The 72089-nt window shown below is 40.4% G+C and overlaps 1 protein-coding gene across 2 annotated transcripts; it reads left to right on the top strand.

The window, feature by feature from the left end:
• The first annotated feature begins 21167 nt into the window (after positions 1 to 21167).
• Positions 21168 to 63215, top strand: Ppp4r3a (protein phosphatase 4 regulatory subunit 3A). 2 transcript variants are annotated; one of them, XM_050151450.1, is made up of 15 exons: positions 21168 to 21459; positions 35848 to 35903; positions 38786 to 38884; positions 40659 to 41276; positions 44003 to 44080; positions 44190 to 44306; positions 46383 to 46499; positions 48394 to 48525; positions 48625 to 48727; positions 50106 to 50264; positions 56619 to 56788; positions 57738 to 57880; positions 59560 to 59750; positions 60217 to 60443; positions 62486 to 63215. In XM_050151450.1, the coding sequence occupies exons 1-15, from the start codon at positions 21318 to 21320 to the stop codon at positions 62594 to 62596; spliced, it is 2463 nt and encodes an 820-aa protein (XP_050007407.1). In that variant the 5' UTR covers positions 21168 to 21317; the 3' UTR covers positions 62597 to 63215. The 2 variants fall into 2 exon arrangements, with proteins under 2 accessions (XP_050007407.1, XP_050007406.1); XM_050151449.1 differs by having other exon boundaries at positions 46383 to 46538.
• Positions 63216 to 72089: the final 8874 nt, after the last annotated feature.

The raw sequence follows: 72089 nt of genomic DNA, 5'->3' as shown, positions 1-72089 counted from the left end.
GAGCTCATAGATTTACTAGACTGAGTGGCCAATAGAACTAGAAATATGCCTGTTGGGGCCTCACCATTAACTTTTTATAATGTTCAGGTAATAAAATTTTACCCTGTAGAGGATATGGTACCATGAGTCAGATTTCTCATTGCTTTGTGATCTTTCTGGATAAATAACTTTTTTTCTTTAGGCCTCTAAATGCCCAAGATTCTTGACATTTTGAAGATGAGTGTTTTCCTGCAAAGACAAGATCAGAACCCTGCCCCAACCCTTATGAGATTTCCTTACCACCTGTGTGATTGTCACCTCTGTGGATGAGTTGTCATTTCTCTGTCTCAAGAGGTTTCACTTTTTCAAACCAAATATTTTTTTAATTTTGAAGGTATTCATAGCTTTTCTTCTCCTGAAGAAACAAGAACAAAACCCCATCCCCAGTGTAGCACACCTCCTAGTTTCCATTGTGAGATCAACACATCATTGAAATACACCAGCTGATTAAATTCAGAAGTCTTTTCTATTATGCAATGTCTCTCCGCTGCTGCTGTTCCTTTCTCATTAGCGTGAAGAAAATTCAAGGCTAATAAAGCATTATGCAATCTGTTTCTGGAGGTATATTCCATCCCTTTCTGTTTGTTTAGCATATCCTTTACAGTTCAATTTGACCTTTCTATAACTGCCTGACCTATAGGATTGCTTGGTATACCTATAATATACTTTATATTATAATAAGCAAAAAAAACTCTTCCATTTGCTTAGAGATATATGCTGGACCATTGTTTGTCTTAATTTGTGCAGGTATACCCATAATGGCCATAACTTCTAAAAAATGCATGATTACTGAATCAGCCTTTTCTGAGCTCAAAGCAGTTGCCCACTGAAACCCTGAATAAGTGTCAATGTTGTGGTGTACATACTTTAATTTTCCAAATTCTGTAAAGATCCATCTGCCAGATTTCATTCCTTTGAGTACCCTTTGGGTTACTCCCTGCAAGTAGCAGTGTTTAGTTATAGAAAAAACAAGTAGGACATCTCTTTATAATCTCCTTAGCTTGCTGCCATGTAATAAAAAATTCATTCTTTAAACCTTTGCTATTGATGTGATGTTTCCTTCACCACATTTCCAATCAATAATCTATCAGCTTCAGCATTACCTTGTGCTAGAGGTCCTGGCAGACCCGTATGGGATCGGATGTGTGTTATGTACATAGGGCAAAGCCTGTTCCTGATCAAATCTTGAACCTGGATAAACAATGAGGTTAGTTCTGTATCATCAGGTATAAATTCAGCAGTTTCAATATGAAAGACAATTCATTCTGCATATTGTGAATCAGTGACTATACTGAAAAATTCTTTAAAATCCCTTAGTTCCATGAGAATAGCATATAATTCTAACTTTTTGACAGAATTATAAGGTCTTTGTTCCACCTTACTTAAATCTTCTGATATGTAACCTGCCTTTTCTGATTTATTTGCATCAGTATAGAATGTTCAGGTTCCAGTTATTGGTGTGTTGAATACAATGTGGGGAAGGATCCAAGCAGTTCTCTTTATAAGGTTAATTCGACTGCTATTGGGATAATTGCTATTAATCTCTCCTTAAAATTAGCACAAGCAATTTGCCAGGGTTCATAATCTTCCCATAATTTTTTTTAAATTTCATTAATGGGGCTGGAGAGATGGCTCAGCAGTTAAGATCACTGGCTGTTCTTTCAGAGGCCCTAAGTTCAATTCCCAGCAACCACATGGGGGCTCATAACCACCCAATCTGGTGCCCTCTTCTGCCCTGCAGGTATACATGCAGACAGAACACTGTATACATAAATAATATTTTTTTAAATTCCTGATGATATGACAGATATGGTGGGTCTTACCTGTCATCTCAGTGCTTGCAAGCCTGAGTTAGGAGGCTTACCATAAGTTAGACACCAGTCTTGGTTACACAGTGAGATATATCTCAGAAAAACAAGTGAAAACAAACAAAATTAAATTTCATCAGTAGTAAAGGGCACTAAAATCTCTGCTGGATCAATTTCTGCTAGTTGATGAAGTCTCAATTTTCCTTTTATAATTAAGGGATCTTTTCCACATAAGATCTTAATTTTATACTTGGTTTATATGGTAAAAAGATATATTCTGAGATAATATCATCCCTCTGCATTAAAATTCCTATAGGGGAAATTCTGGAAGGCGATATGACTAGAATGCAATTAAGATTTGGAGTTACCTGATCCATATGTGCCTCCTGTAATTTCTCTTCAACCACAAATTCTTTCTCAGCTTTAGCTATTAATTCCCTAGGGCTATTTAAGTCTTTGTCACCATCTAAGATTTTGTTTATTATGTTTGTTTATATGAATATAAACATTTGTTTATATTTGTTTATATGAATTATTATATCATGTGTTATCCCAACAGCAGGTTGTAGACTGAAAATATCTCCTAAAAATCTTTGAACTCATTAAGAGTTCGCAATTGATCACTCTTAACTTGTGTCTTTTGTGTTCTAATTTTCTGTAAACCTATTTTATAACCTAGGTAATTGTCTAAATCTCCTCTTTGTATTTTTTTAGGGGCAATTTGTAATTCCCATTTAGGCAAAACTTTCTTTACTTCTTCAAACATTCATTCTAAAGTATCTGTGTTCGAATCAGACAGCAAAATGTCATCCATGTAATGGTAAACCATAGATTTAAGAAATTGTTTACATATTTCCGATAGCTGACTTACAATGTATTGGCACAAGGTGGGGCTATTGAGCATTCCCTGTGGGAGGATGGTCCATTGATATCTCTTAGTAGGCTGAGAATTTTTATAAGTGGGAACTATGAAGTCAAATTTTTCTCTGTTCTTTTCCTGTAAAGGTATAGTGAATAAAACAGCATTTTAAATCAATAACTATAAGAGGCCCATCCTCTAGGTAGTAGGGAAGCAAAGGCCCATAGGTTGAATTACCCTATGGGCAATTCAATTCAATTACAGCTCTTATATCTGTCAACATTCTCCGTTTTTTCAGATTCTTTTTAACAACAAATACAGGAAAATTCCAAGGGTTAATTAATTCTTCGATATGGTGAGCATCTAGTTGCTCCTGTACCAGTTGTTCTAAAACCAGCAGTTTCTCTTCTGTTAAAGGTCATTGTTTAACCCATCGTGGTTCCTCAGTTAACCATTTTAAAGGTAAGGTTGTTGGGGGGCGGCTGGAGAGATGGCTCAGAGGTTAAGAGCACTGCCTGTTCTTCCAAAGGTCCTGAGTTCAATTCCCAGCAACCACATGGTGGCTCACAACCATCTGTAGTGAGATCTGGCGCCCTCTTCTGGACTGTAGGAATACATGCAGACAGAATACTGAGAATACTGTATATATAATAAATAAATTTAAAAAAAAGGTAAGGTTGTTGGTACCTCTGAAGGTTTGCTAGTTGCTTTGTGATCTTGTATACCCTGAAAGAGTGTGACCATTTTTTAATAGTAACTTATAATACCCTTTTCTGGGACTGCAGGAATGTTAATCTGGGTATTCCTTTGCTACAGCAGGTAAGGACCCCATAAATTCACTGTGATATTAACCATATATGGTCTCAGCCTTCCTCTCTGTCCTTCTGTTCCTATGTATTCAACACATCTTATGCTTTGTTTCACTTAAGATAAGGTTCCAATTCCTAGAATCCCAACAAAATTCTTCAAAGACCTTGAAAGAACAATACTTAACTTATATGGAAAAGCAAAATACCCAGGATAGAAAAAAAATCCTGAATAATAAAAGAACTTCTGGAGGCATCGCAATCCCTGACTTCAAACTCTACTACAGAGCTACAGTACTGAAAACAGCCTGGTACTGGAATAAGAACAAACAGGAGGACCAATGAAACCAAATAGAAGACCCAGATATCAATCCACACATCTTCGAACACCTATCTTTTGACAAGGAAGCAAAACATATCAAATGGAAAAAAGAAAGCATATTTAACAAGTGGTGCTGGCATAACTGGATATCAACGTGTAGAAGAATGAAAATAGACCCATATCTATCACCATGCACAAAACTCAAGTCCAAATGCATAGAAAACCTCAACATGAAGCCAGCCACACTGAATCTTATAAAAGAGAAAGTGGGAAGTACACTTGAATGCATTGGCACACAGGGAACCGCTTCCTAAATATAACCCCAGCAGCACAAACACTGAGAGAAACAATTACTAAATAGGACCTCCTGAAACTGAAAAGCTTCTGTAAAGCAAAGGACATGGTCAACAGGACAAAATGACAGTCTACAGAATGGGAAAAGATCTTCACAAACCCCACATCAGACAGAGGTCTGATCTCCAAAATATACAAAAAAACTAAAAGATTTGGTCATCAAAAGAACAAATAATCCAATAAAAAAAAAAAAGGAATACAGACCTAAACAGAGAACTCTCAAAACAAGAATCTAAAATGGCTGAAAGATACATTGTAAGGGGTGCCTTTAAGACTAAGTATAAGGTTCTGCAGTCTACATCCTAACATTTAAATGTGGAATTAAGACCTGTGGTTTAAGAAAACTGATGTTTCCTTTCATGCCAGTAAGGCAAGTATGCCTCTGGTAAATTATCACTCCAAATTCTTTTTTATACCTAATCAAATGAAAGGCTTTTGTTAATCTTTATAAATTAGTCTGGGGGGGTGGGCTGGAGAGAGAGCTCAGAGGTTAAGAACACTGGTTGCTCTTCCAGATGTCCCAAGTTCAATTTCCAGCAAATTGCTGGCTCACAACCATCTGTAATGAGATTTGGTGCCCTCTTCTGGCCTGTGGGTACACACACAGGCAGAACACCACATACATAATAAATAAATCCTTAAAAAAATAAGTTAGTCTGAATTGAACGACCAAGCTACATGATGAATTATCATCTCTCCTATTCAGGAGGTCTCTCCTTTTCAAATATAATCTTTATGAATCTTGATAGTATCCACAGCACTTCTGTGGAAACGAAAGTAAAACCTGTTCGCATATCCCAGTTTCCATTCTGAGGTCAACACGTCTTTAAAATATACAGGCTGATTTAATTCAACAGTTCTTTCTACCATCCAGTGTCTTTCTGCAGCTGCTGTCCCTTTCTCATTAGCGTTTTAAAGTTTTAAAGTTAATGAAACACTGCATAATGTATCTCTGGGAGTCTTTATTACCCCTTTCTGTTTGTTAAGCAATCAAACTCTGAATCCAAGAGATCCTTTCTGTTTGTTAAGCAATCAAACTCTGAATCCAAGAGATCCACATGTGATCCTGTAATTTCTTTTCCACCAGAGAAAATTCCCTTTCAGCCACAGCTCATAATATTCTTGGACTATTTAAATCCTTATCACCTTGTAAGGTTTGAAACAAAGTACTTAGCTCTTAAGTAGTTAACCCAACGGTGAACCATTGCCAGTTAATATCTCCCAGCAATTTTTGAAAATGATTAAGAGTTTTTAATTGATCTCCCCTGATTTGTACTTTTTGTAGTTGAATTTTCTGTGAATTTATCTTATCTCCTAGATGACTGATAGAATATTCTCTTTGTCTAATAAGCCTACAATTTTAATGCCATTTATTTGTATTTTTAGCTTTGGTCTCTAATTGTTTATAGCAGTTTGCCAAAATACTTGTTTTCTGGTCTCTCTTGAATTTTTGGTTTTATCTGCTGAAGCTGTTCTGTCCTTGATGGCATACACAGCATTGTTGTTTTTAGTAATGAGCACTAAATCTTTTAATTGTTCTGTGGGTAAGTTTCTCTGGTGCTGACAGGGAATGATTGAACCAAATTGATGTTGGGGCCTTTCCTGCTGACAAAGGATTACCTTGCCTGTCCCTTGTTGATCTGCAGTCATTCGTCCAATGTTGACCTTGCCAGCCACACCTTCTGCATACTACAGAAAGCTGGGGCCTTCAGTTTGGATTATCTCTAGAAAAAACATGCTTTCTAGGAATGCCTTGCCTACCATCTCTTTTCAAATGACTTGCTTACCACAATTAAAACATCTGACATTTTGATTTGTCTTAAAACTTTTAGAAATTATTTCTCCTATCAGAGTAGCATCATAAACATGAGATCCAATATCAGTCATATTTCTAATCCATTCATCTCTTGGTACTGATTTTGCCTTTAAAGGCCTAATCACCCTTTTGCATTCTGAATTAGCATTTGTTTGTTTTTGAGGGGGTGGGTTATTCGTTTTGTTTGTTTTTTTGTTGGGGATGAAGGTTCGAGACAGGGTTTCTGTGTAGCTTTGGAGCCTGTTCTGGAACTTACTCTGTAGACCAGGCTGGCCTCCAGCTCACAAAGATCTGCCTGCCTCTGCCTCCTGAGTGCTGGGATTAAAGGTGTGCACCATCACTGCCTGACTCTGAATTAGCATTTTTAAAAGCCAAAGTTTCAGTTACTATCTGTCTGACTTCTGGATCTGATACTATTCTATTTACAGCTAAAGTCAATCTTTGCAAAAAATCAGTGCAGGCTTCTTTTGAGCATTGTATAACTTTAGTAAGTGACTCACTCTTTCCTGATTCTTCAGTCTTGTGTCAAGCATTTAGAGGCTGCTAAATGACATAGTGCCAAGGTGGTCCTCAAATTTATGCTGCCTTTGTAACTCGGCATTATTGACCTTCACCTAGAAGCTAGTCTTGGGAAATATTAATACCTCTAGACCATCGCCTGGCCCCAAATGTTGTTTTTAATGAAATATAAATCATTAGATTTTTTTTTCAATAAGATTCAGGAGCCAGCCAGGTAGTGAGAGAGTACGCCTTTAATCCCAGCACTTGGGAGGCAGAGGCAGATGGATCTCTATGAGTTTGAGGCCAGCCTGGTCTACAAGAGCTAGTTCCAGAATAGGCTCCAAAGCTACAGAGAATCCCTGTCTCGAAAAATAAAATAAAAAATAAATAAATAAGTATAGAAATAAAACAATTCAGTTGCTGGGGTCAGAGCCTGTTAGAGTCCAAAGAGGCCGAGAAAGCACCCAGCTGACCTTCCTCCTCTGCCGACATCCCAATACCCTTCTCCCATCTCAAACAGGTCTTCAGGTCTTCTCAAACTCAATGCTCCCCTCTACTTCTTATGCATCTCTCTATCTGTCCCCCGACTCCCTCTTACTCTCTATGGTTTTTTTCTTGTTCACTTCCTGTCAACTGAGTGCTTGCTTTACCTCTTGATCTATGGTTGACGTTTTTAAATCCTGTTTACAACATTCAAGCAGAAAAGAGTCTTGAATTAAAGGTGTGCACTAGGGCTGAGCCATACCACAGCTAGAAATGGGTTTTTCTAGTAAATAATGCAATCTCTGGGTTTACAATGTAATCAGATATCCTGCAACAATGTTTCTGGTAAAATATCAGTTTGTGTCTTTCACTGGTTGGAATGTCTGATTTTCGCTGTTGAATGCTTAGCATTCTTCACATATTCTAGAAAATCTTCTATCAGATATATATGGCTTTGCAAACATAATGTCCCAGTATGTAGCATATCCTTTTATGCTAGTAACAGGATATTTGATGGAGGAAATCTTAAATTTGTATAAAGTCCGGCTCAATAATTCTTCTGCTGGTGGCTTGTGCTGTCTGTGTCAAGTTCAAAAGTGCTAGAAATAAATGCATTTGACATTATTCCTCTCCTAGTTTACCTTGAAAGTCTAAATACTTATTACCAGAGCAAATGTTCTACTTATGCCATTGTTCGCACAGCAGTTTTAAAAGAACTAGCACTGGACTGGAGAGATGACTCATAGCTTAAGAGCACAGGTTGTACTCACAGAGGACTCGGGTTCAATTCCCAGTAACCACAGGACAGCTCACAGCTGTTAGTAACTCCAGTTCCAGAGGATCTGAAGCCGCCTTCTGGCCTCTAAGGGTACTGCATGCAGATGGCACGGACATAGATGCAGACAGAACACCCATACACATAAAACAACTTTTTAAAAAGGAACGAATGCTGGGTGAGCGTTTCCTAGCATCCACATTTTCATGTTTAGTTTCTAGTGCCTCAAGGGGTAGGAGAGAGCCTATGTCATACTTTCTCATGTGCTCCTGGAATCACCTATCTATCATCTATTTATCTATCTATCTATCCATCCATCCTTCTACCTGTCATCTTCCATCTATCTATCTATCTATCTCTTTTTTTGCTTTGTTTTGTTTTGTTTCAAGACAGAGTTTCTCTGTGGCTTTGAAGCCTGTCCTGGAGCTTGCTCTGTAGACCAGGCTGACTTCTAACTTACAGAGATCCACCTGCTTCTGCCACTCCTGATCCCCAGTGTTGGAATTAAAGGCATGCACCACCACCACCCAGCTGTTTTGTTTTTTTGTGACAGTATCTCACTAGCTCTCACTATGCAGACCTAACTGGCCTAGAACTTACTATGTAGACAAGGATGGCCTTGAATTGACAGAGATCTTCCTGCCTCAGCTTTCCAAACACAAGGATGAGAGCCAGGCAGGATAGTTGGAATTTCTGAGGCCCAGGAAGAAACCTGTACTTTCTTTTTATATTAAAAAAAATTATTGGAGCTGGAGAGATGGCTCAGTGGTTAAGAGCATTACCTGTTCTTCCAAAGGTCCTGAGTTCAATTCCTGGCAACCACATGGTGGCTCACAACCATCTGTAATGAGGTCTGGTGCCCTCTTCTGGCCTGCAGACATACACACAGACAGAATATTATATGCATAACGAATAAATAAAATACAAAAAAAAAAAGAAATGGCACTGACCTTTACCTAATGCTCCAAAACAGTGTTCCCATTTAGTCAGTTAAAAAGGAAGATAGTATACTCGCTCTTTTTAAACTTGTATTGATTTAAAAAAAAAAAAAAAAAAGCTGTGTCTGGGACCTGGAGAGATGACTTGTGGTTAAGAGCAATGGCTGCTCTTGTGGAAGACTGGATTCAGTTCATAACACCAACACTGAGATGCTCACCACTGCCTATAACTCCAGCTCCAAAAGATCAGACAACCTCTACTGGTCCCTTCAGGCACACACACACAAACTCATATACAGACCAACACATACATATGCATATAAATACACATGCACATACATAGATGTATACATACATACACACACACACACACATACGCACTTACACATAAAAATAAAACAAACCTCTAATAAAGGTAGTGTCTGACTACATAGCCCAGGTAGGCCTTGAATTTTCCTGGAACTAGCTCTTGTAGACCAGGCTGGCCTCAAACTCACAGATTCACCTGCCTCTGCCTCCTGAGTACTGGGATTAAAGGCAACCACCCAGCTGGCCTTGAATTTTCAGTCCTCCTACCTCAGCCTCCTAAGCCCTGGAATTACAGGTAAACATCTTGTTCAATGCTTAATCTATATTGCCAATTTTTCATATGTTTCTTTGATTCAACTTCAAATACTGTAACTGAAAACTAAATTCCACTGCCTGGTGTGGTGGTGCATGGCTACCCACTCAGCGCAGGCCCAGTACTCAGGAAGCTGAAGCAGGAAGTTTGCAGTGGCTTCAAAACCAGTCTGAGCCACATGAAACCCTGTCGCAGACTGGTCCTCCTGCCTGCAAAAGAAGGAAGGAGGAAAGGAAGGAAGGAAGGAAGGAAGGAAGGAAGGAAGGAAGGAAGGAAGGAAGGAAGGAACTAAAATCCCATTTAATTAAAATGTAGAGGTCACTCATTTAAAAACAAAAGTAGCACAGCATTTTAGTTCAAATATCTGTATTTTTAGTGTTCAGTCTGTATATCTATACAATTACTGTGGAATTGGTCTGACAATACCTGATCTCTACCAATTCAAGTCTTGGAACCAGACATCTAGACTGTGCTCAAAAGGTCATATCATAGCCAGGTGGGGTTGTGCAGGTCTGTGACTCCAGGTACTCCAGAGGCTTAGATAAGAGAAGGACAAATTCAAGGTCAACCTATCATATACAATAAGTCTGTAGTCAACCTGGGCAATCTTTTCTTAAAATAAAGAAACAATTCAAAAACTGGGAATGTGGCTGAGCAAAATGACTCAGCAGGTAAAAGTACTAGCTACGGAACCCATGGTGGAAAAAGAGAATCACCTCATGAAAGTTGTCCTCTAAACTCCACAGGCATGCATTGCATGTCCACATTCGTGCATATACATAACACACACACACAACATGTTAAATAAATAAACAAATAAATAAAAAGCTGAGAACATGACTTAGCAGTAGATTGCCTACCTAGCATGCGAAAAGCCTTCAGTTCAATCCCCATTACTAACAAAAAAAGAAAACCCATTGCATAAAAGCACTGTATATATTACCATTACCAGCAGGGTTTTTTCATGTGTCTTGTATGTTTGGTGTGTGTTTGTGTATCTGTACATGCAAGAGCATAGCATATGTCTAGATGACAGAAGTCAACATTGGGTATCTTCAACACTCTCTATCTTAGTTTAATTCTGTTTGTGTGTGTGTGTGTACATGTGTGTGCAGGTGCACATGAAAGTCATAAGAGGATATCAAATCCCCTGAAACTGGAGCTACAGGCATTTGTGAGCTGCCCAATATGGATGCTAAGATCCGAACTGCTAAGGTCCTCAGGATAGAACCAAGAACTCCTTCTGAGCCATCTTTCCAGTCCATTCACCTTAGTTTTGGGGATCTGTTGCTGAGCCCAGAGCTCACTAACTGGCCACACTGGCTGGCCAGCTGACTCCTCAGTACTGGGGACACAGACATAAGCTGCTACACTTGTCTTTTAGATGGGTCCTCATGCCTTCCAAGGAAAGCTGGGAATGTAGCATGCACCAGCGGTGGATTAGATCTCTAGTACCACAGAAACACAAGCTAACTAGATCCCACTTATTCAGTCCTGGTCAAATGTATTTCTACCCTCTTTGAAAGTAGACTCCCTGGGCTCCTCTTTAATCCCAGCACTTGGGAGGCAAACAGATCTCTGTGAGTTCCACGACAGCCAGGGCTACACAGAGAAACCCTGTCTCAAAAAAAAAAAAAAAAAAAAAAAAAAAAAAAAAAAAAAAAAAAAAAAAAAAAAAAAGTAGACTCGATTATACAGATAACAATCTGCTTCCTATTGAATCTGTGTTGTGCACAACCTCCTAAAGCCGTGCTCTGGGCCAGGCGTTTTAACATGTTTGGACTCTGGGTCAGGAATGGGAGGGCTTGGCTAGGCAGACCCTGGCCCGAGGCCTCTCCTGCAGTTACAGTGAAACACCAGCTGCACCGTTCTCTAAGAAACACACATGGCCTCAGCTGTTGAGAGCTGTCATCTGGCGCTCAGTCAGAGCTCCCTGCACCTGTGCAGCCACAGGTGGCTTTTCTGGCAGAGCACTTACATGGTGGCCGGTTTCCCCACAGAAAGCATTTTGACAGAAGCAGGCTTGCCAGCTCCGCCCTGGTCTCTGATGTCAATAGCATCAATCCTGCTGCCCTCTGTGGGGCACAAACACATTGGGGTGGTCTGCCCAGGTCTGAGGAGGGAAGTGGTGGTGTCATTGCTTTTGTTTGTTTTAATTTGGTGGTTTGGAGGGATAGGTTTTGGAAAGTTCAAGGCCTGCCTGGGCTACAGAGGCAGGGTCTCATTATTTAGCTCCTGCTGACCTCAAACTCACTATATAGTCCTTGATGCCCACAAATTCGTGATCCTACTGCCTCGGCACCCAAAGTGTTAGTGTTGGAAGGCATGTTCTGCCACAGCCATCTTGAGACAGGTTCTTCTTTTTTGTTTTGTTGTTGTTTTTGGTTTTTTGAGACAGGGTTTCACTGTAGTTTTAGAGCCTGGCCTGGAACTAACTCTTGTAGACCAGGCTGGCCTCGAACTCACAGAGATCCACCTGCTTCTGCCTTCCGAGTGCTAGGATTAAAGGCGTGCACCACCACCGCCCGGCAAGACGTGTTCTTATATGGTATAGGAGGGCCCATACTTGTTGTGAAGCCAAGGATGATATTAAATTTAGGATCTTTTTTCCTTCAACTCCCAAGTGCTGGGGATGACAGGCATACTCTACCATGCCTGGTCTATGCAGCGTTTGGGATTGAGTCCAGGTTTTTGGTCACATTAAGCAAACATTCTACCAACTGAGCTACATCCTCAGTCCCAAGACTCCATTTTTGTTTGTTTGCTTGTTTGTTTGTATTTTGTTTTTATGGAGACAGGATTTCTCTGTGTAGCCCTGACCATCCTGGAACTCTACAGGCTGTCCTCTGTCTCCTACGTGCTGGGATCAAAGACACGCATCAATACTCCCAGCTCCAAGACTCCATTTTTAAAAGGTATTTATTTTATGTGTGTGTAACTGAGTGTGAATGAATACATATGCTCCTACTTTGCGCAGATACCCACAGAGGCCAGCAGGGGATGTCAAATCACCTATAACTGGAGGTACAAGACTGCGAGCTGCCCAGTGTGGATGCTGACAACTGAATCTAGGTTCTCTGCAAGAGCAGCAAGGGCTCTCCTGCACTAGCTCTCCAACCCCTACCAAGACTCCATTAACTCACAGAGATCCATCTGTGTCTTCTTCCCCAAGAATTTGGAACGAAGGCATGCAGGATCACAACTAGCAAAGACTCCATTCTTGGAGTCTTTGGAAAATGTCTTAGAAAAATGTCAAAGAACTTGAAAGTGACTTTTTTAACATTTATTTTGTTTCTGTGAGATGGAGAGGGGTGTGTGGCTGTCAGAGGAGAATCAGTTCTCTCCTTCCATCGTGTTAGTTTCAAGAACCAAACTCAGGTCCTTGGGCTTAGCAACAAGTGCCTTTACCCACTAAGATATCCCAAGGCCCTTTGCAGGTAATTATAGTCATGTTTTATTTATGTTTTAATAAATGCTTGCCTGAAGATCAGACAGTAAAACTAAGCCACTAGAGGCCAGGCAGTGGTGTCACACATCTTCAATCCCAGGATTTGGGAGACAGAGACGGATAGATCTTGAAGAGACCAGTAGTGACTCAAGATACCCCAAGACCAAGTTCTCAGCACAAAGGAGATACATTTGCCCCAAAGGAACAAAGAGCAGGGAGTAAGAGATAAAGACAGGAGACAGAGGACAGGGAAAGGAACAAGAAGGGGTGAGTATTTGTTCTAGGGGGTGTGAGGGACAAAGGACCACCTCTGGAAAAGGAAGAGACAGGAGTGGCATATAGGCCAATGGAAGTTTATAAAGGTAAAAGGGAAATCCGTGTTAGGATGAGTTGTTTAATTTTGATTGGGTGTATTAATTAAGGAGACCAAAAGGGACCTTTGATTGTTGGACTTCAATACTTTGACAGTTGGACCTTGGTAGTCAGCCTCAGGAGGAAGAAGTGGCCAAATGAGGGAATAGACATTGATGGTTAGCTTTAGGAACGTAAGCTATTGGTTTATAGCAAGGTAGAGGGGATGGGGGAGAAAGGCAAGGTCTGCCAGAGTCACGTTTGCTAGCTCAAGCCAGCTAGAGTCCCTTCACGTCCCAAGGATCAAAGTCGGACCATCAGACGTGGCGACAAGCACCTTTACCCACTAGGCCATCTCTCTCACCTGTTAGAAGCATGTGTGAGTTTGCTCCTCCTTCAGAGGACCCACATTTGGCCCTAGCACTAACATCTGGTAGCTAACAGCTGCTGCAGGTCCAAAAGATCGAATGCATTCTTCTGGCCTTCATGGGCACTTGCTTAGATTCATTCAGAAACACCCACATACACAAACACAAGTAATAATGAAAATCAACTCTTAAAAATAAATGTTTTTTTATATACTGAAGGTATCCAGTAGGATGTCTGGAGATACATATATAGCAAAATGGTTAAGACAGTGAAACACATTAGCATGCCCATCAGCACACATAGTTACCCCTTATCGCCCTGTGGCAAGCACAGCTATAACTCTTGACCATCCCTTTTCCCAGTCTCTGGTTGGTAACTACTGTTCTGCTCTCGATCTCTATAATTGTGACTGGGTTTTTGTTTGTTTGTTTGTTTGTTTGTTTTTTTGAGACAGGGTTTCTCTGTGTTGCTTTGGAGACAGTCCTAGAACTAGCTCTTGTAGACCAGGCTGCCCTCGAACTCACAAAGATCCGACTGCCTCCCAAGTGCTGGGAAAATGTGACTGTTTGGCATTTGGAATATTCCCTTTGTGTCTGCTTTGTTCTACTTAGCGTTATGTTACAAGGTTCATCCACAATGTAGTATATCAAAATTTCATTCCTGCTGGGCGGTGGTGGCACACGCCTTTAATCCCAGCACTTGGGAGGCAGAGGCAGGCGGATCTCTGTGAGTTCAAGACCAGCCTGGTCTACAAGAGCTAGTTCCAGGACAGGCTCCAAAACCACAGAGAAACCCTGTCTCAAAAAAAAATTTCATTCCTTTTTAACCTAGGTGCTGAGATTAAACCTAGGGCCTTGTGCAGCATGGTTATAACTGAGCCATACTCTTAACCCTCTGTCTTAGTTAGGGTTTCTATTGCCATGAAAAGACACCATGAGCATGTCAACTTTTTTTTTTTCTGAGTGCTGGGATTAAAGGCATGCGCCACCACCGCCCGGCTGAGCGTGTCAACTTTTATAAAGAAAAACATTTAATTGGGTGGCTTACAGTTTCAGAGGTTTAGTCCTTTTTCATCGTGGTGGGACATGGTGGTGTGCAGTAAAACATGGTGCTGGAGCTGACAATCTTACTCTTGATCAGCAGGCAACAAAAAGTAAACTGGACATGGCTTGAGCATATGAGACCTCAAAGCTTGCCTCTGCTGTGACACGCTTCTTCCAACAAGGCCATACCTACTCCAACAAAGCCATGCCTCACAATAGTGCCACTACCTTTGGAGATCATTTCTTTCAAGCCACCTTACCCTCATTCTTTTCTAGGGCCAAATAACATCATATTGTATGGGCATATATTAGTGTTCATTCCAGTGTTTCAGATAGCTACTATCCATAGACCTTTGTGGGTTTTTCTGGGTTTTGGGGTTTTTTTTGTTTTGTTTTGTTTTTTCTTTTTGATTTTTTGAGACAGGGTTTCTCTGTAGCTTTGGGGCCTGTCCCAAAACTAGCTCTTGCAGACCAGGCTGGGTTCCAACTCACAGAGATCCGCCTGTCTCTGCCTCCCAAGTGCTGGGATTAAAGGTGTGCACCACCACTGCCTGGCTTTGGGTTTTTTGTTGTTTTGTTTTTTGTTTTTTATCTTTTGGGTATTGTGAACGAGTCTTCTATGAACATAGGGGTACAAATATCTTGGTTTTAGTTCTTTTGAATCTATATCTACAAGTAAAATTGCTGAGTCATTCAACAACTTCTGTTTTGGACAGGGCATGTTGGTGCATGCCTTTAATCCCGCCACTCAGGAAGCAGAAGCAGGCAGTTTAAGTAGTGTCTTCCAGGCCAACCAGGGATGTATAGTGAGAGTCTGTCTCTAAAACAAAGCAAAAACAAAAACCAACCACGTATGTGTGGGGATCGGGTTGTTTTAAATAAAACATCCTGTTTCCAGCTATAACCAGGGCTTCTACACTGACAGTGTTCAGGGTCCCCTACATTTCCAGGTCCTGGAAAACACTCGCTATTTTCTGCTTTCTGGATAATAGCCCCCCATCCTCTCATTGTGATTCTGATGTGTATGCCCCTAAAACTGATGTTTAGCAACTTTGTCATTGTAAACTATTTTTGTTCTTGTAGTTTTGAGACAAGTTGACTTCATACATACCCAGCTTTTTCGTTTACATGGGTACTACAATCTGAAGTCAGGTTCTCATGCTTATACAGCTGCCGGGCTCTAAAGTATTATTTTTCTATAAATTACTATTTGTTTTGATTTGTATATGTAAAAGTTAATCAACATATGTCTAAACTTAATTTCCCATTGCATCAAAAATGGACAAAATTGAAGGCTAGTTAGATGGCTCAGCAGAGAAAGGCACTTGTTACCAAGCCTGACAACCCAAGTTCTGTCCCCAGGACCAAAGGACCAAATAATGGAAAGATACACACACACACACACACACACAAAATGTAAAAAAAAAAAAAAAAATGAAAAAATCCAGTGAGGCCTGTTGTAATCCCAGCTATTCAAGAAGCTGGGGTAGGAAGGTCACAAATTCAAGGTCTATGTGGTCTACAGAGCAAATTCAACGCCAAACTGGGAAACTTAGTGATAATTTGTCTCAAGTTTAAAACAAAACAAAACAAAATGTCCCTCTATTATATATGAGGCCTAGGTTCAATCCCTAAGTACTTCAAAATTAAAGAGAGAAAAAAAAAAGAAAGCTTTCTCACACACCCTCCCGGGAGAATTATAAGTTTTCCCTCTGAAGACTTTTGTCATTGAGGCAGGACAGAGACACAGGGGAAATTATGGGGACATGGGAAGGGAAACTGTTGTGAACTTAATACATCAGAAACATAAATAAGTATATGTCTTCCCGCAGTGTCAGAATTTATTAAACAGCAGAACATTTGCAGGGTTTAGCTGTTTTAATGACAGCATTTGTCATCTGTTACCACCTACCTTGGTAACTTGGCTAAGGTGAATAACAGGTTCTTTATTCCAATCTTATTTCTTAGTTACGGTTTCAATGCTGTGAAGAGACAACACAACCATGGCAACTATTTGGGTTTTTTTTGTGTTTTTTAAGGTTTGTTTATTATGTGTACAGTGCTCTGCCTGAATGTATGTCTGCAGCTTAGAAGAGGGCACCAGATCTTATTATAATGACGGCTGTGAGTCACCATATGGTTGTTGGGAATTGAACTCAGGACCTCTGGGAGAACAACCAGAAACGATGCTCTTAATCTCTAAGCCATCTCTCCAGCCCAACCATGGCAACTCTTTTTTTTTTTTTTTTTTTTTTTTTTTGGTTTTTCGAGACAGGGTTTCTCTGTCCTGGAACTAGCTCTTGTAGACCAAGCTGGTCTCGAGCTCACAGAGATCCACCTGCCTCTGCTTCCCAAGTGCTGGGATTAAAGGCGTGCGCCACCACAGCTCGGCCCATGGCAACTCTTATAATGGAAAATATTTAATTGGGGTTGGATTACAGTTCAGAGGTTTAGTCTATTGCTATCATGGTGGGAAGCATGGTGGCATACAGGTAGATGTGGTACTGGAGAGGTAGCTGAGAGTTCTACATCTCTGGATAGACGAAAGATTGACACTGGCCCTGGTCCAAGCATCTGAAACCTCAAAGCGCACCCTCAGTGACACCGTTCCTCAACAAGGCCACACCCACTCCAATAAGGCCACTCATCCCAATAGTGCCACTACCTATGGGCTTATGGGGGCCATTTTCATGTAAGCCACCAGGATTAACTGTTATCACACACCATACAGTAAATGTGTATGTGTGTGTGTGTATTTGGTTTAGAGAATGAATGCCAGTCTAAAAACCTGTAGTAGGTGTTTTCAGAAAGGGACTGAGTCTGTGTTGATAAAATAAACCAGACCAGCGCCAGAAGGCAGCTGCTACTGCAGCTACAGTTTGAGAATGACGATCTACTTCAGCTAGAGGGTGAAGACCAAATCTGGATCCAAGGGTGGGTCCAGGTTCCCTAGATGGGCCAACAGGTGGATGGCAGGCAGTCAAGCAGACCAGGTCAACAGCAGGAGACCCAGCAGAGACCCCAGGACAGGGAGTTCTCTGGTTATTGGATGATAATAATGATAGCTTGGTGTAGCCCATGCCATCACAGTATTCGGTATCCATTCCTTTGTGGGGTCTGGGTATTATTCCTTTCCCTTAGTCTGGCATGCTCTGCATGTTCTTGGAATTCGTTTTCCTAATGCTTTTTATTTCTATGTGCATGGGTGTTGTACCTACACATATGCACCATGCAGAGCTTATGGAGGCCAGATGAGAGCATTGGATGCCCTAGAACCTGAGTTACAGATGGTTGCTAGTCATTGTTTGCTTGCTGAGACTCAAACCTGCTTCCTGTGGAAGGGCAGTCAGCACTCTTAATGCTGAGCCATCTCTTTAGCCCACTTTGTGGTGGTTTGAATGAGAATGTTGCCATAGGCTATATCTGAATGCTTGGTGGAACTGTCTGGGAAGGATTCGGAGGTGTGGCCTTGTTGGCGGTGTGCCACTGGAGGCTGGCTTTGAGGTTTCAACACCCCATTTTATTCCAAGACAGCTCTCTCTGCTTCATGATAGTAATCCCAAAACACAAGCTCTGAGCTATTGCTTCAGCAAGGTGCCTGTATCATGGTGTTGTTACGGTAACAGAAAAGTAGCATAAACATCCCTGATATTCTAATAGACCCTTGTCCTCCTACATCCTCAATTCATAGGGTAGCTCCCATTCTACTCCTAGAAATGTAATTTATCAGTCTGGGGCAGGTGGATGGTACTCGACAGATGATCAAATTTATGGGTTCACCCAGGGGCTGCGGTCATCCTTCTCCCTCAAAATGGAATCAAGAGCTGCTTGGAAAATGGGGTCTCCTAGGGCAAGACACAGCCTGAACTGTTTCATACACTATGGAGTAACTTAGCCAAGGCACAGTCTGATGTCAACAGAGATGCCATCATAGTGACTGAAGCTGAGAAGCAAGAATTTCTCTGTAACAATATTTGCTATGAACATTGCCCTAACATATAGTCCCTTGTGGTGTGTGTGTGTGTGTGTGTGTGTGTGTTATATAAAATAGCAATGCTTAAGGCCTAAGTGTACACAACCATAGGGAGGGTCTCATTCATTTCCTCAGGCATTTTCAGCAACCTTATCTACAGTAAGTGCACCCCATGTCCCTGTGATCTAGAGTTTTACTTTCTCAGCTCTAATCTTGTGGACTGTGCTGCAGGTCTCATCAGACTCCTCAGTAACCTTTTGAAGACAGTAACTTCAAATCCACCCAAATTCTGTATTTGACTGTTGTGTGGGGAAAAGGAAAAATAAACGACAAACTGACTCTTCGAGAAGCCTATACTCATGTACTGGAGAATGTCCCTCTGGGCTCCTCACTTCCTCTTAATCCCCTGTGTACGTCTATATTAAAGAAGCACTAGTAAACAGCGTCTGCTGGACGCTGGCTATTCTGAAATTCTGAGAAGCGCAAATCCTGGTTGGGCCTGATTCAAAGTCCCTAAAATGCACTTTTTGGGGGGAGAGGGGAGTGGGACAGATAGAGCCAGAGTCTAGCAACTTAGACAATGTAGAACAAAACTATTTCAGAGGTGAATGACTCCAGAAGACACAGATTAGATTGTAAATAATGTCCTTTATCATCCAAGAGGCAGATACTGTCATGCTGGCTAGGTGTGCTTTATTCCAGTTTTCTTTCCCCAGCAAAGAGGACTGAAAGCAAATCTCGTCTTTGATGGGTAAAGAATTAAAGCAAATAAGGAACTATCCAGGGTACAGCCTCTCTTAGATAATCCACAAGTTTTTTAAAAACAGAGGTTCGTGGCCGGGCGATGGTGGCGCACGCCTTTAATCCCAGCACTTGGGAGGCAGAGGCAGGCGGATCTCTGTGAGTTCGAGACCAGCCTGGTCTACAAGAGCTAGTTCCAGGACAGGCTCCAAAACCACAGAGAAACCCTGTCTCGGGGGGAAAAAAAAAAAACCCAAACAGAGGTTCGTGGGTCACCACCCCTTCAGGGATGCACAGCATATATCCTGCGTATCAGATATTTACATTATGATTGATAGCAGTAGCAAAATTATAGCTAGGAAGCAGCAACAAAGTAGTTTTATGGTAGGGGTCACCACGACATGAGGAACTGTATTAAAAGGTCGCAGCACTAGGAAGGTTGAGAAGCACTGCTTTAAAACAATCAGCACACCAGTGCGACATACTGATTGATAATCTGGTCTGCTTGGTAGTCCATGGGCTCCATCTAAATACTGGAAACAATTGGATTCCAGTGGCTAAAGCAACGGCTTTGTTTTTCCATACTTGCCAATTTTGTTTGCAAACGTTTTCAGACATGTCTTCCTCTTGTCTCTCAAGTTGTGGGGTGAGGAAGGTCCCAGCTTCTCACATACATTGCTTTGGCCGGTCAGAGCAACATAGTGAGACCCTGTTTCAAAAAAAAAAAAAAACAAACAAAACAAAAACAAAAACAAAAAAATTCATCTTGATCTTACAGTACTGCATTTATCTTTGCAAGGCCTTCAAGACGTGTTGTTTTGTTTTGTTTAACACACACACACACACACACACAAGCAAAAGAACATCAGCTCTGATAACCGGCAGAGAAAAGGAGCTGGGTGCTCAGAATGACCCGTGCCGCGCAATGAACACCGTGCCAAGCGTGTAGTAGACTCGTCCGGCCAGTGCGAGGCCCGCCGCGGCCCCAACGGTTTTTCCCCAGTAGCTTCTCATTTCAAACCAAGGAAAGAGGCCAGAAGCCCGTGCTCTGGGGCCGACCCCAAAGGCCCTCCGGGGAAGCGGCGGGAGAAAGCACACAAGGAGAAGGGTAAGCTACGGGATCAGAGTCCAAAACCCAGACTGGTTCTTAGGCCGCCAAGCGACTCCACACCCCTTCCCTGCCCACAACAGGGCTGATGACGAACTCAGGGTGCGACGGACGCACACGCAGCCCGCGCCCGCACGACACTACGTGCTGGGCTGCGCGAGGGAGTCCCGGTCCGACACCGGCGCGACTCGCGTCCCGCCTCCTCCGCTCCGCCACCCCCGCGGCTCCGGGTCCGCCTCGGCGCGAGGCCTCCGCCGCAGCGAGGCTGCTGGCTCGGGGCCTGTCTCTTTAAGTGGTGGGGCCTGCGGGCCGCCCCTGCCGCCGCTGCCTAGGTGGCCCCGCGCGCCGCTTTTGAGGGGCGAGTCAAGATGGCGGCGGCTTTGGCTCTGTGAGGAAGACGGAAGAGGCGGTGGGGTAGAGAAGGCGGCTTCTAAGAAGACCTAGGGGTTTTCAGGTCGCCCGGGACGTTCGGAGTCTCCGCGGCAGCGCTAGCTCATCCGCTTCGGATGCTTTAAGCGGGAGGAGCGGAGCGGAGGCTCCGGCGGCGGCGGCGGCAGGGCCAGGTACAAGGGAGGAAAACATGGCGGCGGCGGCCTGAGGAGGCGGCGGCGGCGCGGGAAGCGGCTCTGCGGAGGTCATGGCGGAGGCGGGAGCAGAGCTGTGAACCGAGCTGCCCCTTGTGTGAACGGCGGGCCGGTAGGCAGCTCAGCGCTGCGCGTCCCCGTCGGGGCTGCCGGGCGGCCGCGCTCACCCGGCCTGGACAATAGCGCCGAGGAGCGAGCGGGGCGGCGAGCGAAGGCGGCGGCCCTGGGCTCGGACCCGGGAGCGGGCCATGCGAGCGGCGGCGCAGCTCCGCGGCGGCCAGCGGCGGCACTGAGGGCCCGGAGTTTCCCGTTTGCGGCCGCCCGCCTTTCCTGGACACAGTCCCCGGGCCACTCGGGCGGGGTCCCCGGCCGCCACGATGACCGACACCCGGCGGCGGGTGAAGGTCTACACGCTCAACGAGGACCGGCAGTGGGACGACCGGGGCACTGGCCATGTGTCCTCCGGCTACGTGGAGCGGCTGAAGGGCATGTCCCTGCTCGTCAGGGCCGAGAGCGACGGTAGGTGAAGCGCGCCGGGTCCGGGGGAGTCTGGGCGGGAACGCCGCCGCACGGGGCCCCAGGCCCGGCGGAGAGCATTCGGGGTGTTTCCCTAACCCCGGAACCTTGCGGGGCTGAGAGTTCGAGCCGAGAGGGGCGCGGTGCGTTCGGCCGCCTTTTCGGTGGGGAAAGGTCGGGGACCTGGGAACCGGCGTGACCTTGAGAAAGGCGCGGGGCGACTCCGACCCGCAGTAGTTGAGCGACGGGAGACTTTGCTCGGGGCTCTTGAAGTTGGTAGCTGTTGCACACTTTTGGAGAAAGTTCTGAGCTGCTGTTTTATTTGTGAACGTTCCCCCCCGACTACATCTTTCTGGTTTGTAAATCTGGCAACTCTACTAGACAGAGAAATTGCTGCTTCGCCTTGCGAGGATCCCTTTGATTTCTCCGCCGTTGGTCGTCTTTTTCACAGAAAAGGGAAGGGTTTATTATTGTTGCCGTTTTGTGTTTTGGAGGCAGGTTTTTTTTCTCCTTCTGTTTAGCTCTGGCTGTTCTTGAACTGGCACTGTAGACCAGGCTGACCTCGAACTCAGAGATCCGCCTGCCTCTGCCTCCCGAGTGCTACGATTAAAGTGCGCCGGCACGCCTGGCCAAGAAAGGGAGACTTTGTGATTCTACTGTGGGAACTCGTGGACCTTTGGAACATTTTATTGCAAGATTTTCTGATTGCTTAAGGGTATGGTCCTCATTTGGTTCAACTAACAGGTGGAGAGAAGTGGGGTTTTTTTTGTTTTGTTTTGTTTTTTGAGACAGGGTTTCTCTGTAGCGTTGGTGCCCGTCCCAGAACTAGCTCTTGTAGACCAGGCTGGCCTCGAACTCACAGAGATCTGCCTGCCTCTGCCTCCCGAGTGCTGGGATTAAAGGCATGCACCACCACCACCCAGCGACTTCCAGATTTTTGACTACAAAAATTTTGACTGCCAGAGGCAAAGGCAGGTGTATTTCAGTGAGTTCGAGGCCAGCCTGGTCTACAAGAGCTAGTTCCAGGTCAGGCTCTAAAACTCTCGGGGGAAAAAAAAAATCAAACCCCACAAATCTTTGAAATAAATTTGTAATAAATTAGATACGAAACAACTACAAACATACTAAAGTGCCTGTTCCGTCCGATTAATGCAACAAGGTAACTATATTTATTCTTCAAAGAAACAACTTTAAAAGTTTTGCCCAACATGTATATTTTCTTTCATTAAGTGAAATTCACAGAATGTAGACAAAAGAAAAGGGCAAACCCTGAAGAAACTAGTAATTTAAAATGAGAAGCCGAGCCGGGTGGTTGTGGCACACACCTTAAATCCCAGCACTTGGGTGGCAGAGGCAGGCGAATCTCTTAATTTGAGGCCAGTCTGGCCTACAGAGCAAGTTCTAGGACAGCCAAGGCTACACAGAGAAACCCTGTCAAAACAAGAGAAAAAACATAAAGCAGTTATTTTGAACAACTTGGTCTTTGAACCCTGAAGACTGTTTCAATAGACCTAAGAGAAAGCAGGAGGGAAAACTCAAGTTTTAAAAATACTTCTCCCCCAGCCAGGCGGTGGTGGCACACACCTTTAATCTCAGCTCTCGGGAGGCAGAGGCAGGCGGATCTCTGTGAGTTCGAGGCCAGCCTGGTCTACAAGAGCTAGTTCCAAAACAGGCTCCAAAGCTACAGAGAAACCTTGTCTCGAAAAACCAAATAAATAAATAGATAAATAAATAAATAAATCTGGATGTCCTGGTCCTTCAATCTCTACTTTCCCAAGTGCTGGGATTGTAAATCTACTTCCTTATCCAACCTCTTTGTTTTGATTTAGAGCCATTCTCTCTGTCTGCCTCTCCTGCCTCAGATCCCCCTGTTGGGATTACTAGCAGTGAGCTACACCACAGTCAACTAGTTTACAAAGACCTTTTGAAAGTATAAGCTTAATGCCACACTTCTTGAAGAATCTCTTCTAACAAGATTTTGTAAAGGTCTGGTGTTTTTATGCCCTTTTATATTTTTATCACTCAGGAAATAGCCTCTAAACCCTTTTTTTCCGTTTGGACTTTTGACGTTCTAACTTAACTAGAACAGGTAAAATTTTTATTTTTACCCAAGTGGGAAAAGAGCTAAACAAAAATCACTGATTCGCCTTGTAAATTCATGTTAAGAGGGAAAGCTAATTCCAAAGAATAGATTTAAGATGGGTGTGGTACCATATTCCTAATTCCACCACTCAGGAAGCAAGGCAGGAGGAGCTCAAGTTCAGGGCCTACTTAGTAAAACTTTTTCACTAAACAACAAAGAAAAAAATGGACTTAGAAAAATTGTGGGTTACTAGTGATGAAGTCTCTGGTTTTATTACTAAAGCTTTTTTCCCCCTATTGATAAATTCCAAGCAAGATTAGAAATAGAGAATATTGGGGCTGGAGAGATGGCTCAGAGGTTAAGAGCATTACCTGCTCTTCCAAAGGTCCTGAGTTCAATTCCCAGCAACCACATGGTGGCTCACAACCATCTGGAATGAGGTCTGGTGCCCTCTTCTGGCCTGCAGGCATACACACAGACAGAATATTGTATACATAACAAATAAATAAATATTTTTTTAAAAAAAGAAGAAGAAATAGAGAATATTGAGTACCTCCTATGTGCCAGGACCTCTTTAGGCAATTCACTTGTATTTACAAAAATAATTCTTAGAACCGTTCTCAAATGTGGGTTCTATAATTAGCTGTGTTTTATAGATAATTTAGAGTCTGAGGTAATAATTGTAAGTTGGTGCAAATTCAGCCTAGGATGGTGGTCTGTATTTTAGTGAGAAATTTAGCCTGCAGCTTAAAGCACTTATTGCTACTTATGTTGAATATAATTTTTTGTGCCTATGTTATGGGCTGTTTGTGTGCTATTTTATTCTTGGCCTCAAGAATTATTTCAAAGGAAACAAAATTCGAGTTTACTCTGCAGATACTTTAATTTTGTTATAGGCAAAATTTCATGTATCCTGGGCTGGACTTGAATTTGCTATGTAGTGAGGATGACCTTTTTTTTATATATGTATCCAGTGTTCTGCCTGCATATGCTTGCAGGCCAGAAGAGGGCACCAGACCCCATTACAGATGGTTGTGAGCCACCATGTGGTTGCTGGGAATTGAACTCAGGACCTTCGGAAGAGCAGTCAGTGTGCTCTTAATCACTGAGCCATCTCTCCAGCCCCACCTTCTATTTCTGAACATGCCTCCATTTCCTCATGCTGGGGTGCTGGAGATGAAACTTGGGCTCCATGAGTGCTAGACAAGCAGCAATTGAGCCTTGGGCTCAGCCCCAAGGTAGTTTCATTTTATTGATTGATTGAGATAGGATCCTACCTACTGTGTAGCCCTGAATGTTTAAAAATCCAAAGCCAGGCAGTGGTGGCGCACGCCTTTAATCCCAGCACTCGGGAGGCAGAGGCCAGCGGATCTCTGAGTTCGAGACCAGCCTGGTCTACAAGATAGTTCCAGGACAGGCTCCAAAGCTACAGAGAAACCCTGTCTCAAAAAAAAAAAAAAAAAAAAAAAAAAAAAAAAAAAAAAAAAAAAAAAAAAAAAAAAAAAAAAAAAAAAAAAAAAAAAAAAAAAAAAAAGTGTTACTCTGTCGCTGTCCCCCCAACACCCTGAAAGAATCCTTCAAAAACATTGTTATATGGTAACATTCTTTTTTCCATGAATATAAGTTTTTTGGATTATTTTTTGAGAATTTAGCATATATGTGTAATTCAGGTACTAGGGCTACATAATGATTTTGGTTCATCCTGTTCTAAATAATGAATAGCAGTGCTCTGTCTCAAAAACAAAAATAATTATAAAACTGATGAAACATAAGATACTTGTTTTCTAAATTTTTGAAATACAATGGTTTGTGATGTGGGAAGTCTTTCTGTATATGTGTTACTTTCATTGGTTGATGAATAAAGCTGTTCGGGCCAATGGCTTAGCAGAGTAAAGCCAGGCGGGAAATCAGAACAGAGATATAGAGACAATAGGCTGAGTCAGGGAGACACCTTGTAGCTGCCAAAGGAGAGAGATGTTGGAACCTTGCCAGTAGGTGGTAAACAGATTAATGGAGATAGGTTAATTTAAGATGTAAGAGTTAGTTAATAAGACACTTGAGCTAATAGGCCAAACAGTGTTGCAATTAACATAGTTTCTGTGTGATTATTCAGGTCTGGGCGGCCGGAACGAAAAAGCAGTCACCAATAACGGGTTTGAACCCCGGACTGTACCTGCTAGGCAAGTGAATTACCTCTGAGCTGCATCCTGACCCCTGAATTTTTTTTTCTTTTCTGTTTGTCTGTCCCTCCATCTGCCAGCCCATCTGCACAGTGGTGTGGGAAGCAGGTTCTCTCCTTCTACTTTGTGGGCACAGGTGATAAAACTCAGGTTGTCAGGCTACTATTAGCTAAGTACCTTTACCCTGTGAGCCTTATTGCTCACCCTGAAGTAAACTTGGTATTGTGTTAATTTCCTTGTTCATTGTCACAGAGTCTGCCTTAATTATTTTTAAATTGCTGTGATAAAACTCCGATGACCAAAACAACCTAGAAAGGGTCCTGGGCTTATGATTCCAGAGGTTGTTTCTATGGTGGCAGAGTGAAGGCGTGGTGACAGGTGGCTGGTATAGCAGCTTGAGCGTTCACATGTTAATCCACAAGCAGGAGGCAGCAAACACACTGGGAATGGTATGTCTTTTGAAATTTCAAAGCCTGCCCTCAATGACATACCACGCCTCTTAATACTTTTTTTTTTTACTACTTTTAAAACAGTTCCACTTACTGGTGACTCAAGTATTCAAACATGAGCCAGTTTGGGTGGGGGCAGGGTGAATTCAGTCCCCCACACATGGTTTTCTAAGACAGTTTCTGAATCTCAGTATTTGTGGCCTCTGTGTTTCAAGCAAATCTGTCTAGGTAAATACATTTCCCACCTCTGGAGTGCTTGGCAGATCTGTAGTCCACTTTTCCTTGCTGTAGAGGGGAGGAATGTGTTACAAAGCTAGCTATTTTGCCCATTTCCTGGATTTTATTCTTACTCCGTAGGCGTCTGCTGGCAGACACACCCCTTTTTTAAAATTAGATTTATGTTCTGTTTTTATGTATGTATATGCACCATCTGCATGTGTTTTTTGATGCCAGAAAACATTGGAAGAGAGCATCAGATCCCCTGGAACTGGAGTTACAAGTGGTTGTAACGGGGCTAGGAATTGAACTCAGGTCCTCTGGGGAAAGCAGTAAGTGCTTTTAACTGCCATGCCATCTCTCCAGCCCCTAAATACCCTTTTCTTTAGTAAAAAATGTCACTTTCCTCTCAGTTTTATAGTAGGTCTTGTGTGATGTTCTGTGTTCCGGCCATGATTTAATGTTGCACTTTGTTTCCCTCTTAACTTGCTGAAGGCTAATGTCAGCCTAGCCAGTTTTAGAATTGATAAAGTGGATGTTGGCATTTCCTCATACAAAGGATGACTGCCTTGCTACATGCCAGACAAGTGTTCTACACTGAGCTTATAAAGTCAAACCCTTGTTCTTTACTTAAGGTTTCCTGGACAGCATCAAGAACAGTGTTTTGAGTGGGCATGGTGGTGCACCCTGTAATCCCAGTACCTAGGAACCTGAGGCAAGAGAATGGCTCAGTTTGAGGCTTTCTTGGCCTTTACTAAGAACTGTCTCAACCCCTTCCACCTCACCAAATATGTTTTTCCCTTTATCTCTGAACTCAAGTGATTGATTCTCCTCCCTCAGCTGCTTAATTATCTGGACTTCCTGGTTTCAAAAATAGGGTTCTTCTGTTTGGTTTCTACTTAAAGTTGTTGGTATTATATATGTGTATGAGGTGAGGGTAATGTGTATGCTTGCACATGTGGAGATCAGAAGGGTTCCTACTGAACTCAGGATATTAGACTTGGCAACAAGCATAGCCCATCTCACCAGCCCTACTTTTTAAGTGTTGTAAAGTATTTTTACATTTAAAAATAATGTTATCTATTATCTGAGTTACTTGTGTAAAAATTAAACAGATTGGATTTTGTTGATTGAGGCATGAAGGAAAGGAGACAGACATATTCAGGGTAGCACTGCTCACTGACTACTGAGGTTTAAATTAGGCTCAGCCTAATGAAATTTTGTATAGTTCTATATTGGTTGTATAGTCTGTCTCTACCTGCCCTATGATTTGAAAAAGAGACATTTGGGTAGGAAGGGTTTTTCTTGGGTTTTTTTGTTTTCATTTTTGATCTAGTGAAGGGAAGCATGGCTGTTCTCCTATACTAATACTCTTGGTATTAGTATAGCATCTTGCCTACAGTATGAGGTGTATTTAGTTATCCATAGCTCAACGTCAGTCATGAAAGTACACTTAAAAGTACATTTTGAAGTTTGAGTACAACAGCTTTGTAGAAGACTAACAGTGGATTAATCAAAACCTTAATATCTGAATGTGATAACTTACGCAAGTTTGAGGACCATTATAGTTGAAGGGATCTGAGTGTTATAGGGCAGACCTAAGTACTATGCCTTTAAGATTTTGTTTTTACTTTTAATTATGAGGAGAAGGGTTGTACTAATGAGTGTGGTGCTCATGGAGGCTAGACAGCGGTGTTGGATTCTCTGGAACTGGAGTTACTGGCAATACCTAGAGTAGATACTGGGAACCAAACTTGGATCGCCTAGAGCAGTGGTTCTCAACCATCCTAATGCTGTGGTCCTTTAATGTAGTTCCATTGTTTTATTAAATACAGTGCTCTCGGGTGGCCGAGTGCAAGGCGGGGAGACAAGAAAGAGGGGAGCACATGCAAACCCGGAACCACATGTTCCTCCTTTGGGAGCTCACTTAAATACCCTGGCATGCTGGGATTTGGAGTCCAGACCAATGCAACTCCCAGTCCAGGGGGCTGGGATGGATGCCAGGGGCTGGGGCTATGCTCCAGACTTAACAATAAGGTGGAACTGTCTTTTAGTATTTGTTTTTGGCACTAAAACCAGGACCAAACTCAGGATTGATTGGTGCTGAAAATAGAGCAGTTCAAGAACTCTCAGGTTTTCAGCTTTCCCAACCTCCAGCACCACGTTTGAGCCCATTCCTGCCCTGTGCACCGGCAGGTTCTTTTCTACTAAGCTACATCCCTAGCCCAAGAACTCTTCATGCTAACTCAGCTTCTGTCATGAAGGGATATGAGGTTCATGTAAAGTTTTCCAGCTAAGAATATGTACTAGAAGTTTAGAAGTGATGGCAATTTGCATGGAATGTTGACTAAGCAGTATCATGAACCTTATGCTTGTAATGTAGACCTGTATCATCATTGCCAAAGCTCCATTTCCTGTTAACAAATGGTTGTCAGTTAAAAATCCAAGTTACTAAGTGCTGATTTTATGCTAGATATTGGGGTTAGGCCCTTCATATAAATTTTTAGTGAATGCCCATAGCATTGGTTTTGTTTGGTTGGTTGGTTGGTTGGGTTTTTTATTTTATTATTTATTTTTGGGTTTTCCAGACAGGGTTTCTCAGTAGTTTTGGAATCTGTCCTAGAACTAGCTCTTGTAGACCAGGCTGGCCTCGAACTCACAAAGATTCGCTTATCTCTGCCTCTCAAGTACTGGGATTAAAGGCATGTGCCACCACTGGCTGGCTTGCATTGTTTTTTCTAACCGTAAGTTTTAATGTTTTGATTCTTTGGATAGCTTCTCTCTCTCTCTCTCTCTCTCTCTCTCTCTCTCTCTCTCTCTCTCTCTCTCTCTCTCTCTGTCTCTCTCTCTCACTCTCTCTCTCTCTAAACAAGAAACCGGGGGAGGAGTTGTTTGTTTTCTTTATTCAATACTGGTTTTTTGAGGTATTAGGAACTGAACTTGGGGCCTTGTACAATCACTGATTGTTGAGCTACACAACAACAACCTTTTTTGCTCAAGATTTTAATTATGTGTATGTGTGTGGATCTGTGCAAGTGAATTCTAATGTCAGAAGAATCAGATCCCCTGGAGCTAGAAGTACAGGAAATTTGCTGGGAATCTAACTCTGGTCCTCTGAGGCATAGTGCATGTTCTTAACTGCTGAGCCATCTCTCCACCATTCTTTTTACTTTCTATTTTGAAACGAGTTTCTCTCACCTGGCTCATATAGACCTTGATTTTGCCTCTTCTGCCTTAGCCTCAAGTAGCCTGTTGTCACTACACTGGAGTCTAAAGATTTTCTTGGATTTTACTATCAAATCCCTGCTATAAAAACACTGAACAAAAGTGGGGAAAACAGCACTGAAGAAACAGTATAAAACACAATGGTTAAAACCGTGAACTCTAGAGCCAGTTTTAACTCTTACCCTTATCCTTATTTGGTTTTGCACTATCTCTGCCCGTTTTTCCTATATTTAAAAAAAAAAAATGGGTTTGCATTTTATTTATTGTATGTCTATGCATGTTCACACGGGCTCAGGAAGAGATTGGGTAACCCATAGGAGTCAATTCAGTTTTTCCATTATGTAGGTCCCAGGGATCTACTCGAGCTCACATTTGTCATGCTTGGAGCTTGATGGACCTTAAGGGGGAAAAAAAACCTTTAATTGTATGTGCCCATTAGAGTTCTGAGACTTTCTATGACACTTTCCTGAGTAACACTAGCAACCCACACCCTTAGCCCCAACCCATCGAAGTTGTGTGTGACAACAAATCACAAGAAAACCCTGTTTACTTTATAGGAGGAACCATGACGATCTGTTGGTTATCCGTTATTGGTATATTGGTATATTTTGTTTATCAGTGTTAGGTTCTACCAAACTCTCATAAAAGTAGCACAATATTCCACTCTGTATTCCCTTTTGGTGGCATTTCTGAAGATTTTAATTAGAATGTCATTGTTCTTGCTTTGGATATCCCACACAAATTATTTGGGTTTTATCCATTAATGTTTACCATATTGGAAACTAAAACTGAGACTTATTTATTCACTTAAAAATAATGATGTTTGATATTACACATTAACAAAATAATGGTTAGATTGTTTTCTTTTCAATTTTTGAGATAGGGCCTATGTTTTTGTGTAGCTCTGCCTGTCCTGGAACTCACTTTGTAGGCCAGAAATCTATTTGCCTCTGCCTCCCAAATACTGTGATTAAAGATGTGTACTACCATGCCTAGCCCTAGATGTGTTTTTTTCATGAGTTGGAATAGGGAAGGATTGTCCTAAAATTTTACTGCAGTTGTTACTAAGTTACTCCCATCAGAAACATGTTTTCATTAATGATACTGGAGTCTCCTGCTAAGGATCATACTAGTTATTTTTATTATTTTTATGTTTTATTATTATTTTATATGTATGGATGTTTTGCCAACATGGACTTAAGTGTGCCACATGCATGCCTGGTGCCTGTGGAAGCCAGAGGAGGGTGTCAGATCCACTGGAACTGTGAATTCCAGATGGTTGTTAGTTGCCATATAGGTACTGAGAACTCAACCCTGATCTTCTTTAGGAGTGTCAGCTATCTTAAACACTGAGCCATCTCTCCAGTCTCAGGATCATACTTTTTTTTTTTTTTCTCTTGTTGGGGTGGTAAATGCCTCCCACATAAAATTGAACTCTTATGTCAGGATCTATACTGTACATTGTGATAGAATTACTATTTGGGGTCTGTAGCTAACTGATATTAACATTGCATAATCGGAGCCTGTTTGTTCTTTTTAAGATCTTTTGAGACAGGGTTTCCCTGTGTAGCTGTAGCAGTCCTGAAACTTTGTAGAACCACCTGCTTCTGCCTCCTGAGTGCTGAGATTCAGTAGGCTGGACAAGTGTTCATAAGTTATATAAGTTCTGTTAGATGGCAGACACAGACAGTTAGATAGACTGGCATAAATAAACTATAAGTGCAGGGCCAAAATAATTTATTGGGTTTGTTGTTTTTTTGTTTGTTTGTTTGTTTGTTTTTAGTTATATTAGTTAACCTCAACATTGTAGAACTGTTTTCCAAGTTTCAACCTATGTACTAACTGGGGAATAAGGCATTAGAGATCAAAGCTGGAGTTCTTTTCTTTTTTTTTTGAACTTTATTTATTTTATATGTCTTTCACATTGTACATCTTGATCCCATTCATTTTCCCATTCCTTTGCATCTGCCCTTTGCCCCTGCAAACTCCCCAAAATTAAAACAAAATTTAAGACAAAAAAGGAAAAGATTCAAAATCTCATCATGTAAGCTCAGTGTGGCACATAACACAGTAAGTCATGGTTAGAGGCTTCTGGTCTTTTTTTTTTTTTTCATTGATATTTATTGAGCTCTACATTTTTCTCTGCTCCCCTCCATGCCTCTTCCCTCCCCCAAGGTCCCCATGCTCCCAATTTACTCAGGAGATCTTGTCTTTTTCTACTTCTTATGTAGATCAGATCTATGTAAGTCTCTCTTAGTGTCCTCATTGTTGTCTACTTTCTCTGGGTTTGTGGTTTGTAAGAGCCTCTGGTTTCTACTACACTAATGATACTGGGCCCTTACTGGGATTCTTCTTGGATATCCTGTTGTTGCCCTGTGTTATGAAGATCTGTGGGTCAGGCACCTTCAAATGCTCCAGCAGATCATAGATGGGGTGGATATTGGGGCGGGCCAAGTCGTAACCCTGGTTCTGGGCCTGGGCAGTGCAGGGTTGGTCAGGCAGTCAGTTCTCCTCTGTCCTCCCCACCAGGGTGAGCTCTTCAGCACTGGCATGTGCCCGCCCCCCATTCACCCCTTGTAGCAATCAGCAAGGGGTGAGGCTAGTTCTCCTGCATTAGCATGCTCAGGTGAGGTACAAGTGACAGCCCTCCCACTTCCATGACCCCAAGGGGGGGGAGCATCATTCCTCCACCCATGCCACTACATGTCAGATGGGTAATGGGGATGCCCCCTACTCCAACACCGGGGCTGGGTCACCCATACCTTCAACAGGACCCAGAACTGGACTTCTAAAGTGATGTCTTAGATAAAGCCAAGGTACATGAGAGAACTAGATTTCAAGAAAGGTGCTTCCCCAACATCTCAAATACCAGTTTAAATCAGTGGTTTTCAACTTTCTTAATGCTATGACCCTTTAATACAGTTCTTACCACAAACCATAAAGTTACTTCCATTGCTACCTCATAACTATAATTTTGTTGCTGTTATGAATCGAATGGATCATAATTAAATATTTTTGGAGATAGAGGTTGTGACCCACAGGTTGAGAACCACTGTTTTAAATGTACTTACTTTACCCAGGTTTTTGGGGATGGAGGTGAAAATGAGCAATTTCCCCCCTTTCTGTTGTCCTGGTTCTGTGACATTACTGTGTCTGGATGATGACTGCTGACTGCCTTTCCTCTTCTCAGCATTCGCCTGTTCTTGTTGCCCCGCCTATACTTCCTGCATGGCTACTGGCCAATCAGCGTTTTATTAAAATACAAGTAACAAATCTTTAGGGGATATAAGACCATTGTCCCACAGCCAAAAAATACCCAGGTTGTTGTGCTTTTGTTTATTTGCTTGTTTTTAGGCTTTTTTTTTCCCAGAATTGGATTGTCTTTTGTTTTATCTTGTGTTTTTTTTTTAGATTTATTTTTTTTAATAATTTTATTCATTATGTATACAGTGTTCTGCAGGCCAGAAGAGGGCCTCAGATCTTACTACAGATGGTTGTGAGCCACCATGTGGTTGCTGGGAATTAAACTCAGGACCTCTAGAACAGCAGGCAGTGCTCTTAACCGCTGAGCCATCTCTCCAGCTCCTTAAGATTTATTTTTAATATGTATGTGGGGATTATATGTACACATGAGTGCAGGTACTGGCAGAGGCCTGGAACTGGAATTGCAGGTGGTTGTGAGCTGCTTGAGGTGGGTCATGGGATTTGAACTCAGGTCCTTTGGAAAAGCAAGACATACTATAATCTGCTGAGCCATCTCTCTAGCTCCCCTGTATTTTCCCATAAAAACCATTTTAAGTATAATTATATATATATGCCTTCATTAATCTTTTAAAGAATAAATTCAACCTTTAATTGCATGGCCTGAACATTATTTTAGTGGAAAATAATAGAATGCAGTTTTTATTCTGGTAAACAAATTGGAAAAATACAAAGATGGTTGACTTGGCAGGGTCTTAGGAGTTGAACTCAGGCTTGTACATGCTGAGAATGCACAGTACCACTAAGCTGTGTCCTCTCCCTCTGACTTCACCATGTTTGGATGTTCTAAACATTCTGTTAATTTGCCTGCAGTTTTCTTGTGTTGTATTACTAACATAGGTCTTAATCAGTAAAATAAAAATCTGAAAATTTTCAGTAGTTTGTGATTTTTTTATGATTAATTTTACAAAAGTTGGGGGAAAAGAAAGGTGGTTGAAACTTTTTTTCCCCCTAAATTGTGATGATTCTTATCTGAACCTCAGTAAGCCAGTTAGGGAGGATACAAGGAAAGAAAACTAAAGAAATAGGATTTGGTGGTTATGGGTAGAATCCTCTCTCTCTCTCTCTCTCTCTCTCTCTCTCTCTCTCTCTCTCACACACACACACACACACACACACACACACACGCACACACACACGTTTAGTTACTTAAATTCTGAAAGGATAAGAGGTTTTAAATGGAGTATCATTTAGCACTCTGATCAAGTAGTGAATGGTTGATCATACACTTACTAAGTACATTTAATGCAAGAACAAAGTGAATTTAGAAATAGTAAACCTTGACTTTTTGTCAGTTTCATCACTATTTTGTATGTGTGAAGCAACTGTAAAGTGTAATATGAAGGAGGAAAGTACAAAAGAGAACAGCTGCAGGCACCATTTTTTTCTCAATCCAAAACTTTTTAGATATTCTGTCTCCAGATAAACTAGGCCTGGTTGATGAGTGGATAGGAAGAATTTTATTTTTAAAATGTGGAAAGAACAGAGGAGATAGAAATAGTGGATGAACGTAATGACACAAGCTTATAGTCTGAGCTGATCAAGAGACTAAGGTAGGAGAATCATTATTTTTTTAAAGACACTGCTTGACTTCATTTTTTAAATTATGTATACAGTGTTCAGCAGGCATATATGCCTGTACACCAGAAGAGGGCATCAAATCTAGATGGTTGTGAGCCACCATGTGGTTGGTGGGAATTGAACTTGGGACCTCTGGAAGAGCAGCCATTGTTCTTAACCTCTGAGCCATCTCTCCAGCCTAGAGAATCATAATTTTGATGTCTGCTTGTGTTACATAGTGAGAACACTGTCTTAAAACAACAGAAAAACAGGAAAGATGGGAAATAGAAGAAAATTGAGGCTTCTGAAGGTGACAACCATTTTTTGTCTTGACACTTGTCACATTGTATTGAGAGCCTTATTTGCTTATTTTAAAGTATTCTATATCAAACATTATTAACCCATATCAAATTATTAACACCATATCAAACATTATTAACCCCAGATTATCTGAGGATTTCAGAGACTCCAAACAAAATAATGGGACAGAAATATCTGTTAACCTTATTGACATCAATACATGTTATTTATTTTTATTGACATACCATTGTGCTATGTAAATATGCACATTTGTTACTTGTTTATCAAAATATTTTTAGTTAGATGAAAGTGGTTTGCTTGTTATGTATTATATACATGTGCCACATTAACATGGTTCCATAAAATTTACAATTAATATAATTTTAGAAATTAATATCTGGCATCACACTGCTGTTTTTGCTGCCTTATGCTCTCTGTAAATTGTTAGTTTGGGTTTTTGGGGCGGTAAGTTGAGGGGGTGGGTTTTCAGACAGGGTTTCTCTGTGTGGCCCTGACTGTTCGAGAATTCACTCTATAGACCATGCTGGCCTCCTACCATTACCTCCTGAGTGCTGGGATTAAAGGTGTATCAGAGCAGCCCAAATTGTTGGATTGTTATTGCTTCCCAGTCTTCACTCTTCGTATTATCTTGTCTGTCTTATAAAAACAAATCAACCAACCAAAAAGTCTATTTGGCTAGGAGGGTATAGCTCTGTACTTCCCAGCACGTTTGAGACTTGGACTGACCTCTTCTACCACCAAAAATAAATCACTCAAAACGGTGTGTTTCTCAAGCTGCAAGTTATATTTGCAGTTTTTGTTGCTCTCATTGTTTTGTTTGTATATGTGAAGTAACTGTATTGCCAAGGTGAGCATGTAGAAGTCAGAGGATAGCCTTCAAGATAGGTTCCTTTCCACAGTGGGTTCCTGGACCAAAGTCAAGTTGTCAGGCTCTTGGAGAGAACACATTTACCTGCTGAGCCATCATCTGGCCAGCCCCAAATTACATTTTGTTCCTTAACTGATGGTGTACATGCAACTGAGAAAATAAGCATATGTATATGAAGAATATCTAATTTTTCTGTTTTGCAATAATAGTTTTTTTCCTGTTTTATAGGTTCTCTTCTTCTAGAGTCCAAGATAAATCCTAACACTGCATATCAGAAACAACAGGTAAAAAAAAAAAACAAAAAGTAAAGCTGTTGTGCATTATGCATTATTTTTTTAGCTTGGTGATTAAATAAATTTACCATTGATTTTTTTTTTTTTTACACTAAGAAAATCAGAACAGGTTATAACATTTCGCCAGTCTGATTCCTGGAAAATATTTTATTACATGGGGGGGGGGGTCAGCCTGCCCATGGAGGTCAGAGAACAATTTGAGAGAGTTGATTCTCTCCGCAGTGTGGATTCTGGGCCTCACACTTGGGTTGTCAAGCTTGATGGCAGCCATATTTACATCCTGAGCCATTTTTGCATCCCCAGTCTAATTTTAAAATAAGAGCTCTACCAGTCTGTATATGGTTAAAAGGGTTTGGTGGTTTGTTTGTTTTTTTTTTTAATTTATGTGTATACAAGGATTTTACCTGTATATATGTCTGTGTACCACATGCATTACTGGTGTCCTCAGGAGTTGGGTGTCAGTCAGAAGAGGATATCAATCCCCCTGAACTGGAGTTAGGAGTGGTTGTTAGCACCCATGTGTGCTGGGAACTGAATCCGGGTCCTCTGCAAGAGCAACAAGTGCTTATCCACTTGAGTCATTTCTCCAGCCTTGTTTTTTTGTTTTGGGTTGTTGTTGTTTTTATTGTTTGTTTGTTTGATGGTAATGAATTCCAGGCCTCTTACAGGCTGACAAACATATACTCACTTAACTGTATTGTCAGCCACTATTTTATTTATGTGTATTTGAGTGTGTGTTTGCATGTTGCAAGTATGCAGGTACCTGCAGAGCCAGAAGAAAGTGTTGGATTCCTTGGAGTTACAGGAGTTTATGAGATGCCTGACATGGTTGCTGAGATCTGAACTGGGTTCTTCAGGAATCAGTTCACTTGTTCTATCTCCCCAGTCCTCAGCCACAATTTTAAATCAAAAATTAAAGAAGCTGTCTTAATCTGAGTTCATATTTCAGATATTCTAGCAACACATGTTTCTCTAAAATTAAAGTAGCAGTTTTACCAGAAGGAAAAAGTGACCATTGCTGTAATAATCAACTACTAACTCGGCCAAGTGGTTGAAGTTCCTTTCTGTCCTATCAGAGATGCTTCTGCAGAAAGAATGAAGTGTTTTGCATACACAAATAAAATGTGCTCCACAAAGCCATTGAAATAAAGAAATCTCTTTATTGCCCTGAAAGTACAAGTATAAAAAATTTATATCCTTGAGTATTAAAATAAAGCTAGAAGGAAGTTGGTATTGGTAGGGGCTGGGTGTGGTAGTGCATGTTTGTTTGTGATCTCAACACTTGCAGGGTAGAAGATAAAAGGATCAGAAGCCTTAGCTATAAAGTCTGAGGCCTTGCCAAAGAAAAACAAAACAGGCAAATATAACTGCTGTGGGGCATAGAACAAATATGCTGGTGTTACATACCTGTAATGCAGTACTCAGGACTGAGGCAGGCAAGCCTAGGCAGGTACATTCCTGCTTCAAACGTAAAACAACATGAATTTTTATAATGCAACATGTTGGGGAGTGCAGGTGGGTGCTTTGGAGAGTTCAGGGGGCAGCAACCATCGAAGGAAAAACATCCATTAGCCCCAGTCCCACTTTTAGACTGGAAACTTGTAGAAATGTTCCTGAGGAACATGAGAAGGATGTGGGGACATGTTAAGAACTGTGGGTTTAGTGAGACTTGCAAATCCCTCCCTCCAGCAGGTTGGAACAACTACATGCAGGAGGCAGAAATTACCCAGCACCAGCACTCACTCGAATCCGGTCCTTCTGGATCTAAACCTTCAGGGCTTTTAGAGTTTAGGGTAGCTCCATGGATCCCTGGGGAGAGCTCAGCCTCTGGTTAGAGGCTGGCCCAGAATATAGAACTTTTTAGTCCAGGCTATGGTAATGGGGGCCGGGAACTCTCTCTGCATCCAGGCCACAGGAGAGGCTGGGCTTATGAGGAAGACCTCCCAGAGGCTAGGGAGAGGGAGCCCATTACTCAAGCCTTTCTATATGGAAGTGTATCTGGTAGACTCTTGCTCCACGGGTAAGACAGGAATTCCAGCTTAGTTCCAGAAACTAGTCAGTGCTCCTTTCTGGTGCTCTGTCAGGACTGCTGTTTGGTGTATCCTTATGAACCCACATTTAGTGCTCCTTCAGGTTGAGCCTAGCAGCTAAAACCACTCAAGCTAGCTTCAAACTCAAGGCCCCTAAGTATTGATTAGAGGTATGGCTCATTCATGCCTGGCTTATTCAAGCCAGTAATTTCAGAGGCTAAATAAGCACAAGTAAAGAACAGTTGTTGCCAACTGAGGGAAGGAATGGATTTTATTTATTGATCCATTTTGTGACTCCTTTGGTGGGCATTTTAATGATACTATAAAATACAGTGGCAGCTGGAAAGAAAGCTCAGCTAAGAATGCTGGCTACTCTTCCAAGGGACCTGGATTTGAATCCCAGCTTCTATATGGCTACTCAAAACCATCTGTCTATAACTCCAGCTCCAGGGAATCCAAAGCCCTCTTCTGACCTCCGTAGGTGTTGCATACATGCAAAGAAAACACCAAAACATATAAGCCTTTTTAAAAATTGTAATGTGTGAAGATGGTCTTGGTGCAATGGTTTGTATTTTCCTTTTAGAATATAAGTATTATGTATGCCTTTTACAGTGTTTTTCATATATTGTCCAAACTTCTTTTTTTTTAAAACATAGTTTCATTTATGTTGATTTGGCAGAATAAAGTATAACAAAGCTCTAATAATTACCAGTAGGAAGTGTTGGAAATGTTAAAAATGATGTTCTCAATTCCTGTTGCCTTGTTGCTTTATTCATTTGCTATATCTTAAAGAGTTTGTGATAACACATGTAGTCATTCAAACTTTTTTTTTTTAACCCAAAGGACACTCTGATTGTGTGGTCTGAAGCAGAAAATTATGACTTGGCCCTTAGCTTTCAAGAAAAAGCTGGATGTGATGAAATTTGGGAGAAAATATGTCAGGTAATTTTAAGAATAGAGAAACAACACACTCTTAATAATTTTTCACTCAGCATACAAAAATAATGGGTTTCATAATGATACTTAAATACAAATAACATTGTTATCATTGTTCATACCCCCTTTACTTTCCTCGTCTTTCCTCCCCTGGTTCCCTTTTTCTTCAAGTAGTTTCGCTTTTGTCATGTTTTAAGTCAAGATTCTCTCTATGAAAGCATGTAGTTCTCTTTCTTTTCTGTCACCTAACTCTTGGTTCCCCCTTAAGATCTTCTCCTTCCAGGATACACTTATCCAAACCATAGCAGCTCCTGTGCTGAGGACAAACTGTGGGACAAAGGGGAGTTTACCCACTTGAGAGATGCTAGGCAGCGAGAGGCAAGCTAGGATCAGTGGATTGTGGGGGCAGAGACAGCACAGTCTACAGATGATCAGACATGGGGCAGAAGGCAAGGGGGGAGCCAAGGGCGACTCATGACTCTGGTTTTGGCCTGAGCAAAAGGAAGCATAGAGTTGTCAACTGAGGTGGGAACAGCTACAAGAAGAACAGTCCTACATGACATGATGGCACATACTTTTAATCCCAGCTCTCTGGAAGGCAGAGGCAGGCAGGGCTATACAGAGAAACTCTGTCTCAAAAAGGGGGGGGGGATACATAGATAAATAAATAAAGACCTTATTCTACTTTCATGTCTTGTTTAATTCTAATCTGTGTGTAAGAAGACGCGTACCCTAGTCTATTTAACCTAATGATGTCTATTTCCATTCGTTTTCCTGCAAATGACATTTTTTATAACTGAGTAAAACTCCATTATGTTGATGCACTTTGTCCTAATTAACTTTTCTTAATTATAGGGCTTGTAACACGTGGGTCTTGCTTGTTGGGGTTTCTGTCCTCCCCAGTTCTGCCTGGTTCCCACAGTTGTTATGCCCCAAAGAAGTCAGAGGACTATATTAATAATAAACTGATTGGCCCATTAGTTCAGGCTTCATATTAGCTCTTATAACTTATATTAACCCATTATTCTTATGTATGTTAGCCACATGGCTCGGTACCTTTTTCAGCAGGGTAGGTCACGTCCTGCTTCTTCGGTGTCTGGACAGTACTGCAGAAAGAGCTTCCTTCTTCTCAGAATATTCCTATTCTCATTGCCCCACCTCTACTTCCTGTCTGGTTTTCCCGCCTACTTTCTGCCTGGTTACCGGCCAATCAGTGTTTATTTAAAATATAATTGACAGAATATAGAATTGTCCCACACCAGGACTATTACTCAGCATTTACAACAGACCATTGAATCCACTTTGGTCCAAAGCTAGTTTGCCTTTGGGATCAATTGACATTAGATGTTTTTTCTTTTTGTCTTAGAATTATGTGTATTCTTTATGACCATGGCATTATTATATTTGATATTCATTTGAATTTTACTTAAATATTGATGAGCTTGGTACTAGTCAATATATGGCCCTAGAATGTTAATGTGGAGTTTTCCTGCTTAGAAAAGATGGCCATGGACAGAAGACTGTCTGATGTATTTGGTCCTCTGTCTTGTAGGTCTTGAAGTGAAGTTGTACCTGACACTTGTACTTGAGGATAGCTTTTACTAAGTTCTTCAACTTTAGATTAGTTTGCATAAACATGAAAATGTCATTTGGAGAGTTACAGCATAGTAGACAGTTGTTTCAGGTTTGAGAAAAGAGTTAATGTCTCTTTCATTTAAGGCTATTTAGATTTACTGTTTGAATTTTGTCAGCTACCACAGAATCTTTTTTTTTTTTATAGGTTCAAGGGAAGGACCCTTCAGTGGACATCACTCAGGACCTGGTAGATGAATCAGAAGAGGAGCGATTTGATGATATGTCCTCACCAGGTTTAGAATTGCCATCTTGTGAATTAAGTCGACTGGAGGAAATCGCAGAGCTTGTGGCATCATCTTTACCTTCCCCCCTCCGTCGTGAGAAACTCGCACTAGCACTGGAAAATGAGGGTTATATTAAAAAGCTTTTAGAGCTTTTTCATGTGTGTGAAGATTTGGAAAACATTGAAGGACTGCACCACTTATATGAAATTATCAAAGGGATCTTCCTCTTGAACCGAACTGCTCTTTTTGAGGTTATGTTCTCTGAGGAATGTATAATGGACGTCATTGGATGCTTGGAATATGACCCAACTTTATCACAACCACGAAAACATAGGGAATTTTTAACAAAAACAGCCAAGTTTAAAGAAGTGATTCCGATATCAGATCCTGAGCTGAAACAAAAAATTCATCAGACATACAGAGTTCAGTATATACAAGATATGGTTCTCCCCACCCCTTCAGTCTTTGAAGAAAACATGTTATCAACACTTCACTCTTTCATCTTTTTCAACAAGGTAGAAATTGTTGGTATGTTACAGGTAAGTTCGGTCATTCTCAGTTCCCTATCTCCTATCCATCCATCCCCCAACTTTAAAAAGGTGCCGCAAAAATAATAATTTCTTTTACATCCTTACATTTAAACTTAATCTTGTGATATGATGGTAAATATTTTAATACTAATAAGAATGTGCTGTTCTTCTAGAGAACTGGCAATTGGGCCTATTACCCACATCAGGTACCTGTGGCCACATCTGTATGTGTCCCTTCCAAAAGTATGTTTTTGAAGTAGTTGAGAATATTTGGGCTTTACTTACTTAATAGCTGCTAGGTTGTTATAGGAAACTTGAATTTACCATCTGAGGAATCATATTAATACTATAGGATACTATGAAGTGTCTGAAGATCAAGTGAAACCATATATAGGACCTTTAAAAAAAATGTCTCTTAATGCTTGATTTGAATGTGACCTATGTTACATAGTATTTGACAAAACCTTAGTCTATTCTAACTGAAATAGATTTTTCTCTGTTTTGTGTGGTATATCTGCGTAAGTGTTCAGGTATAAACACGTTAGTGTACATGAAAGCCAGTGGAGGGCACTAGGTGTCCTGTTACTTGCTGCCTCATTCGTTTGAGGCAGAACCTTCTCTGGACCTATCTGTTGCTATGTGTCCTTGTTTCCCAGCCCGACTCAGTGGTTGCTGATGGTGTATACAGGACCATGCCTAGCTTGTTGTCTAGGTACTGGGATCTGAACTGTTCTTGCACAGTAAGCTCTCTTAAACACTAAACTTTCTCTCTCCCCTATAGATAGAATTTCGCTACCACCCTTTTACATGTACACATACAAAATTCCTCTGTAATGCTGTTAAATACTGTGATACTAATCTGGGGTGTATGTTGAAATTGGATGCTGTTAGTTTTGAAAAAAGTAGAAAACATCAGAATCGTATTATTTATTCCTATTTTACATTTTAGAAGAAATAATGAGCATTATAATTGTGTCGTATAGAAAATGTTTCCTAAACACCTATCATAGTTAATATAAAACTTACTACATAGGAACAGCAAGATGACTCAGTGCTAGGAGGAGAGAACTAACTTCCAGAAAGTTATTTTCTGGCCTTCATATGTGTTCTGTGGCACATTGCTCCCCTCATTTCTAATACATAAATAAATGTAATTTCTTAGAAACTTAGACTGTAGTCTGCATGAATTTACATTTAGCTGGAGTAGTATTGAATGTACTCCTACCTAAGCAAATAAATTATTAACAAAATCTTGATGAAAATGTATTTTTAGGTAAATAAAAATATAATATAAAAAAATTTTGATGAGGGCCTGGAGAGATGCTCTTCCAGAGGACCTGTTCAATTCCCAGCAACCACATGGCAGCTCATAATTGTCTGTAGCTCCGTTCCCCAGGATCTGACATCTTTATCCCAGTGCACATAAAATATAGTTAAGCAACAACAACAAAAAATCTTGATGACAAATTATAATGAAGAAAATTCATGGGTAACAGGGAGGATCTATATGGCTTGTTACTTACCCAGAAAAATAAATATCCTGTGATAGAATCCTTTGGGGCAGCCGACACAGCTTTAATCCCAGCACTCAGGAGACAGAGGCAGGTGAATCTCTGTAAGTTGAGGCTAGCCTGGTCTACAAGAGTTGGTTCCAGGACAGGCTCAAAAACTACAGAGAAACCCTGTCTTGGAAAACCAGAAGAAGAAAAAAGATCCTTTGGGGCCTTTTCAAAATTAATGTGTTAATTATTACTGTGTTAAATAATTATTTCAAAATAATTTAATGTGTTAAGGAATATGTTTGTAATGGGTATCTTCAAATAATAGATATTTCTTTCATTTTCTAAGGTTTTTGTTGTTGTTTCAAGACAGGGTTTCTCTGTGTTTACCTGGCTGCCCTGGAACTCACTCTGTAGACCACTGACATTGAACTCACAGAAATCCACTTACCTCTGCCTTCCAAGTGCTGAAATTAAAGGCCACTACCACCTGGCCATTTTCTATATCTTTGGAGCTCAAAGAATGTGTCATTTTTATCTTTACTTGAAGAGAGGTTATAGAACTTTAATATCTATCATTAGCTCATGTAAACCGAGCACGGCAAACACTGACTACATTGTATGTGTGTTTGACCATTAGAGACAGGATCTCACTGCAGCCCATGTGGGCCTCTCTCCCCACCCCTCTCTTTTTGCCTCCCCATTGCCGTGATTTTAAGCATTTGCCACTAGGCCAGACATGTATGCTTGAGTTTATTAAGTTTCATTGTAACATAGCTGTATTTGATTACATACTGTCTGCCTGCTCACCTGCAGCAGTAGGGTATGATAAACCACTGGCTTGCAGGGTGTGAAACACTTAACTTCCTGGCTCTAAAGTGGGGTTTGGAAAAAGAGTTTTGTCAAAACACAAAGGTAATCTTTCTGATAGAAGTCTCAGTTTGTCTTTGTTTTGTTTTGAGACAAGGTCTCGCTTACTATGTAGACCAGGCTGGCCTGGAACTCACGGAGATACACCTGCCTCCACCTTCCTAGTACTGGGACTAAAAGTGTATACTCCCTGTGTTTGGCTGTGCATGTGTGTCTGTGTGTATGCACGCATGTGTGTACATATATATTTTTATTCTTTTTTAAAAGAAATTTGACATATTTTGTCAAACTAGTTTATGATATGCTGAAATTGTATTTTATACAATCTTATCCGTAATCTAATTAAATGTGTCGTTTATTTCATAGGAGGATGAAAAATTTCTGACAGATTTGTTTGCACAACTAACAGATGAAGCAACAGATGAGGAAAAAAGACAAGAATTGGTAAGAAATCAAATAATAGAAGGGCAGAGAAGTAAAACAAACATTTACACTCAATACTTTTCTAATTTGAGATTAGCCTTTTAATGCTTGTCTTCTTTCCTGATTTCAGGTTAACTTTTTAAAAGAATTTTGTGCATTTTCTCAAACGCTACAACCCCAAAACAGAGATGCTTTTTTCAAGACTTTGTCAAACATGGGCATATTACCAGCTTTAGAAGTCATCCTTGTAAGTTTGTTTCTCTTATTCTGAACTACCCATGTGAGCCCATATCAAAAATTGGATGTGATGTTGTACAATTTTATTGTCTGAAATCAAATCATTTTTCCCTGTCCTCCCTTTCCAGGCAGCCACTTGCACATTTGCACATATTCATTCATTCATTCATTCTCTCTCTCTCTCTCTCTCTCTCTCTCTCTCTCTCTCTCTCTCTCGTTAACGGCCTCTTTTTCTTTATTACTTACATACATAAATACAGCAGACTTTATGTAATAGGTAGCATATTTGTGTGTAACCAATATTGAATACTAGCTGTGTATAGCATAAAGCTAAAGAAGTGATATGAGCCCAGTATTAGATTAGAGTCCTCCTCATGTTTAATTAACAAAACTGTTTGGTTAAAATAATTTGTGCAGCTATGCAGTGATGGCACATGCCTTTAATCTCAGGTAGAGGCAGAGAAATTTCTATGAATTTGAGACTAACCACGAAGAATCCCAGGCCATTGAGAAATATGTTAGACCTTGTCATACATCCACACATGCATACATATAGTAATTTATCACATCTTTAATGATTAGCTTTTCAGCCTATCAAATGTAATGTTAAAATAACTGAGAGTGATTCTTGCCTTTAATCCAAGCATTCCTGACTTCTTTTTCTTTTATTGTTTTTTAATTTAAAAAATGTCACCCAGGACTAATCAAAGAAATCCGGTAGGGCGGTGATGGCTCATGGCCTTTAATCTCAGCACTTGTGAGGCAGAGGCAGGCAGATTTCTGTGAGTTCGAGGCCAGTTTGATCTACAAAAGCTAGTTCCAGATCATATAGGACTATTATATAAGAGAAACCCTGTCTCTCCCATCTTTAAATACATACATACATACATACATACATACATACACACACACATACACACACACATACATACGTGTATGCATACATGTATATATAATATTAGCATGTTGACATAATTATGGTATTACTATTCCATTATAATTTTTATTTTATATATGCTTATTAATCCCAGCACTAGAGAGGCAAAGGGAGGTGGATGGATCTCTGAGTTCCAGGTCAGCCAGAGCTATTACACAGAGAAACCCTGTCTCAAAATATATATATATCTTAAGGAGGCTGGGAAATAGGTCAGCTGGTACTTCTCTAAGATTTGTTCTTTCACATTAATATGTATGTTCCCTTCTTCCATAAAGTTTGTGTGTGAATGTATACATATGGTCACACAAGCCACTGTGCATGTGGAGGTCATTGCATTATGTGGGCATCAATCCTTGCCTTCCATTCTGGTTGAGAGAGAGTCTCTTACTTTGTGTTATATACAACATGCTGGCTAGGTTAGGTGCTTTCATGAATTCTCATGTCTTCATCTCTCATCTTGGCCATAGAAAAGTACTGGGGTTACAACCCTGGACACTATCATCCCTGACTTTACATGGGGTCTTGAGATTTAAACTCGGGTTTTTAGGCTTTCTTTGCAGGTGCTCTATCCATTGAGCAATCTTCCTAGCCCTTAGATGATTTATTACAATTCTGACAATTTAATACACTATCCCCAATCCTGTTTATAATCTCTTCCCACTCTTGCTGAATCCCCCTGTCTAAATCATCCCTTTTTTCTTTTTCTTTTTCTTTTTTTTTTTTTTCCTTCTTCTCTGTGTAGCTCTGGCTGTCTTGGAACTAACTCTGGGTAGATCAGGTAAGCCTCAAACTCAGATCCGCCTCACCTGCCTCTGCCTCCAGAGTGCCGGAATTAAAGGTGTGTACCACCACTGAGCTGCTGTCATCCCTATCTTGCTTTCATGGCTTCCTTCCTTCCTTCCTTCCTTCCTTCCTTCCTTCCTTCCTTCCTTCCTTCCTTCCTTCCTTCGTTTTTAATTAGGATTGCTTATATAAGTCAGTGTGGATAAGGAGTTGCACCAAAAAAAATAGCTCTCCCCAGCAACCATTTAAATGTTTCTTTTATGTTGCAGTGCTTTGTGACAATTTCTTTTGTCAGGGTTTAGGTAACTTCATTGATAAAGTTTTATATTTTTACGATTGTGAGAGAATGGTACTTTTCCTTTGCAGGGCATGGATGATACACAGGTGCGAAGTGCTGCTACTGATATATTCTCATACTTGGTTGAATATAATCCATCCATGGTACGAGAGTTTGTCATGCAGGAGGCACAACAGAATGATGATGTAAGTAAGAAGTTAACAGAGCAAAAAATAACCAGCAAGGTAAATATTATTTACACTAATAGTAAGTATTTATGCATAGGAGGCTATAGCTGGGGTTATATATTTTTAAGATTTAAACTACTACTCTTTGGGAAGTGTAGCCATAGTGTCAAATGTCTCATTCTTCCCCTTAATTTACTCCTGCCTTAATTTATAAATTTATTGTATTTGACCTCAACTTTTTAAATTATGAAGCTGACTTGGCTATATTGTCTTATTTAAACCCTTAAATCAATTGAATATTCTGTATGTGGAACTGTGAGTAATTTTCATTGGAAAGCACACTACTAGGGGTGGATTCTCAGAATCATCAAGACTAAAGAAGTAAAGTAAAATACATCTCCCTGAAATGTATTAGGGGAGTGTTTCTTTTTAGCAATAAAAACAACTTATTGTCTTGTACACTCATAAGCTATGGTAGTATTTAATCAGATAATAAGATAGGTAAATTACCTTTAAAAATATTTTAGACTGTCTTTGTAGGGTAGATTGAATTTTGTGGTACATAATGTATGTCAAAGCTCTGGATGTTTGTGCTATTCTACTTCATTTATTAAACTAATGGTTCTGTTTTTTTCTCCTTCCAAATTTTTGGAAGCTATTTTTTGCTTAAGAATAAATTAAGCTATCTTGAATTCCTTCAGAAGAAATTTATGTCTCCTTTGGGGGAAGGGAGGTTGTAGAATTTCAGCTTGCAGTATTTCTTAGAAAATCAACCACAGCTTTTGTTACTTTTAAAAAACCTATCCCATCAGTATGAAGTTGAATGCCTAGTAATGTCTATATTTGTGGTTTGTTTTTAAAATTATAGTGCTAGACTACATGCAAAAATGTACCATGAATTATTGAATCATAATCACATTTTTCTTCTGTGAAATAGTCCTATCTTGACTATCAAGAACCAGAGTATCTTGAGTAATTAGAACTAAAAGCTGTTCTTGTAGGCCCTGTAACCACTGGGTGAGCAGACATGGCTGTGCATCTTCACATTCCATAAACATGCATTAGGCTTCTGGATTTCACTTGCCAATCATTTCCATATAGTGTCTGCATTTTCTTTGTCCTTGTCTGTCTTAACCACTGCATATATAGGCAAGTGGGAGGAGCTTGCTTACTGTATCCCTCAGTTTTTATTTATCCTCTGAACCAAGAACACCCACCTTAAAAGGTCCTTTGAAAAAATCAGAATTTGATTTTCTTTGACATTAAGAATCTACATAATATACTTACTGTTCTGTACACTCCAGTCTCACTTTACTCTGTTATGTCCACAAATGGAAAATTGCTACCGTTTCAAAAAAATGATAATAAAAAACAAACTAAAAGTAAATGCAATGAAGGCAAATCAGTTTTATAAATTCTAAGTATTCTTATTCTGGAGCCATAAATGGTAAAGTCCGTGAGCTTTCTGCAGATGTTAGATGAATTATTAGAGAAGCAAAACATGTTTTAACACCAAACATGACCTTTGTGATTTTTTTTTTCCCCTTTAATCAGACAAGTTTAAAGATAATGGAAAAGGCCAGAGAGGTAGTAGCACATGCCTGTAATCTCAGCACTTGGGGAGACAGAGATGGGCAGATCTTTGAGTTGGGGTTGGGCAGCTTGTGAGTTCCAGGGCAGCCAAAGCTGCATAGTAAGACCCTGTCTCAAAAAAGAAAAAAGAAATAATAGGAAAATGAAACTTGGGGGGGGGGGGTGGTATTGAATATCTGTATCACTCGTTAGGAGAAAGAAACACTTCATCTACCCTGTTAGATTGATCGGTTCTATGTTTGAAGTTAACAAGACAGCTAGAGTTAGCTGTAATGCTGTGTGTCTTAGTAATCTGTATTATGTGTATTTTTATCACCAGGATATTTTGCTCATCAACCTCATTATAGAACATATGATTTGTGATACAGATCCTGAGCTTGGAGGAGCAGTCCAACTTATGGGCCTGCTTCGAACTTTAGTTGACCCAGAGAACATGCTAGCCACTGCCAATGTAAGCCATAGCTATTTCTTCTTTTTATAGCAATATCTTTTCTATTGCTGGTAGGAACCAATACAGTTAAAGTTCATCAAAGTATGTTTGATTCCTTAGAAAACAGAAAAGACTGAATTTCTGGGTTTCTTCTACAAGCACTGTATGCATGTTCTCACTGCTCCCTTACTAGCAAATACAACAGAAGACAAGCCTAGTAAAGGTAAGATAATACAGGTTTGTAGCTTTCTTGAATTGTCAAACTCAAAACCTGGTGTTGATTACAGTCTAGATTTAAGACATGGGGGCTAGAGAAATAATTCAGCGGTTAAGAGCACTGGCTGCTCTTCCAGAGGACCCGCTGTGGCTAAAAACAATCCGCAACTCCAATCCCATAGCATTAACACCATCTTCTGGCCTTCATGGGCACTGCATATGCATGGTGCATAGAAATATATGAGGCAAAAAAATAATGCACCTAAAATAAAAAGTCTCTATAGTTAGGGACAGAAGCAGGTGCAGCAGAATATACCCTAAAACGGAAGTAACAATTTTTAATAGATTGAAATTTAATCATGTATTTTCAAGAGATTTTTTTAAGGTGAAATTTGTTTAAAAAGCACTATAATCACAGTTTAAAAATATGCCAAAGAAACTAGTTATTTTTATATTGGGTTTTTGTTTGTGGGATTGTATGTTTGAGAGATCTTGCTATGGGATCTATGCTGGCCTCAAACATCTTCCTGTTTTAGCCTCCCCACTACGGGGGTTTCCGGTGTGTGCCATGGTACACCAAACTATTTCAATTTATTTCTTAGGACTTACACTTAAGTGTATGTATTTAAGGGATAGTTTTAGAGTCGTTATTGGGAAATTGCCATTGATGCTCTATTTAGGAATCCATACATTATTTTCCCTTATAAATTCACAATTTAGTATGTTTAATTTAAAGCATACTAGTATTATTCATGGCATTAATAGAAACTGTAATGGTGTTAATGTACTGTTGTGAAAAATGTTTATTCTTTTTTTTTTTTTTTTTTTTTTTTTTTTTTTTCCTTCTTGAGAGAGTTTCTTTACATAGCCCTGGCTGTTTTAGAACTCACTGTGTAGACCAGGCTGGCCTTGAACATAGAGACATCCACAGGCCTCTGCCTCCCAAATGGTAGGATTAAAGGTGTGTTTCTGTGTTCAACAAGTTAGATAAGTCTTGTGCAACCCTCAAAGTCAAATTTTGAAATGTTATTTTTCTTCTTTCTATATTTGTATTTGGTAAAATTTGAAGTCTGTTTCCAAATTCACACCTTCAAGCCACCTAGCATTTACTAAGAACTTGTAGAAGGAATTACGCCATAATCTTATGGGGACTATGTGATAAGAATGAAAAAAATAAGATACTTGGAGAGACTTGTTGGCTTTAAAGAGTAAATATTTATCAGTAAATACAGTATAAGCATACTGTGTGTTGTGAAGAAAACACAGCACAATGAAAAAAATGGAAGAAGATACAGCAAAATTACTCTAAAGAAAGGGTGTGTAGTGTGGCTTATACTGTTTACTGTCTGTTCAGTATACATATGACCATGTTTTGCTTATTCTAGATGATTTTCAAACTGCACAGTTACTGGCACTTGTATTGGAATTGCTAACATTTTGTGTGGAGCACCATACCTACCACATAAAGAACTATATTATCAACAAGGACATCCTTCGCAGAGTGCTAGTTCTAATGGCCTCCAAGCATGCTTTCTTAGCATTATGTAAGTGCTTCTTAAAGAATTATTATCTTTCTGTATTATCCTGTTCATAGCTTTAAAGCTCATTGCTGAGAACATCACTGACTTCAGGATTGAGTCCTCAGGGGACCTAGCATCTTAGTACTAAGCTCTGTGCCCTGTGACGTAGTTTGGCAGGTATTCATACAAAGTGGAATGACTAGAAGGTATCTTCCAATTCAAGTGGTAAGTAATTAGTTTCACCGATACTACCAGTTACCTATCTTTTGTATAACTTAAAAGATGATTTTAAAGAGTGGCTTAATAAAAGAAAAACAAATAATACTACAGAGACCATATATGTCCCACAGGGCCTGAAATATGTACATGTGAACCTTATGGAGAAAGTTAGTGAACTATTTCATAGCTACAGATAGTTTTGTTTTGTTTGTGTACATATGTGTGTGATTTGTTTTTTATTATTTTATCTTTTTATCAGTACTCTTTCTGCAGCCCAAATTGTCTTTATGCTCACCGCAATCCTCATGCCTCAACTACCCAAGTCCTGAGGTTATAGGTGCAAACTACCATTCCTAGCTTTACACGTAGTAATGTGGGGGGAGGGTGCTAAGGAATTGAGCCCAATACCTTGACCACTATACTACACCCCTAGCCCAAAAAGCAATAGAAAAAATTTTTAACAGGATTCTCTTTCTTTTCTTTCTTTCTTTTTTTCTTTCTTCCTTTCTTTCTTTCTAGATTAACCTTAGCTATAATTTTTTTTGTTTTAAGCTGACATTCACAGTGTTAAGATCTCAGTTTATTATAGTAAAACATACTTTTGAATAGAAATAGTTTATTCCTTGGCCATGGTGGTGTACTCCATCAATCCTAACACTAGGGAGGCAGGGGCAGGAGAATATCTGTGAGCTTGAGACCACCTTGGTCTCCAGGACAGCCAGAGCTGTTATGGAAAAACATAGAAAACCGAAAACCTGTCTTGAAAAAACCAAAAAAAAAAAAAAAAAAAAAAGTTATTGGACTGGAGAGATGGCTCAGTGGTTAAGAGCACTGGCTGCTCTTAACCTAAGCCAAGAGGTCATAAGTTCGATTCCCAGCACCCATCTGTTATGAGATCTGATGCCCCTTCTGTTGTGCAAGCATACACGCAGAGCACTAATATACATGAAATACATAAATATTTCGAAAGAAAGAAATAGGTTAATCCATAGTGCTATGGTCATGCTGTAGCCAGACTCCTTAGGTAATAAGTTTGCATATCTAAACTATAGTTATTGGTTAGTTGACTGACCAAGTTTAGAGATAGTGGAGGCTGAGATAATGCCAAGTAACTTGCCAGTTGACTTTTAAAGGTAAGTCAGATTTTGTTGTACTGTTTTAAGGCTTTGTGTTTTAAGTTTGCACTTGTCAATGTTTCTTTACTTGACACATATGTGATGAATTCGTGTGTTTGGAATATATCTTTTTACATCCTGAAGAGACTATTGGGTTCATTTACTTTCCACTGAACACTGAGAATACTAAATGTTACTTTAGTCATAAAACTTCTGTATTATTGATGAGACTAAGGATGTTAGCTCAGCACATAACAAAGAATGGCTTTAGGGGGCTAGAAAGATGAAAGAACACTGAATGGTCTTCCAGAGGACCTGAGTTTGATTGCTAGCACCCACGTGGCATAACATTCTATTCTCCAGGTTCAGAGCCATCTGATGCCCTCTTCTGTCCTCGACAGGTATCAAGGACACACATGGTAGATAGGCATACATGCAGACAGAATACGATACACTAAAAACATTTCTCCATATATTTATCATAGGAGAGGTGATAGTACCAAGACCATGTTCTTTTGAGTCACCATAAAAAGTCTTGTCTGTATATGTAGGGAAAAGAAATTTGGAAATGGAAAAGAAAAACTGAATACATAGATTAAGTTTAAATAGTTTTATTTCAACAAAGAAAATCGCTGGATACGGTGACTCTGGTACTTCAAAGGCAGCCCAATGTCTATGAATTCAAAGCTAGCCATTGCTACAGAAAGAGACCCTGTCTCCAAGAATTAAAAAAAAAGAAAAGAGATTAAACACAAACTATTATATTTCATTGAATCTGAGATGCACATCTTTATTTTATTTATCATCTCAAACTAAGGTAAGTCTTAAAGTTGATGACATGCTGTTTATAATTTGTAGTTTTGTTTTCATTGTTTTATTAGGGGAGTGTAATATGAAAATTAAAATCTAAATAAGAACTGTACTTAGAGAAACTTAGAATAATATCAGCTTATTTTAAGTGAATCATATCAGGAAGTTTTCACAGAGGTATTAATTTGAATTTTTCTTGTTCACATTCATTGAATGTGCAGTTAAGGTGTTAAGTATAGGATGGTGGTATGTTTTGCTATAGGTGGGAAACGGGTCCAAGTGAAAAGTATCAGGATGTGGAAGCTAAAAGAAAAGTCCTTTTCTTTAATTTAGGCATTCCCAGTATCTTCTCTGCTTGTAGTACTCTAAAAACAAATTTACTATAAGCCAGTAAGAATTATGTAGAAAATTATTTTTACAAGATGAAGATCATATTGGAAACTGCTATTCTATCTTAGGTATATTCTGTACGTGTTTTAACTGGAACAAGTTACTTTGAAACCTAACTCTTTACAGTGGGCCTCTATTCCCATACTTTAGATCAGAACATCTCAGACAATAGCAGTTAATAAGGACTGGCTTTAAGCTGGGTAGTGGTGGTGCACACCTTTAATCGCAGCACTCAGGAGGCAGAGGTGGGCAGATCTCTGAGAAAAGTATACATTGAAGTAAAAAGTTAGGTATGTGCCAGGTAGCGGTGGTGCATACCTTTAATCCCAGCACCCGGGAGGCAGAGACAGGCAGATCTCTGAGTTTGAGACCAGAGTGAGTTATTTCCAGGACAGGCTCCAAGACAACATAGAGAAACTCTGTCAGGGGTGGGGGATGCTATTTGAGAGAGAATTTGCACATTAAATATACTGTGTAAGGAGAAAAGACAATAATAGTTTTTAATAGTGGTTTGGGGATTTAGGAGGACACCAGATCTCAGATGATTGTTAGCCATCATGTGGTTTCTGGGAATTGAACTCAGGACTTCTAGGAGAGCAGCCAATGTTCTTAACCTTTGAGCCATCTCTCCAGCCCCCAGAGTTTTATGTTTTTGTTTTTGTTTTTTTTGAGACAGGGTTTCTCTGTAGCTTTGGAGCCTGCCCTGGAACTAGCTCTTGCAGACCAGGCTGACCTCGAATTCACAGAGATCCCCCTGCCTCTGCCTCCCGAGTGCTGGGATTAAAGGCGTGTGCTACCACTGCTCGGCCTGGAGTTTTATATTTTTAATTAGTGTTTATCATTTTTAAATAAGCAAGTCTTTAGATAAGGCCTACACTCCTTTCAAAAATGAGTACAAGATAGATAACAAGTTTTATTACTCTATTGACTGCCTTTTTAAGACTTTGGGTACTTTTATGTTGACTAGGTAGTGTTGTTAAGAAGTATTGCCGGGGGCTGGAGAGGTGGCTCAGAGGTTAAGAGCACTGCCTCCTCTTCCAGAGTTCCTGAGTTCAATTCCCAGCAACCACATGGTGGCTCACAACCATCTGTACTGAGATCTGGCGCCCTCCTCTGGCGTGTGGGCATACATCGAGGCAGAATGTTGTATACATAATAAATAAATAAATCTTTAAAAAAAAAAAAAAAAGTATTGCCGGGCGGTGGTGGCGCAAAGCTAGTTCCAGGGCAGGCTCCAAAGCCACAGAGAAACCCTGTCTCGAAAAAACCAAAAAAAAAAAAAAAAACAAGTATTGCATTCAGGCTGGGGAGATGGATTGGTGGGTAGAGGCGGCTTGCTGCTAAGTTTTATCCCTTGGTAGGAGAGGACCAACTCCTAAAAGCTGTCATCTGACCTCCAAATGTGAGCCATCACACATATATTCCCTCTCCCACACATACTAAATGGAGAACAGAAACAGAAATCCATAAAAAGAATGGATTTCTTTTAAAGCGTTATTGTAGGGTCAGAGGTAGAGTGGTTATCTGGCATGCTAGCATAGAAAGACCCTGCCTTCAATTTCTAGCATCAATAGGAAGGAGGGGCAAATAGAGCTTTGCTACAAAGCTTCAATTATTACTTTCACATGTGATGATGAGTTTCAAACTTACTCCATGAAATCTTGTATCATGTACTACAAAAAAGTGTCATCAAAACTGAACACAGGATTCCTGGCCTGTTCTAATGAAGATTAGCACTGTTATGAGTGGAACCAGAGTGCGCATTATGTTGAAAATGCTGTGGTTGTGCCAATTGTGCATAGCTGGGAGCTTTCTCTACCCTTTTTTGAATGACTGAACTTTAGAATTGACTGGTAAAATATGGAAAACAGCCAGGTGATGGTGGCACACACTCGGAGGCGGAGACAAGTGCATCTCTGTGAGTATGAAGCCAGCCTGGTCTGTAACTCGAGTTCCAGAACAGGCTCCCAAAGCTACAGAGAAACTATCTCGAAAAACAGACCAACAAAGGCAGAAAGTAACTTGCTATTTAGTAGCAAAGAATAGTAATATTTGGATATTTTTGATGCAGGGCTGCTTGGGGAGGGGGTGATTTGAAAGGAATAATTATTGATGTACATCAGGGCAAATCCTGGCCTTACTGAATTCTGGGAAGGTAGGAGATTATTTTCCCATACCTAGGAATTGCGTGTATATTAGTATCGTGGTTAATGTGATGTTTTGATAGGACACAAGTCTCCACAAAGCCTGTAGAGTTAGATTACCAAACCTTAGAATAACTAGGTTTTGCTTTTGAACGTTTAAAATTTACTAGCATAATTTTTGAGTGTTGATTTTTTTTTTTTTTTTTATCTAAAGTGGAACTGTCTCACTTAAGTTCTTTTGCCAGCTACACAAAACAAGAGAAATCTCTGTTTTAGAAATAAGCCCTTGTCAGGCCTTCATTCACCACACTGAACAATGCCTCTTAGTGTTTAAAATGTCTTCACCATACTTAAGTTTTTAAATTTTTTCAGTAGATTAAAAATAAAACGCAGTTATTACTCTTTAAACTATTTTGAAACTCCCTGCCCAGAGTGTTTCTTTATGAAGATACACTCTTAAATAAGTTGGATTGTTAGGGCAGTTTCTAACCAACTGTACCTAATTGGGCATTCACTTGTGGACCTCTTTGTGCCAACTAAAGAAAAATTGAGCTGCTTTACTCCTCTGCCTTCCCACCCAGAAACCGTGTCAGCATGGTTGCCTGGCTACCTGCTCATGAAGGACTTGATTAATAACAAATTGGCAATTTAACGAGCCACTTCCATGATCTCCAAAGAAACCAAAATACAAACACAATATTTAATCTTGCCAACCGAAGACGATGTGACTGCGTGAAGTGAGTATGCTTTTTTGAACTGTTTACAGTAATTGGGGCATTAACTTACTGATAATTCCATAGGTTCAAGGGCTCTGCTGAAGTCTAGCTGTCTGAGTGTATTTGGATCTTGATGAATGGTGACTTAAGTAACTCCCCATACCTCAAGATGCAAATATATATCTGCTAATCTGTAAGTTAAAGCCTAATTTATTATTAAAAGGAAAACTAAGGGAAAATTCAAAAGCATACTCGCTGCAATGAGAGTAGAGGACCGAATTTTAAAACAACTAAATTTATATCTGAACCATGGGAAGGCAATTTTGGGGGCATGCGGATTTTTGTGATTTGTTGTCTTTTTTTTTTTAACCACATCTACAAATAATCCAGTATAGATCCATGAAGTCTATAAAATACTAAGGGTCCAAAAATTTTAAGATCAAATTACAATACAGTGGATTGCCCTAAAAAAGACAGTGCTTTTTTTTTTGTTGATTTTAAAATGCATTCAAAGGGGTATGATTAAAAAAAATTGATTGTCCCCTTAGTAATAAGATAATTCAGTCCTTACATTTTGACTGATAGTGAGTGATATATTCCCAGAACTTTCTGGCTTTCTAAGACTTGTGTTCTATGATAACATACACTACCTTTGTTTGTGTGGGGGGCGGGTAACAGACAGGGTCTCACATCATAGCCCAGGGTATCCTAAATCTCAAATAGGTAGCCTCCACTGGCCTTGAACTCTAAGTAGTCCTCTTACCTCAGCCTCCCAAGTGTTGGGATTATAGGCATGAATCACACACCCTACCAACATATATTGTTTGAGAATGTTTTTTCTTACAGCACTCTTAAAATCCCTGTGCTCAGGTTCACATACCTGCACACAGGTAAGAATGGAGACTACTGGTGTCTGTTGATAAGTTCTGATGTTTGTTTATTCTGAGATGTAGAACATTAAACAGTAATGCCTCTGTCTTTCAGGTGCCCTCCGATTTAAGAGAAAAATCATTGGATTAAAAGATGAATTTTATAACCGCTACATAATGAAAAGTTTTTTATTTGAACCTGTAGTCAAAGCGTTTCTCAACAATGGATCTCGTTACAATCTGATGAACTCTGCCATAATAGAAATGTTTGAATTTATTAGAGTGGTAGGTCCTGTCTTCTTATATTAGGATTTTGGTTTTAATTTGAGAAACACGAGTATTCTGTCCTTTGTCTTGAGGATGTGGAGATTTTTCTTTGAGAACAATGCTACTGGTCTAGAGAGATGGCTCAGAGGTTAAGAGTACTGGCTGCTCTTCCAGAGATACTAAGTTCCATTCCCAGCAACCACATGGTGGCTCACAGCCATCTATAATGAGATCTGGTGCCCTCTTCTGGCTTATAGGCATATATGCGGGCACAACACTATGTATAATTTTAAGAAAAAAAAAAGAACCATGCTACCAAAAACCTAAAATTAATTCAATTCAGATCAATTAAAAAAAATGTGCACAAGTATCTGGCATTTTTTAAGACCTGAGATAAATATGCTGGGTGTGGTGACTCTGTAATCCTAGTACTCAGACCCTGTCTCAAGCCAAAGAAAGAATAATGATAAGATATACAGAACTTCAAATGTTTATCATTTTCATTCTAAAATATATCCTCTTTGGGTAGTATTTTATGTTACTGCACAACTTCCACTGAAGTTTACTGTAGACTTTTTCTGTTTTTTAGTATGTTTTTGAGATTAGGGAGGGCCTTGCTCTACAGTTCAGGCTGACCTCAATCTCATGACCATTCTCCTGCCTCAGGCCTTATAAGTGCTGTGATTACAGCTGTGTGCCATTGTGTCCAGTCTTGGTAAGCCAGAATCACTAGAGTAGGGCTTGGACATACACTTTGGGAACACCTATTAACAATTCCGAGATACACCAAAAGACTATTGAAGGAGCCAGTATAGTATACTATTGTTTTTACTGTTTGATTATTTTTTAAATTATATGGTAACTTTATGTAATTAAATTTTTGTGAATCTTAGGAATTACCACAGTAATGCTTCATTTTATCTTGTTAAAGTGGTTTTTTTTATTTCATTATAATTCTTTCCTGTAGGAAGATATAAAATCATTAACTGCCCATGTAATTGAAAATTATTGGAAAGCACTAGAAGATGTAGATTATGTGCAGACTTTTAAAGGATTAAAATTGAGGTTTGAACAACAAAGAGAAAGGCAAGACAACCCTAAACTTGACAGGTAAGTTACTACATGCTTGAATATGTTCTTCATTTGGCAGTAGATTGTGTGGTGATCATTTTCTTGGTTCTTGGCAGTATTTGATTTGGCCATTGAAAGAAGAGAAGACATGCACAAAAATTTTGAGGAGTGAAGGCCTTTCCGTTGTCTTTTTCTTCAACACTTTTACTTTATGCATACATGTGTCACCACACACATGTACACCATTATGGGGAGGTGGGAATAATTGTCTCAGGACAACTTACAGTAGCTGATTCTCTTCCATCATGTGGGTTCTGGGACTCAATACTTGGCAGAACACACCTTTACTCTGGCAACCCTGTACTAGTTTTGCTTGTTTGCTTCTGAAAGTGTAGTTGAATTATAAGATTTTAGATACCAAAATAAACTGATACAGCAGTGAGGTTTCATATGGTCAGAATATTATCTTAATTGGTTTTTTATGTATAGATTATTTAAAATATCATCCATATACCTTCCTAAATAACTGGATTCACTCTTGTAGTATGGGTTGTTGAGGGGGAGGGGGTGCTCCCCATTTCTTTCTTTCTTTTTTTTTTTTTTTTTGGTTTTTCAAGACAGGATTTCTCTATGTAACAGTTCTGGAACTTGGTTTGTAGACTAGGTTGTCCTTAAACCCACAGATCTGCCTGCCTTCTGCCTTCTGGAATTAAAAGCGTCCACCACCACCTCCCAACTCCATTAATTTCTTAATATATATATATGGTTTGTCTGCATGTATATCTTTGTACCTACTTGGTACATGCCTGATAGCCACCGAGGACAGAAGTGGTTCGCACCGCTTAGTAGCCGTACTTGTAAGGGAGATTTAAAAACGACTCAGAAAAGAGCAAACCACACAGGCAGAGACCACGCGGGCCTTTGGAGTTTAAATCCACGTGGAGAGGCAGATGATAGGGTGCGTGGGGACTTGAAGTCAATCTGAGGTGAGGTGTCTAAAGGACTGAGGTGTATAAAGAACTGCAGCAAGAAAAGCCAGTGCGTGATAATTTATATTAAACTGTTGGCTCCATGCACAAGGCACAGGCCACAAGGCCGCCGCAAGGCACAGCGGGGAAGAAGAGGTCCTAAAAGCCAAACGTTCGGGCACCAGATGAAGGCGTAAGTCACGAACAATGCCACACCAGTTTGGAATTATGATTAATAGGGTGGTATTTATTTAAAGAGGAAAAAACTTACAGATCACCGTCCCAGACAACAGCCCTCTGCGCAACCAGGGAGTCTAGTTGCTGGCGGAGCAGGAAATGAAGAGAGCTAGCTGAGGAAATAGCCCCTTTTTTAAAGGGCGAGAGACCACGCCCCAATGGGCTGGTATCTCAGCGGCTATTGGCTGGAGGAGCGGAAGGACCTCCCGCAACAGGACTGGAGATACAAATGGTTGTGAGCTGCTGTTGTATGCTGGGAATGAATACAGGTCCTAACTACTGTGCTATCTCTAGCCTTTGTAGTATGGATTATAATTCTCGAGGTTAACAAGTATAATAATTGAGCTATAACAGTTATAAAAATAGGAAATTTGATTCTACTAGATTTGATAGGGTCTGTCTTATAATTGTGTTTTTGTTCCCATGTTGTTTGGTATTTGGTTTGGTGGTGTCAGGGATTAGGCCTAGTCCCTTGTTTACCTCAGTCCCTTACGACCTTCCATTTTCTCATAGCATGCGGTCCATCTTGAGGAATCATCGATATCGACGAGATGCCAGAACACTAGAAGATGAAGAAGAGATGTGGTTCAACACAGATGAAGATGACATGGAAGATGGAGAGGCTGTGGTGTCTCCATCTGACAAAACTAAGAATGATGATGATATCATGGATCCAATAAGTAAATTCATGGAAAGGAAGAAATGTATGTTGAAACAGTGGGCAAGGGAAAATCCAGGTCTTTTCTTTACTTCTTGAGGAAATGATTAGTATCTACTCAGTATACAATGGCAGTTCCAAAGTCTACAGGACATGGCTGAATTGATGACTATGTGAAGGCGTAGGCTGAGTTTTCCTAGTTTAAGGAAAATAGTTTGGTGGAAGATACAAATACTAAATGTGATACCAAAGGTCATACTTCTGCACTGTAAAATTTGCTGCATTTCCAGGACAGCCACCAAATCTACAGAGAAACCTTATTTCGAAAAACAACAAAAAAAAAATGCTGCATAATCGCAATTAATACTTGGATAGGCTTCACTCATAGATTGGAACAGAGTTGCTCCTATGCAAAAAAAAAAAAAAATCTGGTTAATGATCTTTTAGTGTCACTTCGTTTGGAGGAATTCAGAAAAAAATGAATGACAACTATTTTACGCTCTCCTTTTTAGTGAAAGAAAGTGAAGAAAAGGAGGTGCTTCTGAAAACTAATCTTTCTGGACGACAGAGCCCAAGTTTCAAACTTTCGCTGTCCAGTGGGACAAAGACTAACCTCAGCAGCCAGTCATCGGCAGCAAGCCTGCCTGGCTCTCCAGGGTCACCTGGATCCCCAGGCTCTCCAGGCTCTCCTGGATCCGTCCCTAAGAGTACATCTCAGACGGCAGCTATTACCACAAAGGTACACTTCTCACTTCCCACATGCCCCTCTCTACTGTGCTTTAAGGTTTCTCAGTGGTCAGTGTGTCTGGGTTTTAGCTCTGGTTCTCTTTTCTATAGCTTGCTAAATGCTGTAAACTAGGTGAGACTTCATTACAACCACTACCTGAACTCACCTCATGTGGTCCAATGTAAAATTTAGTCTGTCTTTGGTGTTTTTCACTTGTGAACTGTAACTTTTATTACCTTTCCCAATTAGAGCCCATGTGAAAACTTGGGAGCGGAAGCAAAAGTTTTTGTTTTTTAGTTTTATTTTGTTTTCTTTACTATAACTATCCATTATCACTAACATTTCATATAAGGAATAAAATTTTGATACAAAATATGTAGACGACATCTCACTGTTTTGACCCCTTTTTTTCAGGCTGGCCTCAATCTCAACAGAGATCCACCTGCCTCTGTATCCTGAGTGCTGGGATTAAAGGCGTGTGCCACCATTGCCTGGTTCTTAGACAATATCTCTTTTTAAGAAAAACATTCACCCAACACAGATAAAAGTAATAGCTATTAGAACAAACTAAGACTGGCATAATGCCAGGCTAATTCATAGTACCATCCAATCTCTTCTTTTGTTTCTTTTTTTAAAATGTTTGTGCCAGGCAATGGTGGTGCATGTCTTTAATCCCAGCACTTGGAAGGCAGAGGCAGGCATGAGTTCAAGGCCAGCCTGATCTGCAAAGCAAGTTACAGGACAGCCAGAGCTATTACACAGAGAAACCTGTCTCATTAAAGTGTAAAACACGTGTGGGTGTGTGTGTGTACATCACAGCATGTATGGGGGGTCAGAACACAACTTGCAGAAATCAGCTCTCCCAGCATGTGTGGGACCCAGGGATCAAGCTTAGGTCAGAAAGCCCTCTGTATGTAGCACAATTAAAAACCCAGGGAAAGAAATTGGCGTTCAACCTAAAGGTCAGAAAAGCAAAACAGCCAGCCATTGGCTCTACCTCAATCTGAAATAGCTATCCTGTCTCAAGGAATCTCAGAATGAGACTGTGTCTGAGGACTGTCTCCTCTTTCTTATATTCCTTTCTAGAGCTGAGATTAAAGGCATGCACCACTGCCACCCAATTTCTATAGCAGACTAGTATAGCTACTGGGATTAACGGTGTGTGTCACCATTGCTTGGTCTGTAAGACCGAGCAGTGGGACTGTTTTACTATCTGATCTTCAGGCAAGCTTTATTTATTAAAAAACAAATGAAATATCACTACAGTCCCCTTAACTTGCTGTGCCATCTCACTGGTCTCATCTGACCCTGGCAGGAGATCCCTCAGGGCTAAGGGTGAGTCAGAAATGTTGAAATGCAGCATGCGCTCAGAGCAAAACACTATGAATTTTCATAGGCATTCAAGTTGTATGGTAGTAGCTTATGGCAGAAAAGCAGGCTAAAAAGAAAATCCAGAAGAGAGGACAGAGAGATAGTAGAACTATTTTCCTATCTGCCTTCATTTTGAGTGATCTGTCTTCTGCATTTTGATACCATTTTATACTATATATTTTGAAGAAAATTTGAGCCAGACATTGTAGTGCAGGCTGATAATCCTAGCTACTTTGGAAACTAAGAAAGGAAAATTGCTAGTTCAGGGCCTGCCTGGGCAACTTAAGTGATACCCTGGCTCAAAAAATAAAATGAAGGCTGAGTAGGTAGTAGTCGTAGAACCCTTGGTTTGAGATGTTTGAAGCCCTAGATTCAATATTCAGCATCACTTTTAAAAAATGAAATTTTATACGGTTAGTCAGGCCATTTTTCGGTAGTATTTGTTTCCTGGGTGCTTTTCTAGTAGTGTATATTTTTTTGCTGTTTTAATTTTTAGGAGCTTAAAACAACCTTCCAAAAATATGAACATTTAAAATACATATAAAAATAATTAATGAACTTCAATATCCTGCCATTAGACTTACACTTTTTCTGTGCTTAACACAGGTATTTTCAAATGCAGTATTCTGTTTGTTTGTTTGTTTGTTTGTTTTTTCCTTTAAATAACCCTTATTTCTGAACAGGGAGGACTCGTGGGTCTGGTAGATTATCCCGATGATGATGAAGATGATGATGAGGATGAAGACAAAGAAGACACGCTACCGTTGTCAAAGAAAGCAAAATTTGAGTCCTAATAATAGCAACTGCCTGTGATCAGTACCTGTTGACAAAACTGGTTCTTACCCCTCCCCCCTACAACATCCACATCAAAGCGCAGTAGTCTCTTGTGAGTGACTGACACAAATCAGCAGCACACTGGACTTCTGCTCATCAAGTGCCAATTCAATGGAGCAGGAGGAGGGGGATGCTGTGCAGTTAGGGGAAGACATAAGCCTGTGAGCTCTCCAGCTTGGACCACACATTGCCCTTTTCTCAGGGAAGGAAATGGAAATAAAAAGCCAACAGGGCAGGGGTTTTGTCAGTGGAACTCTGGATTGACTGGTCGGTTGCTACAATCAAAACTTGCTTTCTTGGACCATGTTTGAGACTTAGAAGAATGGGTCTTTCTGCCATAGTTCCTCACTAGTAAAGAATGCCAGCAGTTTCTTTGTATAAAGAGACCTGCCTTTAAAATCGTACATTCTGAACATTTTAGTCAAGCTACAACAGGTTTGGAAAACCTCTGTGGGGGAGGGGCAAAATAAAATATCCTCTTTTTTTTAAATCTGTTCCCTTTGCCCTTCAAACTGCAGATTTTTTTTTTTTTAAGGTGGGGATTTGTCCCTACTTGATTAAAGATTGAGTGGAATTCTAGATGTGGTCATTTGTGTCATACTTTTTCTTTTTGTTTCAGTTTGTTTTGTTTTTCTCCCCTGAGTGTATGATTAGTTGTTGAATATATATATTTGGGACCATTAAAACATTTTTGATGTAATATAGCCTAACGTGCTGGCACCTGCTTTACATGTGTAATTTGTGTTCTACATCACAGTTCTTAATTTGTTTAGAGTTTTATGAAAGATGGTATAGTTTTTATTGACAAAAGCAAAGTAATCTTACAACTATGTGCATAAAAAAGCAATACTATTTTGTGACTAAATATTTTATATTAAAATTTGCATCAGCAGCTGTCTTGAGATTTCAGGGAAATAGAGTGGAATTTAAAACTTCGACAGTTTTGTTAAACCTAGAAACATGAAATTAGTATTCCAAAGAGATTCAGAAATTTCGTATCTTGGAGAAATGACGGTACATTAAATCAAAATTGAGGATGGATGATTTAAAAGTAATACTTGACTTTTGAATAATAAAAAGAAAAGTGAAGAGTAAGAGAAATTGTATTAATTGTTTCTTTTCTTTCTTTCATTTTTTAACATATGCCCTTTGGAATACCAGTTTAAGCTGTAAATGGTAATAAACACCTAATGACCATTAGGTGGCACCTGATTAAAACAGTGTTTTGGGGTCTGGGGATGTCGCTTAGTGGTAGAGTGGGTTGGGGCAATTTCCATTTTTAGCTCCATTACCACCCAAAAAATATATTCTTGAAAAGAGTCTTTATTGTTAGACATACTAAGATGATTTCAAGGAAATTAAAATGTTCCAGAAACCTCACTTTTTTAAGGTGAAAAATGAAACTTTATAGTTCTGAATGAGTAAAATTTCATACCCAGGAGAAGACACAGTGTGGGTATACTTTGAGTACCCAACCAAGCACTTAGTGCTTGTCTTTGCTGCTTATTCCTCAGTAACAACGGGAACTTATATGCGGGACATGGTAGTGAGTGTAATCCCAGCACTTGGGAAGCTGGGGCAGATGAATCTTTGAGTTTGAGGCAACACTGTCTTAAAAAATAAAAAAGAAGAAACTTTAGAGTATAATAAACTACAAAAGGTAAATTCATTTCGCTATAAATCTTTTTTAAAAAGATTTGTATTTTATCCAGATGGTTGTGGCATGCTCCTTTAATCCCAGCACTGAGGAGGCAGAGGGAGTTGGATCTCTGAGTTCTAGGCCACCCTGGTCTACAGAGTGAGACAAGACAGTCAGGGCTGTTATACAAAGAAACTGTCTCAAAAAAACAAAAATTTATTTTATACTGATGTGTGTTTGCCTCACGTATGTATATGTACCACATGTCTGCAGTGCCTGGGAAGGGTAGAAGTTGGATGGGTCCTCTGGAACTGGAGTTACAGATGGTTGTGAGCCCAGCAAGTGGATACTGGGAACCAAATCCTGGTCATCTGTAAAAGCAAACATTGAGTGTAACCTCTAAGCCTCTCTCCAGCCCCCCTTTTTAACTTTTGACATAGGCTCTAGCTCTATAGCTCCAGCTGGCTTAGAACTTATTATGTAGACCAAGCTGGCCTTAAACTAGCTAGCAGCAGTCCTGGCTCTTGTGAATTGCTTTCCACCAACATGCAGTTAGAGCTACTTCTGAGGCAGAAATTCTGGCTGTTAACCGTTGAAGTTAATGCCTATCTTGTTTTGTTGTTGTATTTTATATTTTTGAGCGGGTCTCTAGGAATCCTTGCCTGCTCGGAACTCACTATGTAAACCGGAGTCAACAGAGGTGCCTCTGCCAAAAAAAAGAGTGCTATGTGCCACCATGCCTGAATCAACTTATTTATACAGAGAGGGGAAAAAAGGTCTAAGTCAATACTGTCTTTACTATTACTTAGAACATTTTGCATCAACTAATGATGGTGGCTTAAACATTTTTTAAACATCTCTAGCCAAACTCAAAATCCTTCTGACTTTTCAGAATTATTCTTGGAACACTTGCTTTGATATTCTAGAAATGCTTGGGCAGAGGACAGACTCATCACTTCATAAATCATCCAGTTATTTTAAAGAAATCTGTGTTAGCCTTTGGTCATGCTTTTTAGATTATTGCTTTCTTCGCTCTTAGTGCAAATGAAGGTTTGCTATTATAAGTTAAAAAGAGCTTCTGGGAGACCTACCATTAGCCAAAAGTTACTAGATATTCAGCCCTCGAGTTGACAGTTTAAAAGGCCACAGTATTTATGTTCTGGCAATTCAGCCCTGGACTCCAGTACCCTCAGCACATGCAGTACTGCTGAGCTACACACCTACCCCAAGTTCACACTCCTAAGCCCAAGTCTTGGTAGCTGGTATAAATATATAAAATATTTTCACCTTAATGATACCAATGAGTTCTTTTGCTCATTTTATAGTGTTTGCAATGAAGAAAAAGAACTTGAAGTGATGAAAGCTCTATAATCCAGAAAACATTTTGCCATCCACTCTTCTACAAAGCTACCCTTGGAGTTTTCAATGGATTATGATTAGTTACCATTTCTTGCCCAGTTGTACTCAGATCCTATATGTAATTACATCAGAATATCCCCCAGATCTTTCTGTCCATTGCCCAGACACCCTGTTTATTCCTTGACAGAAAGTTCTATCTTGTTTTTACTTTATATCTGCAACACCCAGACCATGTAGCCTACCTACATGGGACTCTGGAAATGCTGAGTACAGAAAAGACCACCTGTGCTCACTGCAAACTGATGGCTTTCATAGTTAACAGTTTACTTAACCATTAATTTCCCCTTTTAGTGGATAGACATAGAGGGCTCTAAACCTCTTTAATCTTAATCTTCAGGGAAATTTTACGAAACTAGAACTCTTTAACTTACTGCTGTTGTTAATGTGTTGAGAAGTCTTAATAACTCTTCCTGGATATGATGCCCCTTTAATTCCAGGAGCAGAGGAAGGCTGATCTCTTTGAAGCCAGTCTGGTCTAAAAAGCAAGTTCCAGGGCTACACAGAGGAGTTTTGTGTAGGGGAAGGGGGTAATAATTACTAAAATCTAATCTTTTCTGGCCCCGCCCTCTCTGTCTCTGGGGAGTGTGGAGCAAGTACAGTTAAGGTTTCTATTAAACTGCTGTGTAAGTTCACATAGCAAAGGATGGCCTTGATTGCCTATCCTGCCTTCATCTCCCATTTGTGTGTGCCACCATACCCAACAGACTAGGAATGATGCAACTCAGGCTGGCCTGGACGTTGGGATCCTCCTGCCTCATCCTATGGCTTTTTTCCTCCTGTGCATGCCTCTCGAGTCGGCCTCCCATTGTTTTGCTCAGGTTCAAATGGCTGGAACTTCAAACATGTGCCCATGCACCTGACTTCTGGGTTGTTTTGAGACAAAACATTTTGACAATTTAGTCCAGGCTTAGCATTGTGTTCATGAACCTTCCTTTGTCTGGTGCCACACGTATGTCCTCCACCACAGCCCACACATATACATAAGCATCTATTAATATAGAAAGAAGATAGGTAAATTTTACCTAAAAAATGTAATTCATCCAGAAATTACTAATTTGTATGCTCTCATAACTTAAGCACTAGAGGAAGTACAAACTGAGGGCTATAGAAGAGGGTGTATGGGATATAACTGTCCTAGTGGAATGCTACCAATGGAGGTCAGTGAGGTCTAACAGCCTCCATTATGGTCCTAATGGGGTGGCTCTGAGTAGACTTCACGTGGTAAGAATCCAGGAAAACTGGGTGTTGGGAGATTCTTGGGGTTGCTACTTGGGGAAATGAGGAAAGGTAGGAGGGCCAGAAACAATAGAGGCCAAATGATCTTTTAGGAAGTCATAGTCCCTATTGATTGGTCAGCTGACTTTATTTTAAAGATTTATTCTGTATACAGTATTCTGTCTGTGTGTATGCCTGCAGGCCAAAAGATAGCACCAGATCTCATTACAGATGGTTGTGAGCTTCCATGCCATTGCTGGGAAAGAGCAGCCTGTGCTCTTTACGGCTGAGCCATCTCTCCAGCCCCAGCTGACTCTTAAAGGACCAAGTTCTGGCTATTAAAAAGCTTGGGCAGAATGTAGGGACTGGAGATAGTTTAGTGTTACCACACTGGCCTACAATGTGGGAGACCCTGGGTGCAACCCAGGACCGCAAGAGTGCAACAGCGAGAGCATAGACGTTTTAAGTTTCTTGATCCTTACCTGTAGAAAACAACAATTGAGGGCTATAGCAAAGGGTGTGTATGAAAAGGTGTCCCAATGGCGTGCTATATTGAAGGATCAGTATTTAATACGTTTGCACTGCAAATGGTGTGTGTGTGTGTGTGTGTGTGTGTGTGTGTGTGTGTGTGTGTGTGTACTTACTTGCTTTGGGGGTTGCTTATGAGGAAAATCCAGACAAATGCTCTACCACCAAGCCAAAAACCAGCTCTGTGTGTATATATGTTTGTGTGTGTACACTCTTAGTTGTACTGGGACTTCCCAATTGGTGAACAATGATTTAGCCTCTGAGCTACATTCCCACCCCTATATTGACCTGGAGGGAGAGGACTATAAAACTTGATCTTTACCTGAAATTTTCTACTCTTAGTCATTCCAAATTAGTGCAGCAAGAATGGTATATTGATTAAAAACTAGAAATGATGGAGAAAACCTTGTAAATCTCTTTAATTGGGGTAAAGTGCCCCAACTCAACAGTTGCAGAATTCAAGAAAAGGGCATATTGAAAAGAATCTCCCAAGAATGGTGGCAGTCCACCCACCCACTAGCCACCTAATCTTTAGCCAGTCTTAAGGTAGTTCTAATGAGGTCAAGCAGCATTGAAACAAATGGCTTCTCTGCTACACCTGGTTGGGACTGTAGGGGAAAAAATATTCATGAGTTAAAAGCAGCAGCTAAATAAAGAAAAAGATTACTAAAATCAAATATATGTAAGGAATCTGGAGGAATGATGGTTCAGCAGTTAAGACCACTAGTTGCACTTCCAGAGGGCCAGGGTTCAATTCCCAGCACCCACATGGTGGCTTGCAATCATCTGTAACTCCAGTTCCAAGGTATCACACACCCTCTACTGACCTCCACAAGCACTACACATACACACACACACATCGTACACAGACATACACGCTGGTATGTTGGCTCAGTGGTTAAAAGTGCCTGGCACCTAAATTCAGTCTGATGTGAGTTTAATCCCTGGACCTGGGAGGAGAGAATTGACTCCTGAAAGTTGTCCTTTGATCACCATGTTGTGACCCATGTGTGCCCACACACATACACAAATAGAATTTATAATCCACCAGGCAGTGGTGGTGCATGCCTTTAATCCCAAATCCGAGCTCTTAAGAGGCAGAGGCGCAGACCTGGATCTCTACGATTTCAAGGGCAATCTGGTCTACAAAGCTAGTTAGTTCCAGGACAGTCCCAGCAGTTACACAGAGAGAACCTGTCTGGAGAAACTGGAAAAAAAAAACTCTTAATTGATTGGAATATTATAGAAATTAAAAGGATAATAAGGGAATACTAATAATTATTGATAAGTTTGATGAAGTGACATAATACTAGAGAGGCAAACTGTTTAACTCAAAAAGCAGTAGGAGCTTGGTGACACATACCTGTCTTCTCATTACGTAGGAAGCAGAAATGAGGACCAGGGTTAAAATGTTATCCTCAACTATATAACAAGTTCAAGGCCAGCCTGAGCTGCATAGTGAGACCCTGATTCAACAAAACCAAAAACAAGCAGGGTGGTGGTGTTGGACCCTAAAGTCCAATCACCGAGGAGGAGTTGCTCCAAGAGACCACCCTCATACTGCAGATGATGCAAAAGCAAGAGGAATTTTTATTTCTGATGCCGGAGGTCCCTCAGCCACAGGGGAGAAGGACGACGAAAAGCTATTACAGGCTTCGTTTAAAGAGAAAAAAAAAAAACGCAGAACCAAAAGGGGGAGTGCAGAAGTCGTTTGTCAGCTATTGTGACTAGCTCATTCAATGCTCAGGTTGTTGCTATGGTGATTGCTGGGTTGGTTGAACAAGGAGAAACACCTGCAGGTCATCTGAAAGTCGTTTTACCCCAGTTCCAGGATCTGAGTCTATTGAGAAAAAAACTACAAAGGGGGTGGAAAATTCCAGGGGAAAGTACCCAAAGCTCTAGTGCATGTGTGGGTGATGATCAGGTTCCTGGTTCCCAGAGGAGGGAAGCAGTTTAGCTGAGGTGGTCTTTCAGTGGTGGCGCACACCTTTAATCCCAGCACTGAGGAGGCAGAGGCAGGCGAATTTCTATGAGTTCCAAGGCCAGCCTGGTCTACAGAGTGAATTCCAGGACAGGCTCTAAAGCTACACAGAGAAACCCCATCTCGAAAAATCAAAACAAACAAATAAAAAAACAGTTGTATCTCTGTACACTTGCAATGATCAAAACAAATTAAAAAAAATAATTCCATTTACAATGACACTTAGCTCTTCCTGCCATATTGGGGTTTATGAAAACCTACTCGGAACAGGGTTTTCTTTTTGTTTGCTTTTGAGACAGGGGTTCTCTGTCACAGTACTAGCTGTCCTAGAACTCGATGTGCCACCATGCCTGGAGGAACAATATTTTACTTTCTTTTTTTACATGTGTGTGTGTTTGTATCTGTTTATGCACATGTGCTTGCGGACGCCCATGGAGGCTAGAAAGAAACATCAGATCTGGAGCTGGATTACAGGAAGTGGTGAACAACCAGACATGGGTGCTGGGAGCCAAACTCTGGTCCTCTGCAAGAGCAGCAAGTGCTTTTTACCTCTGAGCCATCTCTCTAACTAGGAACAGAACTTGTAAAACATGTTTGGAAGGCTGCCTACTAGAACATCTCTCAAGCTCACAGATCTTAAATTTGAGTGTTTTGTCCACCATAAAACAATTCTATTTGGACAAGAGATTATGTTAATGTGGACAAAGCAAATAACAACCCAGAAACTCCCAGCAACACTTCCCAAAAGCTAAAACGATCTTGAGAGAGGTAGTTTTTGTCCAAAGACTTTTATTTTAAGGTTTATTTATTATGTATATGTGTTCTGCCTGCATGTACACCTGCACACCAGGAGAGGGCACCAGTTCTCATTATGGATGGTTGTGAATCACCATGTGGTTGCTGGGAATTGAACTCAGGACCTTCTGAACCTTTTCTCCAGCCCCCAGAATTCTTTTTAAGATTTAAATGGCAAGTGGTAGCACACATCTTTGATCCCAGCACTGGAAAGCAGAGACAGGTAGAGTTCTGAGCTGGAGGCCAGCCAGGTCTACAGAGTGAGTTCCAGGGCAGCCAGAGTTACACAGAGAAACCCTGTCTCAAAAACACAAACAAAAATAAATTACTTATGACTGTTTTGCTTGAATATATGTGCACCACGTGCCTGCCTGCTGCCCTTGGAAGCCAGATGGGGTGTCAGATCCCCTGAAACTGGAATAACAGGTGGTTGTGAACTACCATGTGTGTGCTAGGAACCAAACTCAGGTCCTCTGCAAAGTAACTGGTATTATTAACCAGTGAGCCATTTCTCCAGCTCTGGTTTATACCAAACTCTGGAGTAACCTCCTATGGAAGGCCTATGGACACAGAATCTATGCGATGCTGTACCTCTCGAGGATTTAAACATAACAACAAAAGAAAAATGGGGAAGGATTAACACATTTAACAAAAGTGCCAGAGGGTCTGGAGAGTTGGATGCTCTTAAAGGCCCTGAGTTCTATTCCCAGCAACCACATGGTGGCTCACAAACCATTTATAGTGGTATCTGATGCCCTCTTCTGGTATAAAGTTATACATGCAGATAGAACACTCATACATGAAATAAATGAATAAATCTTTTTTAAAAATTGCCAGGTTTATGGGCTGGAGAAACAGCTCAGAGGTTAGGAGCATTGACTGCTCTTCAAGAGGTCCTGAGTTCAATTCCCAGCAACCACATGGTGGCTCACAACCATCGATGAGATCTGGTGCCCTTTTCTGGCATGCAGGCATACATGCAGACAGAACACTGTACACATAATAAAATAAATCTTTAAAACAAAAAGAAATATAAAACATTGTTGAAAGAAACAAAGGTTTAAATAAGTGCAAAATACCTCATGCATATTGGATGACAGTATTGTTTAAGTGGCCGTGCATCCTCAATATTAAGAAACAAATTCAGGGGCTGGAGAGATGGCTCAGAGGTTAAGAGCATTGCCTGCTCTTCCAAAGGTCCTTAGTTCAATTCCCAGCAACCACATGGTGGCTCACAACCATCTATAATGAGGTCTGGTGCCCTCTTCTGGCCTTCAGGAGTACACACAGACAGAACACTGTATACATAATAAATAAATAAATAAATAAATATTTAAAAAAAAGAAAGAAATTCAGTGGAGGCCACCTAGGATTTTCCAGCTTATTTCCTTGTAGATGCTGAAAATATTCTAGTGTTTATGGAGGTAAAGATAGAGCTCCATGTCATACCACATGCTCACCACACACAAGGGCCTTGGGTTCTGTCTTCAGCACCACAATAAAGTAAAATGAAGCTAACAGGAAGGGACTCAAAATAATGCAAGTCTTCAAGAAGGGGAAAAAATCTTCAAGAAGGGGAAAAACGGGGTCTGGCAGTATAGTTCAATAGAAAAACAGGTGTCTAGCATGTACCAGGCTCTAGGTTCAGGGAACAGGGTTACAAACAAGCCAACAAAAGCTTAGTGTATTTTTCTCATTGCTGGTACAAAATGCCACACACACACACAAAAAAAAATCAAAAGGAAAGATGTATTTTGAGGGCTGGAGAGATGACTCAGTGCTGCACAGCATTTACTGTTCTCACAGATGACTGGGTTCAGCTCCCAGCACCTACATGGCTGCTCACAATCATCTGGAGCTATACACGTGGTACACA

This window comes from Alexandromys fortis, unplaced genomic scaffold (genome assembly GCF_014885135.2).
Source record: "Alexandromys fortis isolate MF-2015 unplaced genomic scaffold, M_Fortis_MF-2015_v1.1 scaffold_63, whole genome shotgun sequence".
Lineage (NCBI taxonomy): Eukaryota > Metazoa > Chordata > Mammalia > Rodentia > Cricetidae > Alexandromys > Alexandromys fortis.
Note: the sequence above shows the minus strand (reverse complement) of the source record. Positions and strands in the feature narration are given on the sequence as shown.

Excerpts from the sequence above, each read along its gene's own strand:
- Ppp4r3a (XM_050151449.1), top strand. The coding sequence starts at position 21,318 with ATGACCGACACCCGGCGGCGGGTGAAGGTCTACACGCTCAACGAGGAC. Across the intron at positions 38,885-40,658 it reads TTTGGGAGAAAATATGTCAG|GTTCAAGGGAAGGACCCTTC; the intron begins GTAATTTTAAGA and ends TTTTTTTTATAG. Across the intron at positions 50,265-56,618 it reads GCATGCTTTCTTAGCATTAT|GTGCCCTCCGATTTAAGAGA; the intron begins GTAAGTGCTTCT and ends TCTGTCTTTCAG.